Genomic DNA, 72,089 nt, shown 5'->3' with positions numbered 1-72,089 from the left:
TTAGGATAGGATATGTTTTTGTTCTTCAACTCCCGCTTCTTAATACAACTTTGAAACGAACTATTTGTAGTCGCGGAGGCAGGTAAGGACTCGGTCAAAATATAATTAGGATTTATCATGAAAAAAAAATTAAACAATTCACACAATACTAAAGTCATTTTTTTATATTTTATTTCGACGACGACGACAACAACGACTTCAAAACATAAGCAAACTTACAGTTTAACACGTGACTAAATTGAAACGGTTATTTATGTTTTCTTTTAATTATAATGCCAAAATCGAAAACATGCTTAAAAGAAGAAACAACTAACAAAATACGAAAGTGTAATTTTATTATTTTATCCTGACGCCGCCGACCGCAACGACCCAAACGATCACGAAAAAACATAATACAATTTTCAGTTTCTTATAGTTATTCTTACTTACTTGCAACACCACGAGGGCAGAGTTAGACACAAGGTTGGTTTTTAATGTGGGGAAATACAGCTCCTTAATAAGGAGACACTATGGATAGGAACAAAAATAAAAATTACCTCAGTCTAGAAGGATTTCTCCTTCACTGATCTACGTCAGAAAAGGTGAAGTACAGTATTAGAACAGACACTACATTGTGATATCGGCCTTCTCAACGTAGGCGAGCAGTAGACCCTACTAACAACCGTACTTTTTTTTTTTTTACAAGTGGGATGGGAGGAATACTTCCACCGGGTAACGCCGGTACACGGGTCCTGCTTGTAAATAAATATATATATATATATATATGCATTGAAAATTACGATTCTATCAATCAGCAAACACAGTTATTTGCTATTTCTCTTCTACAGTTTAAACTGTAGAAGAGAAATAGCAAATAACTGTGTCACAAAATAAAATTTACTCTAGGATAGCGATACAAAATAGTTTTAAAACTAACAATAACAATAGAAAATAAATAAATACATAAATTAAATAAACATGAATATACATAAACGATCACACATATATGTATGCATATATGTATATATATGTGCATATATGTATGTACACATATGTATATATATATATATATATAAAAGAAAGAAATGTCTGCCTTAAACCACTAAACTAGTTTTAAAACAGATCCTTTGTTCGATAAAATGCATTCCCATTAGCTGATAGGAAGGGGCGCGGTGGATACTAGAAAGCTGATTGGCAAACTAAAACCCTCAACAAAAGAGGGCCATATAAAAACAATAAACAACCACAAAATTCGCGCATAAGCCTGGCGAATCCTAGAGTGGATGAAACGCCGAATATTCAGTGTAGCTTAATCGCCATATATATTTTATAAATTACTAACTAGCTCTACCAACGTATTGAGCACTTTTGAAGTAAATACTTAAAGTTTACGCATAAATCTATACTTTCGTATATTAATTTTATGTGAGTAAATGAAGTAGTTATATATATATATATATATATATATATATATATATATATATATATATATATATATGGTATAGTTGTTTGCACGGAAGACACCTAGGCTGCAATGGACAGTTTATATTTTCCATTGTTCAACACAAATTATTTATTTTTTTCATGCTACTTATAAGTGAACCAGAAGTTGTTTCATTCTTTCTTTTTTTTAACTTCTTTCCTCGCCATTTGTTGTCTTTATTTCTGTCACTTTATTAGTTTTTGATGGATAAAATACCAATGTGTCTGATATTTAAAGAGAAACTAATTTTCAGATCAAGGTTTTATGGTAACGCAGGCAAGGACCATTATTTACTTCAATATAAAATGAGTGTACAAATATTTACCAAGATGAATGGCGCTCAAAATGAGAAAAATATATTATGAGATATAGTTTGTATTTTTGTCTATCTTTTTCTCTCCCCTGTCTCCGTTCTAACTCTCCTATCACCAATCTTCTCTCTTAAAAAAATAAAACGATTTCCGCCCTCGTCTCTGGTTTGTATCTACGCTTCCTTCCTATAATATATCACTTTCCTAAATCCCTCTTAATATAATCATCATAATAAAAGACTATTCTAACATGACAGTTTTTTTCTGGAAGTAATTTAAGTTCTAATCCATGTTCTTCTTAATTTATTTCGACCACAACTCGTTGTAAACATAAAATGGTTATTGCTTGGTAACTTCCAAATGGGTGTTGGTCCGACCTGTACCACATTTGGGCTAGGATGTTCTGAAACCGAGGAGTGGGCTAAGCCTAGAGTTCCTCAGTCTTGAGGATTCTGATAAATTATTAAAAACGTAAAAAAAAAAAAGATTTGTTTATTACATGGATTAAATGCTGATCATATTTTTACTGGCATCGAAATCGGTGAAATCGCCCATTTTTCAAACAAATCGATTGCTGCTCTGCTCTGGTTGGGAACGTATCGCGGTTCACGGGGAGGAAGCCTCACATGCTTCCCCGCAGTAACTTAATCCACAATACATTGTAGTCTACAGTGCACTGTAGAGAAGCTTCTGTTGATTTTATAAAAAAAAAATTTATATAATGGTTTGAATAAAAGTTTAAAATGAAAAATTCAAGTATCATGCTTCATTTGTGTTCTAATCAGAAACATTCACTTCGAACATATCAAACAACTTATTGTTGATTTATATGTCAGGCCTTCAGCTTGTGTGGTAATAAAACTTCTCAAATTCACTTGAGATGTTAAACTGTGTAAGGTGTTAACTTTGGTCAACATCGCCTGTTCTTTCTTTCATCGGATGTTTTCGATTGTCGATTATCGATACTTATCGAAGACATTCCGATAAAAAAAAAGCTTTAAAGAAACAGTGCCAGCCACGTAAAGTACCTTCGTGCGAAATTTCATAAAATTGTCCCAGCCCCATTCGAGCCCATAGGGAACTCTCTCTCTCTCTCTCTCTCTCTCTCTCTCTCTCTCTCTCACACACACACACACACACACGCGCGCACACACACATACACAAAATTCCTTTTATATAATAGTAAATATTTTTTTAATTCATGGGGGAGCTGGACCAATTTGAGACAGTTTAAAATATCTGTGAGTATTTAAACGTCAAACTCTATATAAAGTAAGGTATGTGTATATGGTTATATATTTTTATGTATAGGATTCTTCTGATTATCTCGGCATTGTTTCCACTTGACTGAAGCAGTGCCAACTAAGGAAAGGTGTGATTATGGTTTGCATGCTTCACAATTACACCCATAGCCATCATTATAATGGAGATACATTGTCGGTCAAAAATGAATGGAGGCCATAATGCAGAAGGTCCACTCCTACTTAATTAAGTGAGTATCATGAATTTTGAAACATAACGAATGTGGACTATATTTAGTTCAATTTACTTATGAAAAAAGGATTAAAAGAACAATTAATCTGAAAATTCTCCAAATTAAAGTTTATTTGGAGTATTTTATAGGGTGTTTATGGGGCGTAATATACGTATAACTTGCTATTTAAAATTTTTATTGAATTTGATTCACAGTATACTAGTAAACACCAATTAAGCCAGATTCCTAGAATTTCTTCTTCAGCCTTAAATTCGAGACATTTTTTCTAGAATCACAATCATATATCAAAACTCGAATAAGAATTCTAAACATAAATTTTAGCATAATTATATCGTGATTTTAATTTCAGTTACGGGATATAAATGTGGTGCAAAACTGTTCTGTTTGGGGAATCAATTGTCCACATTCTGAAACGGGTATTCTTCTTGAATATGATTATGTTCTTTTTTCTTTCAAGTTTTATAATCACACAATTTTACAATTTTAACTAATGTGTTTTATATACTAAATGCGCATAATATAAAAATTACTCTTCTTTTCCACATGAGTGAAGGGACGTACATAATGAACAGTCCCTAAATTCTGTGAACAGTTTCTGTGCCACTGAAATCCTGAATACGATCTTTGGCCGAACCTTCTCCCATATATTAAAGATTTCAAGGACATGTCAGAAAATAGTTTAACTATTAACTTTAAACATAACTGCGCAGACACAAATGATGCTTAATTCTCATTTCGCTCAGTCGGCAGTTGTTACAAAAGGTATCAATAAAGTGCACAAAAGTTATCCTGATGGAAAATTGGAATTGCATCAGATAGAATTGGTGTGGAAGGTACATGACGGAGTCTGTTAAACATTTTGCAATTATTTTGCAGTAATAGCATCTGAGTTGTAATTACCTTGCTCAAACACTTTCTTCCTATTTAGATGAGTAGACTTACAGCAAATACTGTGGGATGTGTGGGATGACCGTACTCTAACGGAAGTTCCAGAATTGCTTTTAGTTCCTTATGCTATGAATAGTTTCTCCATCAAAGGCTCATCCGTCCTGATGCTTCAACGGAAACCGCCTGTAACAAATGCATGTCTATTACATTGATACCACAGCAACAAGTTATTTGAATTGAGACATAAGCGACGGTCGATGAGCAACTAATTTTTGCATAGTGTTTTTCATAAGAGAGAATTAATTTAATGAAGTAAGTCGCCATTTTCTTGACTGTCAGTTTTCACATTCTCACATTATCATTTCCCATTTAATTATGACACTTTTAAGAATCCACATTTATTTTTATATCGAAACAAAATTTTGAACTTATTTTGTATTTCTGCCTCAGTAAATACACCTTCATTTAGGTTTTTCTTATTACACCTTGCATTCGGAATGAAATAAAGAATGTTTAATTCACTAGTTTTGGTAAAATTAACTTCTTTTTCTATCACACGTAATTTGATTCAACAGATAATACTTATTGGAATTCTACCAAATAATGAAATTACTTCACAATCAACGTCTTTTCTAAGTAATCTCAAAAGTTCTCTTGCACAAATTTAAAGAAGTTCAAATATTTTTGCCTTTCTCTCTACTCTATTGTTCCTGAGAAACTTAATTAAACATAAAATAAATCGACAAAGTAAATAAAATAAATAAACATTCATTGAGTAGCCAAAACATTTAACTTTCCAAGGATTTTTCCGTCAATAATTGGGACATTTAGAATAGCATTTGTTTTAAACATAAACATTTGCTAACTGGTTTAGTGACATTTTTAGGTAACATTTCCTTGTATCTTTTCACGCGTACTTCAACTGTTTTTTTACATTATGTATTTTTTTTACATTATGTATTTTTTACATTATGTATTTATTTACATTATGTATTTTTTATATTATGTATCTTTTACATTATGTATTTTTTTACATTATGTATCTTTTATATTATGTATTTTAAACATTATGTATTTTTTACATTATGTATTTATTTACATTATCTATTTTTTATACTATGTAATTTTACATTATGTATTTTTTTTACATTATGTATCTTTTACATTATGCATTTTTTTACATCATGTATTTTTTATATTATGTAATTTTATATTACGCATTTTTAACATTATGTATTTTTTTACATTATGTGTTTTTTATATTATGTATTTTTTACATTATGTATTTTTTACTTCAATATAACTGCCAATAATTTAATATCCTTCAACAATGACACTAAAAACCGCAGCAATATTTTGATACGGGTGGGGGCGGGAATGTAAACATAAACATAGAATCCGAAATTTTTACCTCAGTTTACAGTTGATGGGAATTTTCATTACAAGCCAAAAGTTAATACTATATATGGAGGAAAATGCATCACATATAAGATATGGTGGATAAACTGATCAGATCACCCTGTTCTTTTATACAACTTTAATTTTCCTATGAAGAAGACCTGAGGGTAATCTATACGGCATATTTGAGAATAATAGTTAAACCTCTGAAAGCTTTGTTATTTTGTGCTGTTCTAATAAAGGACAGCACAAAATAACAAAGCTTTCAGAGGTTTAACTATTATTCTCAAATATGCGTTTACCACTATGCTGATTAAAAAACGACAGAGAGTAAACGAAATTCCGTGTATGCAACGAGCAGCTTGCTTGAGAAGCTTCCATCCAGATAATCTACCAAGATGAAAGAATCGATCGCAGTGCTAGATATTGACTTATTTCGGACGGTTTTCATATGACTATGATCTAACCAAGCAAGTCTTCTCTTAAAAAGACTTGCTTGATTAGATCATAGGTTATGTCATACTGGATTGGCCACAAATCTAATCGTCCTTTAGTTCTTTTCTACATGAATAAAGGAACATTAGTCAGGCAGGGACACAGAAAGAAGAGACAAAGTCTATTATTATTTTAATAGTTACATTTTAATATGTGAATTACGTTCCGCATCGAAATAAATTCTAACTTCCATTCTGACTCTTTTCTGGCACTATTTCTCAGTGCCACTTTTTCTTACACACTCTGCAGCATGGCCAAGTGGTGATTTGGCCATATGCGTAGAGATACAAAGAAACACCTTACCATAATTCCCTTTCCTAGAGCTCTCCCTCTTTCTGTTCAGGCCGTCATGAGGTGAGCACCATAATTTTTGTCTCTCCGTAAACGAGGGGAGGGGCATCCTCTCCCTCAAAACTAGTTAGGTTCGTTAACTTTGAAAAGCCTATTGTCCAGTTTAAATTGTAAAAAAAAATGTTTACAGTACATATTGTATCTAATGTAAAATAAAATGGTTATGTTCCATATATATTACAATTGTGTCGCGTGTCGTCTTTCTTTTGTCTGCCATAAAGGGTCTCATAAATGCCTTCATTGAAACAACGAAGCAGTCCGGAGGATGAAAAAAGAAAATTCCAGTCAAAACGCCACCGGAGTGAAGAAATCATCTCAAGAGAAGGAGCCACACAGCACATCCAACATCTCAGGTATGCTTTTCTTCTTATAGACGCTAATGACGGCCACCTTCATATATTCCCGAGACCACTTTAAGAGACCACTTTAAGATATTTTGTATAACCCGTCTGTCGGTCATAACCCCCAGTGACCGGCTGATCGTGTTATACTTTCGATTCCTGTCAATTTTAAACTGTTGACAACATACATTGTGCCTTTATCCTTTTCAGAGACATCTTGCTATATAAAATAAAAATATTTAGGAAATCGAGTAATTGTCTGCTTTTGTTTTTGCTTTTTTAAGTTACGAAGGAGTACGATTAAATTCATTTTTGCTTCAGTTTTGGGGACGATATTTATTTTCATAAATTTGATGATGAGAAGAATAGTTATTATAAAATAAGAATCATGGCAAATAATTTAGAAGAATTTCGTTATCAAATTTACATTTTCAGGCCGCGATTTCCAAAAGTGAGGACAGACAAACGCTTTGTTGTTTTAATAAATTAAATTATTTTTTCAGTTAGCATTAAATTTAGGTTTGACTTGATTTTACTTATACAGGGTCTTTCGTCACATGCCTAAAAAAAATACTGCCATTTAACATGACCATAGGCCAGTCTGTAAGCTGTCAGAAATAGCACACTAATCTCAACCTTTATCTATTGGGACAATCTCTTTGTTGGTCTTTTATTTGATCTTTCCTCAAACAAAACCCTGATGTAATGTCTTCATTATATCATTTTTATCAGATTTATTATTCAACTTTTAAATAGAAATTTATTAATATTATGGCCTTGTTGATTTTTTACTGCGATATTCTCTATTTCACGGATGGAGTAGAAATTATGTATACCAAATAATTATGATGCAACTTTCTAATTGCTAACCACTAATTGGATATAAAAAATCATTTTCGATGGCACAATAAAAAGAAATAAGAAAAACAGTAATTTATAAAGATGCAACTATGAATAGATGTTAATTTGAGAAGATTTCCTCTCAATAATTTCAGCCAAATCCATGAATCTCATCCAATTTTCGATGTACGAAATCAAACTCAATAGAAAAATTTCCTCGCAAATTTTATAACGTATAATTTGCCTCGAAAAGCCAACTTTATTCTTCGTAGATCCTATAATACCAAAGCTAAAATTATGTTTACAAAGTTCAATGCACAATAAGAAAATGAACAAGTATGACTAAAACTAAAGAAATTTGATGCTCAATGAGTATATGTTATTTAAAATCGACATGCATTAAAAATAGATTTACTACAGGTTATAATAACCCAATTTTCCCATTTTCCAACTCTTCATAAAATTCGTCCAGTTCGTCACCTTTTTTCGCATTTTTTATTCGTAATTTTTTTTGTTGCTTTATCGCCAATATTCTCGACATTTTAGAAAACGACATTTTTATATGTTGTTATATATTAACATTTTGATACGATATTTTGTAGTAGATGACACAAATTACACGCGATTTTTAGTATTACATTTATATGCATCTGCCATTTCGCTTACAAAGGAATTCTTCTCTAAACTTTGTTAAAACCTACTAGTATGGTTTTCCCCGCCTCAATTTTCGACCTTCTATTTACACGTTCCAAGGCATATAATTTGACAGCTTTCTTCTGATCTTCATCATTTGCGAAGCATGTGATTTAGTCATTGCTCCAAGGTAATGCCTACACGAAACACATTCGTAAAAATAAAAACGAAACACATTTGTAACTATCAAAATGGAACACATTCGCTACTATAAAAATGAAACACATTCGAAACTATAACAATAATACATTCATGAGAATAAAAATGAAACACATTCGTAACTATAATAATAAAACATTCATGAGTATAAAAATGAAACATTATTGAGTATAAAAATGAAACATTACTGATTATAAAAATGAAACACATTCGTAAGTATAACAATGAAACACATTCGTAAGTATAAAAATAGAAACACATTCGTTAGTATAAAAATGAAACACATTCGTAACTATAATAATGCAACACATTCAAAATATAAAATTGAAACACATTCATAACCATAAAAATGAAACCTATTCCTAACTATAAAAATGAAACCCATTCGTAACTATAAAAATGAAACACACTCGTAACTATAAAAATGAAACACATACGTAACTATAAAAATGAAACACATACGTAACTATAAAAATGAAACACATAAGTAACTATAAAAATGAGACATTCGTAACTATAAAAATGAAATACATTCATAACTATAAAAAATGAAACACATTCATAACTATAAAAATAAAACCCATTCGTAACTATAAAAATAAAACACATTCGTTGCTATAAAAATTAAACACATTTATTACTATAAAAAGGAAACATTCGTAACTATAGAAATGAAACACATTCGTTAGTATAAAAAGGAAACATTCGTTACTATGAAAATGAAGATACATTCGTAACTAAAAAAATGAAACACATTCGTAACTATAAAAATAAAACACATTCGTTGCTATAAAAATAAAACACAATAATTACTATAAAAAGGGTACAGTCGTAACTAAAAAAATGAAACATATTCGTAACCATAAAATTAACTAATACGTAACTATAAAAATGAAACATATTCGTAACTATAAAAATGAAACACATACGTAACTATAAAAATGAGACATTCGTAACTATAAAAATGAAACGCATTCGTTACTATAAAAATGAAACACATTCGTAACAATAAGAATGAAACACATTCGTAACTATAAAAATGAAACACATACGTAATTATAAAAATGAAACATATTCGTAACTATAAAAATTAAAAACATTCGTAACTATAAAAATGAAACACTTTCGTAACTATAAAAATGAAACACATTCGGAAGTATAAAAAATTAAACATATTCGTAACTATAAAAATAAAACACATACCTAACTATAAAAATGAAACACATTCGGAAATATAAAAATGAAACACATTCGGAAATATAAAAATGAAACACATTCGTGACTATAAAAATGAAACACATTCGTAACTATAAAAATAAAACACATTCGTTACTATAAAAATGAAACACATTCGTTAGTATAAAAAGGAAACATTCGTTACTATAAAAATGAAACACATTTGTTACTATCAATATGAAACACATTCGAAACTATGAAAATGAAACACATTCGGAACTATAAAAATAAAACACATACGTAACTATAAAAATGAAACACATTCGGAACTATAAAAATGAAACACATTCGTAAGTATAAAAATGACACACATTCCTAACTATAAAAATGAAACGCATTCGTAACTATGAAAATGAGACATTCGTTACAATAAAAATGAAACACATTCGTAACTATGAAAAGGAAACATTCGTAACTATAAAAATGAAACACATTCTTTACTATAGAAATGAGATATTCGTAACTATAATAATGAACACATTCGTAAGTATAAAAATGAAACGCATTCGTCACTATAAAAATGAAACACATACGTACTTATAAAAATGAAACGCATTTGTTACTCTTAAAAGGAAACATTCGTAACTATTAAAATGAGACATTCGTAACTATAAAAATTAAAGTCATTCGTAACTATACAAATTAAACACATTCACAACTATAAAAATAAAATACATACGTAACTATGGAAAATGAAAAACATACGTAACTATAAAAATGAAACATAATCGTAACTATAAAAATGAAACACATTCGTAACTATAAAAATGAAACACATTCGTTACTATAAAAATGAAACATATTCGTAACTATAAAAATCAGACATTCGTAACTATAAAAATGAAAGTCATTCGTAGCTATGAAATTGATACACATTCATGAGTATAAAAATGAAACACATTCGTAACTATAAAAATCAAATACATTCGTTACTATAAAAATCAAATACATTCGTTACTATAAAATTGAAACACATTCGAAACTATAAAAATGAAACATATTCGTAACTATAAAAATGAAAGTCATTCGTAGCTATAAAATTGAAACACATTCGTAAGTATAAAAATGAAACACATTCGTAACTATAAAAATGAAACACATTCGTAACTATAAAAATAAAACACATTCGTAAGTATAGAAATGAAACACATTCGTTCGTATAAAAAGGGAACATTCGTAACTATAGAAATAAAACACATTCGTTACTATAAAAATGAAAGACATTTGTTACTATAAAAATGAAACACATTCGTTACTATAAAAATTATACACATTCGTTACTATGAAAATAAAACACATTCGTTACTATAAAAATGAAACACATTTATTATAATAAAAATGAAACACATTTGTTATAATAAAAATGAAACACATTCGGAACTATAAAAATGAAACACATTCGTAACTATTATAATGAAACAAATTCGTTACTATAAAAATGAAACACATTTGTAACTATAAAAATGAGTCATTCGTAACTATAAAATGAAACACATTTGTTACTATAAAATGAAACACATTCGTAACTATAAAAATGAAACACATACGTAACTATAAAAATGAAACACATACGTAACTATAAAAATGAAACATATTCGTAACTATAAAGATGAAACGTATCCTTTACTATAAAAATGAAACACATTCATAACTATAAAAATGAAACACATTCGTAACTATAAAAATGAAACACATACGTAACTATAAAAATCAAACACATTCGTAACTATAAAAATGAAACATATTCGTAACTATAAAGATGAAACGTATCCTTTACTATAAAAATGAAACACATTCATAACTATAAAAATGAAACAAATTCGTTACTATAAAAAGGAAACACATTCGGAACTATAAAGATGAAACACATTCGTAACTATAAAAATGAAACACATACATATATCTCTAAAAATGAAACGCATTCGTTACTATAAAAAGGAAAAATTCGTAACTCTAAAAATGTAATATATTCGTAACTATAAAAATGAGACATTCGTAACTATAAAAATGAAACACAGTCGTAACTATAATAATGAAACAAATTCGTTACTATAAAAATGAAACATATACGTAACTATAAAAATGAAACATATTCGTAACTATAAAAATCAGACATTCGTAACTATAAAAATGAGACACATTCGTAATTATAAAAAGGAAACATATTCGTAACTATAAAAATGAGACACATTCGTTACTATAAAAATGTAACACGTTTTTACTATGAAAATGAAACACATTCGTAACTATAAAAAGGAAACACATTCGTTACTATAAAAATGAAACACATTCGTAACTATAAAAATGAAAGTCATTCGTAACTATAAAAATTAAACACATTCGTAACTATAAAAATGAAACACATTCGTAACTATAAAAATTAAACACATTCGTAGCTATAAAAATGAAACACATTCGTAACTATAAAAATAAAACATATCCGTACCTATAAAAATGAGACATTCGTAACTGTAAAAATGAAACACATTCGTAAGTATAAAAATGAAACACTTTCGTAACTATAAAAATGAAACACATACGTAACTATATTAATGAAACATATTCGTAACTATAAAAATGAAACACATTCCTAACTATAAAAATGAAACACATTCGTAACTATAAAAATGAAACACATTCGTAACTATAAAAATGAAACACATTCGTAACTATAAAAATGAAACACATTCGTAACTATAAAAATGAAACACATTCGTAACTATAAAAATTAAACACATTCGTAGCTATAAAAATTAAACACATGCACGAACCTATAAAAATATTGGCCGAATGCAGGTTTCATGCCGGCTAACTTGCCTACGACTTTTATAAAACTGTAAATATTCTTTCATACATTGCATTGAAATATTGATCAAATATTTTACTACACACATATTCATGTTATCATTTTGAAATCCGCTATCATGGTAAACCAGCAAAACTAACTAGCATTGCCTGTCTATGTTATAAACCGGAATGTTAATGATGAATAAACAAATATATAATTATTAACATTGAAAAGGTTATCTGGAAAAATAGCTAAAACAAATGTAAAATAACATTCATAATACATAGAATTCAGTCTAAGTATCGAAACTAGACTCACACAACAATGTATCCAGCAATTCGCTATTTGATTCTGACTAACAATCTTTTTTCATTTGTCTTTATATTAAAATCGTAAATTATTTTAATTTATTTCTGAATGCTTTAGATGCGGATGGATTATTCGTATTGTCTGAATGATTTTACTATTCTCATCTTAAATGTTATTTTCACAACGTTTTCGTTGATTTAACTACCAACCTTCTTCAATTATATCTTGTCGAACTCGGGAATCTGTACAGAATTTTGAATGAAACTCTTTATTTAATGACATGGAGTAACACGCTTTCGTTCGGTCAGCGATGACTGGGTAGAAGTCCTAAATAATTCGTAATTATATTTGAAATGTTGCCTGCATTGAATATTAGACCTTCAACCTTCAGAATAGATTGTAACTTTACAACTTTTACCAAGTACTTTATCCACTATACTACGGATCCTTGTGGAAAGATTCCCGAGTTCGACAAGATATAGATGAAGAAGGTTCGAGAATATATCGACCGAAACTTTGTGAAAAGAGTAGTCTGAATAATTCAAATTATACAAATCCTTTAATTTCATTTAGAAAATACTTTATTCACTAGAAATATTTTTTATGGGGGCCATATCTATTTTAGCAACATATTTTGTTCAAATGAACGCCCTGATTTCTATCAGTTGCAAATTTAGCTGTAACTAGTAAATGCTACTACTTATACATTTTATTACGAATAGTATTATATTATTTTCGCATGGAGTCTTTGAAATTTCATTGAAACGGTACATTTATTTGGCAGTGGGTTAATGATAAATTCCACCTTTTTTTTAGATCTTTATCTTCATAATTTTATAGAAACAAATAGATGATATAATATCTTGTGTTACCAAGAATTTGTCCCACCCGATTCATGGAAAGATAAATAATTATATCATCCACTTTTTTATTCCAAGTAAACAGCCTGAAAGTAATTGTTTAACTTACAAAACCGAATGTACTTTTTACTGGCACATTTTTTTAAGTCTTTCTCACTTGAACCCCCACTAAAATTAAGACGTGAAAAATTAGGCTTAAAATGTTATCTAAACCTAAATTAAAGACCAAAAATTCTGCCTATCATACCAATGCACTTTCCATCCCAACTATGCACAACTATTCAAAAAAAAAAAGAAAGAAAGAAAATGCAATTAAAATCTTTGGTCGTTACATGGAGGAAACGATAAAACTACTTACAGAAAACTCAATAGAATACCAACATTCACGAGGAAATTTTCGTAGAATTCCCACCCTGGCTGTTAAACCAACCTGAAATTATACTTGACGTACAATATATACTAAACACAATATTCATATCTCAGACTATAGAGAAAAACAAAACAACATTCTAGATTCTTACCCAAATTGGACACACATTTGCATGGATGGTTCCAAAGATCAATTAAAGTAGGATGTGGCACTATTTCAGAAAAAAAACTGTTCGGCAGAAATGGTTACCAAATAATTCCTCAATCGATAGTGCAGAAATTACAGCCATAAACGTGTCTCTAGAACCAAGCAAAGCCCCCAAGAAATTCATATTACTTGTTTACTCATTATCAGTACTTGAATCATTAAAAAATCAAAAATTAAACATCCCTTACTAATCAAACTGCTTCAATTGATCCATACTATCATACAACACAAAATTTTCTTTTTCTGTTGGATTTCTAGTCACTATGGATTCTGTGGAAATGAAAAAGCTGATGTGGTGGCCGAAAATTCCCTAAAACTCCAAATAAGTGACAAAAATCCTCCATACACGGACTACAAACCTTCAATAAACAATTTTATTACAAAGAAATAGCAAGAAAATTGGAACAATTGCCAAAACAACAAATAACGCCTATACTTAAAAAAACCTACTAGATCCTAGAAAATCACGTAAAGAAGTAGTCATATTACGTATCCGGATAGGACACACATAAATAACTCACTACTTCATACTAAAAAGTGAAGAACCTTCTAAATGTATACCATATCATGAACCTTATACGGTGAAACACTTCTTATTTAACTGCTATGACCTCACATAAATTCATCAGCACTACTACAAGGCCGCAAACTTTAAAAAAAAACGTCTTCGAGAAAGAAAACCCTTGAACCATTCTAAACTTCCTAAAATAGCGAATCTTTACCATAAAATATAAATGTTATCAAATAACAAACTATACCAAAAACAATACCCAGCGAAAATAAACTCCAAAAACGTCTAAAAATTTAAATTTTATATACAGCATTAAATGACCCAAAGAAGATCGATATGCTGGTTAAACAATTAAACAAACAAACAAACATTTATCAGTTGTAAAAAGCAATCCGGTTGTTATACAGTATATGGACCGTGCTAAAATAATTACTTATTACTTGAAAATCCATTTTTAACATAGGGAAAAAAAAGGCGTTTTGTAACCATTCTGTACCTTCACCCAACAATTTAATAAACATACAATGATGTCAAAATTAAGTTCAATTTAAAAATCCTATAAATAAATTGCACGGTCCGTATTCCGCATAAGTACAGGCACTACTGAAAAGAACCAATCTAAGGAGTATTTCTAGAAGTGAATAAGGTTACGTTGACTCCATCTTAGATCTTGAAGGAAAACAATCTAGAAGTCATTTTTAATCAGAGGGAAATAGTAAACTTTACTACACATATATCATTTACCTTTTAAACAATCGATTTTTTATTTTGAGGCATATAATAAAAAATCGTTTCGTAAATAGTATGATTCATTCAGTATCGTGTATTATAAGTTAATATTTTAATACACATAATAAACGATAAACTTATATAATAATATAATTGTGCTTTTAAGAAGCGTTCATAAATAAATACGCATTGACTATACACCTAACATTTCATTATACGTTATAAACGTACAAACAAATATATAAAAGAAAAAGGAAAACCGTAAAAACAAACGAATAATAGGTGCAATGCTTTGATCACTACTAAAAACATGTTTGATGTGTTTTTCTCCTCCCTTCAAAGACCTTAAGACATTTTATGATAGTCATGCGGTAGGTTCATGCATCTTAAGCACTTGCTGTAATATCAGGTGTGAATTTTTTTTCATCTGTAACATCCCCAGCAGCAGAACAAATAAGACAAATAGTCTTGCGGATTTAAAAGAAATTACAAAAAAAAAAACAACTTTATTTGAAGAGCTTTGCCCTTCCGTGTTTCCGTAATCGGTGACTCGTATGCATCAAGTCAAAGTGATGTCTCTTCTTTGTAAAAAAACAAACAAACAATGAAAAATATTTGGATGAATAAAAAAGGATCAGTAGATTTATTTATATCGCAAGAAAAAGACAGATTTGTGAACATAGGTAAAAAACAAAATGAATCAGAATGGTTGTCCAAGAAAAAGCAATTTGAAAGCCAAGCAGAACCTAATAGAAATGCAAAAATGCATACGAAACCTTTCTGGATAACCAAGAGATACTTAACCGCATTGTAATCTAGACTTGTTAAATTATCTATCTAGGAGCAAAATGCCTTTAAAGTTGAATGCATCTATGTATAGCTAAATGCGATGGGGCATGATTGGTATAATGGATACAAATTCAGACAATGGGATAACTTGTGTTGAATTCAAATCCTATAAAATCTAGTGAGCATTTTCAGTCTATAAAATAATATGTTATGTTAATTTCATGTTCAAATATGGAGTCGCCTCATCGCTTAAGATTCAATTTAAATAAGTAATTTATTAGATTATATCTAATGTTGTTATTGTATCAGAGCTTTTCAGCCTTCAATCCAGCTAGTGAATATATTCTTTTATGTCTTAGATCGAAAATGTTGCAAACAAAGCATTGATATCTTAAAATAAAATGCCTAAGTGCTTTGTACATTACATGGAAAATAGGTACGATTGACAAGGTGGTTTTCTTTGATTCCATAAGAGGATCAATATAACCCCTATGTATCGCTTTATTGCAGGTCAATATATTTTAAATTTTGAAATTGCTATGAACGGCAGGGAAGTGAAATTTGGTAAACTGGAAGAGCATAACAAGGCGCCTTATTTTCATGGGTTGTGTGGAATTTGAACAAACATTTTGAAACTTATGCTAAGTTTTCTATTTTCTGGTAATTTTAAGTGTGTATCACTTTATTAAAGGTCTCCCAAAATGCCTAGAAAGGGTCGATTGAGACCTAGTGAATGTGAACGTGTTATTGCAGGCCTTGCAGAAGGTTTATCTCTCATAGATATAGCCAAGACGCTTAGAAGAGATCAAAGAACATTGTCTCCATTCGTTGAAAATCCAAATATCAAACCCATGAAGGGCAAAAACACAATAAATCAGTTTCTGCTCGTGATGTAAGAAAAATTCACCGTCAACTTATCAAGCAGCCGGGCAGCAAGAGTGTTACTATATTTGGTAATCTGGAATGCCTTCCTTGTCCAGAAAGCCATGCTGCAATGTCTTAAATGAAATTGCAAGAAACATTAGCCCATAGCAAGACCTGTTTTAAACCAAACTCTTAAGGAAAAATGTTAGGTTTGGGCTCAGAAACACATGAAAACTAGCTTTGAATATGTTCTTTACACCGATGAGGTCAGAGCAACCCTTGATTGACCAGATTTGTGGGCCAAAGTTTGGAGTCCTCTTAGATTCCCTACCGATCATCGATTCCGTCGTCAACAGGAAGGTCAATGTCACATGTTATAGGCTGGAATAATCTGCAATTAACATTGGATCATTTCAGGTACCAGAAGGTGTCAAACTGACAAGCCAGCCTTATATATTACTTTTAAATTGTCACTTGATAACCTTCCATTGGCGCATCACCGTAAATTTATTTTTATGCACAACAATACGCCATCCCATTGTTTTTGGTTAATATTGTTACTGGATATGTTCTTTATTTATATAAATAGAAATATAAAGTTAGAATATAGTTTATTACGAAATGTGCGAAAAGTTAGGTATGTATTGAACCATGCTCTTTCACGTAGTTGGTTGAAAGTAGACGCTGCTCTACCTATGCGCGTTTGTAGCTCCTGTTCAATGGATACTCCCTTGTTGATGTGGGATCCAAGATACTCAAAGTTCTTAACAGTCTCTAGTTCGTGGCCATTGATGGTGATTGGTGATTGGTGATTGCGGAGTGCGAAACCAATGCAGCATCGTCTGCAAACAGCAGCTCAAGTATTAGGGCTTTTTGAATCTTGGTTTTGGCGGGTATGCGAGCCAAGTTAAAAAGTTCTCTATCAGAGCGAGTATGAAGGAACACACTGTCTTAGTCCTCGTGATTCCCAAAAGCGTGGTGCAGAAGAATTGAGAAGAAAATGCCAAACAGTGTGGGAGCCAACACACAACCTTGCTTGACTTCACTACATACGGGGAAGTTGTCAGACATGTCACCCTTGAAGAAGACTGCGGCTGTCATGTTATCATGTAGCGATCTTTTCAAACTAAGAAGAGTTGGTGGCGAACAGACCATCTCTACTGACCATGTCAAAGGCTTTCATGAGGTCCACAAATGCAATATGCAGAGGTCTACATTGTTCTCTGCATTTTTCCTGGATTTGACGCACTGAAAATATCATGTCTGTGGTTGAGCGCCCACTGCGGAAGCCGCATTGCGATTCTAGATAAACACAGTTTGCAATCGTTGGCTCATAAGAAGCTCATCCAACCTTTTATAGGTCTTGTTTTTGGTCCAGCTCTTACTAAAAATACCATGATTTTATGTCTGAACCAATTCCTATCAGCAAATAAAACAAGCAAATCAAACACCAAATATCTTATAGGGTTTTAGCTTCAATTTTTTGTGCTGGGCAGTAAATATGTGCAATCATAACAACTGCAACCGGTTTTATTTATCTCATAAGCATGACAGAAGTTTCCCTCGTTTTAAGTTTCTATCTTTTCCTGTAAGTCCTACCTGCTTCTCCATGAGATCTCTCTGTAGTCTTTTAAGCCACATCTCACTTAAAAAATAAACTCAGTTTGATCTTTAATCTCAGTTAATTAGTTTTAACTGAATTATGAAATTTTCAAATCTATAAATTTAAAAGTAAATTATATCGACAATATCAAACAATTGTTTCTGTTTTTCTTTTAAAAATGTTTTTCATTTTCAAAAATATTTAAATTTGACTTCCTTATCTTCATTCCATATAACAAACTACATAAAAAAAGACAAATTTTTCGATGATTTCGCATAAAATTAAGAATACGTATTTGATGGATTTGTTGTTCAGTTTCATGGGATGTCAACCGGTGTTGGATCCTTTCATGCAGAAAAAACGTACATTTGTAAATAAATAGTCTATAAAAGATGATACTTAATTCATTTCAATGTATGCTGTCTATCTTATACCAGGATGTCAAAGTTGGCAATGACATTATTTAATTAGTGCTAACTTCGTCTACCATATGCAGTTCGTTTAGTTTCCTTTGTTAGTTTAGGAAGCCAATCTTCATGCTACTCTCACGGACTCGTATGGCGGATTGTGATTTGGCCAATATTACATCTATGGATAACTTATACTTATCGAATGAATTTTTTAAGAGTGTTAATCATTTTTACATAACCATCTCATTCACTGCACTTTGTCTTTTCCATGAGTACGTCAGGCGCTCTTTATTGATACTTCAGAATAGGATCTAACTCGCCTGGTTTAATATGCTACATCACATTTGCTAAATGCAATCATCATGTATGTTGATTTCTATTAATCTTTAATGAGACTAGTAGTATCAAGTCGACTTACATATTACTTGTCATGCACATAATCATCTTAGTCACAATATTTCAAGATCAATTGAGAGGAGCAGCATTCATTTAATCATCGCATCTACAACAACATAGACAACAACATAGACAACAACATAGACAACAACATGGACAACAACATAGACAACAACATAGACAACAACATGGACAACAACATAGACAACAACATGGAAAACAACATAGACAACAACATAGACAACAACATAGACAACAACATAGACAACAACATGGACAACAACATAGACAACAACATGGACAACAACATGGACAACAACATAGACAACAACATAGACAACAACATGGACAACAACATAGACAACAACATAGACAACCACACAGACAACAACATAGACAACAACATATACAACAACATGGACAACAACATAGACAACAACATAGACAACAACATGGACAACATCATAGACAACAACATAGACAACCACATGGACAACAACATGGACAACAACATAGACAACCACACAGACAACAACATAGACAACAACATAGACAACAACATGGACAACATCATAGACAACAACATAGACAACAACATGGACAACAACATGGACAACAACATAGACAACAACATGGACAACATCATAGACAACAACATAGACAACAACATAGACAACAACATAGACAACAACATGGACAACATCATAGACAACAACATGGACAACAACATAGACAACAGCATAGACAACAACACTTTTCTTGCTGATCGCTGATTTGTAATGAAATAATGACTAAATGACTTGCTTTCTTTTCTCAGTTAATCTTTTTGTAGGGATAAATAAAACGCTTTAATTTTAAGGTAGCATTCGTTAAATCTGGAAAGATTACAGCAGAAGCAGGTACAGAAACAATAACTAGTAACCAAGATATAAATGACGATTGTGAACCTTAATATTTCTATAATGGTTATGTCGATTTGGCCATTACATGTATTAAAAACGCAACACAACCGTTATAAGTTTTATGCTTTCCATGTGAAGATATTGTCAGCTTTTTACAATTTTCCCATCAGCGGTCAAGAATCGACTTTTCATTTTCTCCCAGAACAATAACCTGCTCTTTAAAGAATAGCCCAAATGTAAAAAGGCTTGTCATTCCTTTTCACACAAACAGCATCTTACCTACATCTTGTGTCTGGAAGAGATCAGCGTGAAAAACTCTTTTCTCACATCTTGCATCCTAGCCTATGGTATCAGTAGCAATATAGCAGGAGTTTCATGAGCAATGAACAGAAATGATTTAGTCTCCAGTATCTTTTACTGTGATATCACCATTTAATATTTGCCACAATTCATCAGTCAATATCTTATCTTTCATTATGACTCAAGCTTAGTTTGATAGCTGAGCCACATCCAATCATTTTCTCTAAGATTTTGTGTATAGCAGTTAATTCCAGTCACTAATGTGCAAAAATAAACTTTATTTAGATATTCCAAGCAATGCAGTATGCTTCCTTAAGTCAGCAAGAAATATGTCGATAGGCTTACATAGCATGGGGCGATTTCAGAAATTGCTTGTAAGTTCAAAAGCAATCCACTGTGAAATAGTTCTCTCACTAGCCATTTTAGCCACTTAAAATTGCTGATAAACAAAAGTTCGGCCATGTTGTAGGCAAAGTCTGCTTTTCAAAATCCATTCAGAAACAGGTAGTTCGATTGTTGGTGTTGAATGATTTATCATTTTTGCAGGTCAGAAGAATATCTTGAATAAGAGAAGGGAGGTCGATGAGTTATACATGAATCATGCCTAACATATGTCGAATACTAATTGTAAAAAAAAAGTAGCTGTTATCGCAATCGAGGTATCAGCAGATAGCTGTGGAGGAATTAAGATTGCACAGCAGCTTTTTGTAAAAGTTTACTCATAGAAGCATTTTCTTTCACTTCTTCTGACAGATGATATGTATAATATGGGATTATTTTGATCCATAGTTATCAAAAGTCACAATGTTTTCACCTTTTTTGTTTTCACGAGCAAGACTGAACTGAGACTCAATTCGTCATGCTATATAAGTATCGTTTTTATCTTCTGATCAAGTTGACCATGTGTCACTTTGCCTGTTGTAAAATAACAAATCTGTTATAATTCTAAAACCGACTCCATGTTTGATGTGCAGTAAATATGTGGAAAGAATTCACAATTCTTTAATGTGAAATATTTAAAAGACATTCTTCTGTTTGCCAACAAAGAAAAAAAGCAAATAAATGGAGGTTTTTAGTGAAGCGGAATAGACAGAGAGAATATACACATATTTTGTTGACAGCTGAAAGTTTTATTTGAATGAAATGCATTTTCAGAATTAAAAGGGAATCAGGAATTAGAAGAATGTTTTGTTTATGATTTGTCTTTGTGTCTAATGATAATAGAGGTGTAATAGAGATGAGGAGGAAGAGATAATAAACACACAGAAATATACAGGATAATGATGGATGAGAGTAAATGCATCTGAAGTTGATATAAAAGAGAACAAAAAAGAGATAAAAAAGACAAAAATATTATTGTGGTTTAAATCATTTAGAGACAAATCATATATATATATATATATATATATATATATATATATATTTGAGTATATGTATATATGATGTTTATGCGTTCCTTATCGTATGAAAGAATAGAAAACCTGTATAAAATCTAAAAGTGTCTTGCTATGTAAAATTTACCGGAGCATACAATAAAAATGTTCCTACATTTCTAATTACCCCCTTAAAGAGGCTATAAGAGTATAACCGCTTTAAACAGCAAATACACACTACCTTGATGAAATTTTAATCATATATATATATATATATATATATAATTTTCTGGGGATGAAAATTGAAGTGTTTGCGAAACTAACTGCCCTCCTAACCTTAGGAAGCTATAGGTACTGAACCGTCTTCAAAACTTTAAATATATCGTATTTGATGAAATTTATATAGGAGAATGGGGCAGTATAAACAAAAAAGGAATTTAGCGTTAATAGCATAAAGAAACCGTAACGTAGTAGAGATCATCATTTAATCTTGACGTCGATAATTCCTGTCACTATATATTAGCTGTGATGTTTTCACACAGTCTGCTCCATTTTTGAGAAATACATTTAATGTTATACATTGCGAAATCTAAATAAAACCTATGAATAACAACCTGTACTGAAAGTCGTGATCTGATTATATATATATATATATATATATATATATATATATATATATATATATATATATGTTTTATTTTTTATTACCGTATCTTTCTGTTAAGTTACACTATTGTTTCAGCTACCCGGCTGTTTTTTTGGCCGTCTGTAGCATCCTCAGGCTTTTACAGAAATGTTCACTATTTTGGAATGAGAGAGTGAAAGAGTGAATGAGGTCAGGGGGGCGAGGAGGGCGGAAGAAATAGAGGAAGGGAACAAGTGGGGAAGGTGGGAGGGGGCGCTTAGGTAATGTTTTAATTTTGGGGTTTAAGAAACTTGTGGGGGAGGGTCTGGGAAGTTCATTTCTGGTGTGGCTAAGGGCATAGGGATACATGGAGGGGAAGGGGATTATGTGGGGGTAGGGAGAGGGGGGTTACTTCAAAATTCGAGTCTTAATGTTAAAGTTTTTATTCGTCTCGTTAGTGAGATGATTTCTTGGTAAGTATGTCTTCACCTGTTGGGTGTTCACTTATGTTTGGAGGCGGAGGGGGGGCTATGATTTGGTTTATTTATTTTTAGTTTTTATTTTGTTGTTAATTATTTGGAGAGGGTTAGTTAGCAGTCGCAGGCACGGGTACACACATGCGCACGTACACACATATATACTTTAAAAAAACGGTCACATGTACGCATACATCCCCGCCCTGGCGTGAAAATATATGCACACATGTGCGCCTGCATGTGTAGACACCCGCGTTGCTCTCGCTTACGTCAAATTTTCTTTAAGGTGATAAAATTGGGTACGCGTGCGTTGGCATGAATGCGCTCATATACAGATACATACACAAATCTACGCCCCTGCCCCCAAGGAGGCGATTATACAGGCTCATATGCGCATATTGATACAGGCGTACTTGCACCCCACTCATACATGCAAGCGCATGCGCACATACAGATACCAATACTCGTGAACACATACATCGACATATATACACAGCTGCACGCTCTCACACACTATGTGGACGGAAGGCAGCGGGCACATATACTTTCACATCCACACACGCATACACAGATACGTGCACCTATACATCGGTACCCCATGTACATACGGACGCCCACGTGGATGTACACGTGCGTGCATACACACACATACACACCCAGTTATACAGACAGTTATTGGTATAGACATATTTGTCTGGATAGATTTAAATCTAAGTTCATTTGTGGGTACATAGGCGCAATACTTTCGTTCGATGTAGACATGGTTATACATAGATATGAGCATAAACTCATTCCCAGGGTCAGATACATAATATTTTCATTTTCATTAGTGGTTTTTTTTTGGTTAGATGTGGGTGCATATGGGCGCGCCGGCGTACTCCGCATACAAATATAACCTACAGATGCACGCTCCCACACGCATGCATGTACACAGATATATATGCATACATGCATACGCATATGCACACACATATGCTCTCGCTATATACATCTGCAAAGACACATACCCACACTCCCTAAAGCACAGATATGTGTGCACACATATACATACGGGTATATAGCTTGATATGCCGTAAGTGTTGGCACGGGTGTCATCCACATATACCTATATACGCATTAGTAAGCGCCCACGTACCCGGGATAGTTGTCCTAGGTAGCCATGTTTATAGATTTTGGGGAGGAGTTTGGGGTGGCTTATATGGGGATTGAGTGCTGTAGTTATTGTTCTAAGTTGGGGTATTATCGATCAGTTTAGGCGGAAGGCTCTATTGGGGTGTCATGCTCTAAGGTGTGCGCCTATGCACATGAGGCATCGGTTGGTTGTATATTTCCGTGTGCACTTACCAGTGCAGGTGTAAATCCACACACTTATATGTAAACAATTTCCGTGTTAAGTCGTGGAGGTTGCATGTAGGGTGTGTTGGGGTTGGGCAGGGGGTTGGCTAGGGGGAGGGGAATTGATTCCGATTATTGGGTGGTTATGTGGGATGAGGTTATGTGGTGTTTAGAGTTGATGGTGATTGGGGGTATGTGTTATTTGTTGAATTTAGGGGGATTCTTAGGGGGGGCGTAAGGTGGTGTGGGGTGTGGGAGGAGTTTGTTGAGGGGGTTTGGTTGAGTGTATATTATGGTAGTTGTGGTGGGTGGTTGTATTGGATATATAATTAGGGGGATTTAAGGTGGTGTTGTCTAAGGGATGTTTTAGAGAGGTGTATAGTTGCTAAGGAGGTGGGATTTGTAATGCCTACAGTTTATGGTGGTTTTCTGTTTTTTGTTTAGTAATTTGTCTCTGTCTTTAAAATTGGAGATAAGGAGTTTCTCGTTTAGGCAGAGGAGACATGGGGAGTTTAGGGATTTACATGTGCTAGATTTTCTAAGGATTTCCCATTTAATGGTTGGTGTAAGGTTATTTTGGGTTAGATGTTTACTGTCAAATGCAATACATTGTATACAGGGGCAAACATATGTACGCATATACATACATATACATATATATATGCATATATATATACACACATACATAAGTACATCCACATATATACACATACGCATACATATACAAGCATATGCATACACATACACATACAGAAATAAAAATACATATACACAAACATAAAAAGATATAAAAAATATAAAAATATATATAAATAAAATATATTATTTGTAATAATAATAAAAAAGTGGAATATATAAGTAAATATAATTACCTAGGCGAGTTTAGTGCCAAATATATCACATATATCCCCATGTACACAAGTACATATATATATATATATATATATATATATATATATATATGCACGTAGGCATTAATATATATCCGTACATACATCAACGCAAGTATACACAAACACACTTATACACATACACATAGATAAATACATATATATGTATACAAACATGCATATACATGTTCATATACACACATATACACACCTATATATGGACACACATACGTACATATATATGACCCCTGCATATAAGCACCCATACATATACATATAAATACTTATAAATACAAACATACAAATAAATATATATGCACACATATACCTATACCCACATATATACATGCACATACAGAACATATATGTACATACACACGCATGCACATAGATTTGGGGGCCAAGAAATTAACCTGAAGTTAGTAAAAGAAAAATAAGCAGTAAGGCATTTTAATAATAATGGTGTTCTGAGTATACCCGTATAAATTCATAAATAAGTAGGTGAATTGGTATTATAATTAATTTACAGATATTCAGGAGGATTTTAGGCTATATTCCTAGCAAGTAGGGAGGGGGTGTGGGTTCTAGATGCTTATATTGTTACTAGTTGGGTGGGATAGTGGTCTCCGGTATGTATAATTATAGAGTTTGTGGAGGGGTCTAGAGTAGTTTTATGGCGGTTAAATATTTTACTTATGGTCCTAGGTTGATGTATTTAATTTTAACTACATTATAAAATACATTATATAAACTATTCCATGCCCGTACTTATATGGGGATATCTATATAATAAAACATATACATATGTATATAAACATAATATTTTCCAACAAACTGGGGAAATTGTTTTCAGAATAGGTGTGTAAATTTAACCTGAAAGGGCAATGGACGTAGATTACTAAGTAATTGTATTGTAGAAAGTTATGTGGAGTTTAAATTGGTAATATTCGGAGGTATAGTTTATTTTGTTAGATTTAGGGGGTAGGGTGAAAGCGTAAGGTAGGATCTGGTATAAGGAGAATGGGTAAGTGGGTTTAAGTGTGTAGATGTTACAGCAATTAGTTGTATGTGACAGATGGTTGTACTGGATATATGGTTTGGCAGATTAAAAACCTTGTCTGGGGGATGTTTTAGAAAGGTGCATAATTGCTAAGGAGGTGGGATTTGTAATGTCGACAGTTTATGGTAGTTCCATATTTCCTATTAAGTAATTTATATTTATCTTTAAAATTAGAGATAAAAAGTTTTTCGTTGAGGCAAAGGAGGCATGGAGAATTTAAAGATTTACATATGCTAGATTTTTTAAGGATTTCCCAAGTAATGGTTGGTGTACAGTTATTTTGGGTTAGATGCTGATAATGGGAGTTAGAGAGGTTTTGTTACGGTGGTTGAGGTTTGTAAGAGAGCATTTATGTACTCTAAATCTGCCTTTAAAGTAGGTGTCAGCCAGGCCAGTATAGCATCTTTTGTCGTTTTGGTTTTCTGTGGAAGCAATTTTAGCTTTACATACTATTTCTGTTAGTAGACATTGTTGATTAAGTGGGCATTCACACTAATTTCTCACTATCTACATCTAAATAACCGTACACCAATCATTACTTGGGAAATCCGCAAAAATATGTATGTATGAATATATATTTATGCATACGTGCATATATGTATATGTACTTGTGTACATGTGGATATATGTGATATATTTGGCTCTAAACAAGCCTAGTTAATCATACTTACTTATATATCCCACTTTTATCTTTTTATTATTATTATTATTATCATCATGTTTTATTTTATATATATATATTATATCTTTTTATGTTTGTGTATATGTACTTGTATTTCTGTATGTGCATGTGTATGCATGTGTTTGCATATGTATGCGTATTTTATGTATGTATGTGTATGTACTTATGTATGTATACATATATATACATATATATATGTATATATACGTATATGTGTATATATGCGTACATATGTTTTCCTATGTGTAAAATGTATGTATATGTGTTGCATTTGGAACTAAACTCGCTTCGTTAATTATACTTATTTGTATTTACTTATATTTATTTATATATATCCCATCTCTATTTTTAATAATGCATGTATTTGTATGTGTTTTGTATATATATATATATATATATATATATATATATATATATATATATATATATATATATATATACCCCATTTTCTTTTATTTTCATTTTTACTATTACTTTTATCTTTATCATGCTATTATCAATATCACTCTCTGTTATTATTATTATATTTTTATTATCATTATTATTTTATGACTGGAAATGTATAAAAAAGAATACGAAAAGTATAAAAGCTAATAACTTTTCTTTATTCGTTTATATATATATATATATATATATATATATATATATATATATATTACCTATATGTACCTACATGCATGTTTTATAGTCTTATACCTTTTCAATCCATTCCCCGCAATTTTAATTTAATTTTTAATTTAATTTAAGTCACTTAATTTCTTAAAAAACTTTTACAGCAAATGCATTTAAATAGATGATTCACTTAAATTGGATGAAACTTTGCTTACCTTTAGAGGACGCATCTTAGTTACAAGCCCCCCCCCCCCCAATTGGCGTAAATCCTTAACCTATCAAATTCCATATAACACCGCGACAACAACCCCGCAAACGAATAGTAATAACTACCCACTTAATTCCCTTTCTTCATTCTGCACTTACCTCTCTCTTTTTCTCTCTCCCTATCCCTCTTCCTCTCTCTCTCTCTCTGTCTCTCTCCCCCGTCTCCTTATACTCCAAATCCGTGTCGTATCTTGCTAAAGTCTTTAAACTCACTTTCACCCCTGTTCGATGTTTATTTACTGATTTATTTAATTATTAAATCTTAAAACTTAAATGTTGTCAGATCAAAATTGAGACCCCCCAAGTTTTTTTCCTTCGTCTTCTTTTAATATCGTCTTTCTAAATCATAATAACTACTTCTGTTCAAGTCTGACGCCGTTGCTGGATCGTTTATACGATTTTGTAACAGAAACATGTGTAACTAAACAGATAAACCGGTAATAAAATAAGAAAGTATATGTTTGCGCTGCAATAGTATTGAGCACCTCTTCAGGTTTTTACTAATCACCATTTTTGCTATATATATATATATATATATATATATATATATATATATATATATATATATATATCAATTCAGATAATACGAATGGAAAGTCTTATTAAGAAATCCTTAATCCGTGGAGTTTCAAAGAATGGTGGCCACACAAAATATTGAGAGTTGACATGTTGTATGTTAATATTGACAACTTTTCGTAAAGGATGTACTCACTTTTGTTGTCAGGAATTTAGCTTTTACTGGTTATATTTTGAGTTATTTGGAAGGAAAATAAATTTACTCTGTTATATATGCTGCAGACAGACTACTTTTCATTGTGTCAAAAATCATGAGGAGATATACTTAAATATTTGAAGAAGTGTGAGGGGTGTACTCACTTTTGTGATACACTGTATAGACGCACAAGAGAAAAGAAGTAAAATTTAAGAATAAACATAATATATTATCAGAAAATTCACAACATTTTTGAAAAGGTTCTTCATTTGATCTTCTTTAGAGAATGAAAAAGTAAAAGAGAATGTGTAGAAAGAGACTCGAAATATAGAATGAAAAGTGTTAATCTCTCATCAATTCCAAAAACGTTGAAAAACCTTCATTTATGTTTTAATTCATTTTTTTATTGGAATTCTTTGAGTAATTTGCATATTTAAATTTGGCATGTTATTCTCTTCGTCATGGTTGTGGTTTCACAACGTTTCAGCCAACTATTGTTCTGGCCTTCGTCAGTCGACCAGATAATTAACAGGAACAACTATCAAAGCAGTATTTACTGAGGATACAGTTAAGAGACTCCGCATTCCTATCCTGTCGAGGTTAAGCACCGGAGGAATAGTTGGCCGAAAGGTCGAGAAACAACAATTATGAAGATTGGGGTAACAGTTCGTAAATAAATAAATAAATGTGTCCAGAAATATTAGAATCATTTTACATATATTGAGGTTAAAGTTGCCCTTACACAGAGCACCACCCAGCAAAGTATTTTCAGCAACAAGTATTTATACTAAGAAAATGGTTCCCCACGGTAGAATCATGGGATTGTAAGTTACCTGATGTTTTCAAAGTTTTGTCCCCGTGATTCTACTCTCAAACCATTTGATAATATAACCTACAAAGCTTCGCACTGTAAAACGAATTTATAAACGACAGAAGCTGTTTAAATGGTAAGCAAAACCTCTTTTGTGCATAGTGGATGGACGAGAACGACCGTCTTTCATAATTGAAAATAAATAAATAAATAACAAGGCCGATAGCCATTAGTCGCGTGCACTCGTGTAATGAATGAATGTGTGAATGTAGGATTGACGTGAAATTCTTAAAGATAAACAAAAATGACCGAAAATGGGCTGAAATGACTTAAATAAATAAAAAGTAAATGACTTAGACTGACTTTAATGAACTTAAGGATGAATTGAATGACCTTAAGAATGACTTGAATGTTTAAAAATGACTGGACTCCTTCAAAAACAACTTGAGTGATCTGGAGAATAACTCAAATGGCTTTGAGACTGACTGGTTGTAAAGTGGGTAATCATTTTACATTAAATTAATGCAGAAAAGTGATCCCCAACTTTATATCACAGTTACAAACATAAATACAGCATGTAGTAAGAACATATACTACACTTTGAAATATCAAATCTTTTATTTAGGCAAGAAATGAACATGAACAAAAAACTTAGGCACAAGGCCAACTCAAAAGGGGAGATCTTGGCCAAAAGGCCAAGAAAAGCTTAAAAAGCTAACAACAGCATCTATTAACAACAGACCTTTGATTTTAACCAAAAAGGCCAAGCACGAAAGTGTTACGGACGGACCTACAGACCGACCGACGGACCGACGGACGGACCGACGGACCGACGGACCGACGAAGTGACTTATAGAGTCGCTTGCACGCGACTAAAAATCACACAAAACCTCATTTCACGATGGCAAATAAGCAAATATGTCATCAAAACTGGCTGGCCTGATTTTATGAAATTTCACACTAATTTACTTTATGTTCGGTGTTCTTAGATAGGTTTTGTATCGATAATCGAAAAAAATTAACATGAAAAAATTAACATGAAAAAATTAACATGAAAAAATTAGCATGAAAAAATAACATGAAAAAAATAACATGAAAAAATTAACATGAAAAAATTAACATGAAAAAATTAACATGAAAAAATTAACATGAAAAAATTAGCATGAAAAAATAACATGAAAAAATTAACATGAAAAAATTAACATGAAAAAATTAGCATGAAAAAATTTACATGAAAAAATTAACATGAAAAAATTAACATGAAAAAATTAACATGAAAAAATTAGCATGAAAAAATAACATGAAAAAATTAACATGAAAAAATTAACATGAAAAAATTAGCATGAAAAAATTTACATGAAAAAATTAACATGAAAAAATTAACATGAAAAAATTAACATGAAAAAATTAACATGCAATTTTAACAAAAGTTAACACTTTACACAGCCTTACATCACAAGTGCATTTGAGAAGTTTTATTACCACACAAACCGAAAGGCCCGACACATAAAATCAACAGTAGGTTCTTTGATATAACAAAGCATGTTCAAAATGAATGCTTCTGTTTAAAGCACAATTGCATTATTTTTCATATAAACTTAAATACAATTGAAGCATGATACTTGACTTTTCCATTTTAAATTTAATTCAAGCCATTATATATATGAAAAAAATAAAATCAACACTAGGTTGTCTACAGAGCAATAAAGACTACAATGTATTGTAAACTAATCACTGTGGGGAGGCATGTGAAAGGTGCGCGGCGATGTGTCCCCAAACTAGAGCAAGAAATCAATCGATTTTATTGAAAAATTTGTGATTTCATCGATTTTGATGACAATAAAAATATCGAGTATGAAATATTCGTTGATCATTATTCAATTCCCAGCAACATCGGGTATCCCTGCTAGTATTGCTAGTATATATATATATATATATATATATATATATATATATATATATATATATAGATGGGCCAAACAAATTTTATACACTTTATCGCACTAAAAGCTATATTGAATAAAAGCAATTGAAGAAGGAAACTTCAACGAGACTAATAACACAGAACAAAACATTTACTTTAATAAATGTTTAGGATGGAATCGTATTCCCTTTTGATTTCTTTAAAGGATCAATCCTTTTAGACATGCTCTCAACCAAAGTGGAACACTGTGAAGAGGAGATGCTATTCCATTCGCTTGCACAGCTTCCAGCAGTTTGTCATTGTTGGAAAATTTCTTCCCGTCAATGCACGAGATATTATGGACCAAATATTCTCGATTGGGTTTAAATCAGGGCTTTTACCTGGCCGAAACATTACATCAATTGAATTATCAGAAAACCATTGTTTTATGACTTTATTAGTGTATGCAGGGGCATTATTATGTTAAAAAATAATGTCCTGGGATATTCTCAGCTTCTGGATACTTGGTAACAGTCCCGTTTTTAATATTCGAATGTATTCCTTTACATTGATTGACTTCTCACATCTAATAAGTTCCCCAGCTCCTGCTGCAGTAAAAGTTCTCCATACCATTATCCCTCCATTCCCGTGTTTTACTGTCGTTTTTATGCAACATGGCGAAAATCTTTCTCCAGTTCTTCGAATGCACCGTTCGGGAGCATCACTAACAAGACAAAATCTTGATTCCTCTGCCCAGAAAACATTCCTGAACCAGTCTGTATCTTTCTTGCCATAACACGAGAAAAATCTCTTTCTATCATTGATGTTCTTTTTAGATAAAAATCACTTCTTTGAACACTGTTTAAAAGACAATCCCGGATCCAGATTTCCTTTTTACCGAGCGTTCAACTTCGAATTCGCTAATTTGACGAATTGGATTCACTGCAGAAAGAGATGTTTTCACATTTTCTTTTCTTAAAATATAAAAAATCTGCTTGTAAGTCATTTCGAACTGTCTTAATCCTGCAACTCGGTTTTTTATATCCGCGTCAAGGTTTTTAGGATTAATTTTTCCGCTTATTATTATATGCTATAATAATAAATGACCTGCAAAATAGAAATCCTCAGTTAAAATTAACAAAAATTCATGGAAAAATATTGAAAAATCAATTTCTTCCTTCTTTCACTCATGGCCCATTTTTTTTTTTTTTTTTTTAGCAAGGAAAGCTGCAGTCGCCCTAGCGGTATGGAATGGTGCATTGTCATGCATACAAATCATCTCAAAGTGACGTGACAATGGTAGGTCATAAAGCCATGGTAACAAAAGTTTATCCAAAAAGGCCGTGTACGCATTGCTGGTAAGTTTTATACCCTCTGGAACTCGGGATAGTCCAACCAACTTATCCCTACTGATTCCCGCCTAAAACAGGATGACTCAACCTCTTGGTTGGCGATGAACTCTGTAAAGGGTTGGAGTTTCGTTCGAGTTCTAAACTTTTACTCATCCATCCGAACCGTCAAGAGTAGCACGAGTCTCATCTTTAAATAGAACACGTTGGAAATTCATTTTCATGTCATTCTGTGCCCAAGCCTTTCGTTTTTTCCTATGTTGTTTGCTCAATAGCATGGTTTTGATGTCCCTTTCCATCTAAATCAACACATTAAATCAGGATTGTCTGGATCTTGGAGTGATTCCAGCTCTTGCAAAAATGGAAGCACTGGTGCTGTTTGATTTTCAGTTGACTTCCCTGAGAATTTTTCCGATTATCACGATGTGAAACGTTTCTCCTGGTGTCCTCATCCTTTCTGGATTTGGTGTTGGGGTTGTTTACGAATGAAGCCAAAGTTCTTAGATCCTTTTCCAGCTCCATAGCTAAATCATTGATGAACAATACTCTTTTGAGTCCAGAAACAATCCTTTCCTTTTCGATAACCGTTAATCGCCCTTTTTTGGCATGTTAAATAACCTGGAATAAAGCGATGGACAGAATAAATTAATGATAAATTACTTGATAAAATATCATACCTTCGTGAATATCGCAGGGATTGGAATACAATTTTGGGAAAAAAATAACCTTGAAACAGTCATTTGATGATACAATTTTGATTTTTGTGTGACGTATATTCAGTGAAATATTGATATTTTACTAATCTACAATAAAGAGATTGACACAGTTTATATATATATATAAATATATATATATATATATATATATATATACACACATATATATATGTGTGTGTGTGTGTGTGTGTGTGTTTGATATAATACATATATATATATACTTATATATATATATATATATGTATTATATCAAACACACACACACACACACACATATATATATGTGTGTGTGTGTGTGTGTGTGTGTGTGTGTGTGTGTGTATATATATATGAACACAGTAGAATCCCGAGATACGGTGGCCTTAGGATACGTTTTTTTTCAGGTTACGATGTGAAATACGATGTTCCTCCATGTTTATATATATATATATATATATATATATATATATATATATATATATCATCATCATCGGCGGTCACTCGTGTCCGAGTAAGACTGTCCTCCGTTGTGGCTTCTGTGGGTCCTCAGGTGAGCATAGAGCCCAATCCTTGACCCAATTTGTCTTGTGCAATTTGGGCAGATAAAGGTAGTGGTGGTGGGGTGGGGTTGGGTGTGTCTGGTTAATAATCTGTCCTTTCTGTGCTTGCGTTTATCCTCAGCAGCTTGATTTAGGTCACTACTATAAAGCGCAGCACCTTTGTGGACAGCGCTCCTCCATGCTAACCTGTTCCCAGACACGTCTTCCCATGTCTCAAGGTCCATGTGAAACCGCTTTAGATTTGCTTTGATGTTGTCCTTATACCTCATCTTTTGGCCACCCTGGGCACGCTTTCCCTCAACAAGCTGAGAGTAGAAAATCTGTTTTGGGAGGCGGAGATCCGGCATTCGGACAACATGACCAGTCCATCTGAGCTGGCGTTGAGCAACAGTAGCGGTGATAGTGAGAATGTCAGCCTCACTCAGGACGCTGGTGTTGGTGCGTCGGTCCTTCCAACTAATTCTGAGGATTTTTCGGAGGCATCTTTGGTGGTACGTCTCCAGGGTTTTTACGTGCCTCCTGTATGTGGTCCAGGTCTCCGATCCATAGAGAAGAGTGGGCAGCAAGACAGCTTTATATACCATGATTTTGGTCTTTGCCAGAAGGTCACGGTTCTCAAATACTCTCTTCCTTAGCCTTGAGAAAGCCCCACTGGCACAGCTGAGACGGTGTTGTATTTCATCATCTATGTTGGCTTTTGATGATAGGATGCTGCCTAGGTATGGGAAGTGGTCCACATTTTCCAGTCTAGCGTTGTCGATGGAGATGTTTGGGGGTGAGACTGGAGTACTGTTTGGTGGTGATTAATGGAGGATTTGGGTTTTTTTTATATTAATTGTTAGTCCTAGCTGTTTGTACGCCCTCGTGAAGGCAACCAGTGTACACTGTAGGTCCTCTTCTGAGAGGGCTACAAGGGCGTTATCGTCTGCATACTGTAGCTCTATAATGGATATGGTGTTCGTTCGACCTTTGGCCTTAAATCTGTTGATGTTAAAAAGTCGCCCGCCAGTTCTGTACATAATCCGAACTCCATGGGGAAGATGTTTGTCCGTGAGATGGAGGATAGCAGTAATGAAGATGGAGAACAGGGTTGGGGCAATGACACATCCCTGTTTCACTCCCGTGTCAACCCTGAAGGGCTCTGTTACATCTCCACTACTACTGAGGACTGTAGCTGACATATTGTCATGTAGCAGTCTCAGTACCCGAATGTACCTCTCTGGGCATCCAAACCTTGCAAGAACCAGCCAAAGGGCTTGACGGTTCACAGAGTCAAAGGCTTTAGTAAGGTCTATAAAAGCCATGTATAATGGTAAATTTTGCTCCCTGCACTTTTCTTGAAGTTGACGAGCAGTGAAGATCATGTCCATCGTGCCTCTATTTGGTCGAAAACCACTTTGGGACTCGGGAAGGATGTTTTCTGCAAGGGGTGTAAGCCTGTTGGCCCAACAGCCCATAATTGAGAGCATGGGAGAACCACCCAGTCTGGAAGAGGTGCGGGATGCAATTAGGAAGATGAAAAACAATAAGGCGGCTGGTTCTGATGGCATCCCAGCAGAAATCCTGAAGAAAGGCGGGCCTGATCTTCTCAGACACATCCATGCCCTGCTGCTCAAAATATGGGAACAAGAGAAAATCCCTGCACAACTTAGAGATGCCCTAGTTGTCTCCATCTTTAAGAAGGGAGACAAGGCAAACTGTGGGAACTACCGGAGCATTTCTCTCCTCTCTACCACAGGGAAAGCCCTAGCTCAGGATATATATATATATATATATATATATGTATATATATATATATATATATATATATATATATATATATACTGCTTTGTACGTACAGCTATTTATTTTACTTTGACTTCATTCAAAAATTAGTAAATCAGTTAAACATTTCAGTCCCCCCCCTTTTATTGTTAGCATCAGTTGACCTTTTAAGTCTATTTAATACACATTGATACATCCGGGTTGTCCAGTTCGCTTCCGCTGTCTAGACTAATACATATAATTTCGGGCAACCCCAGTTTTAACTGACTTAAATTTTCAATTATCACCTTTTTTCTTTAATTAGCCATTTTTTACTTAGCCGACGATTGAAGCGGGCGTTTGATGGTTATCTATCAATCTGCGTTTTTCCTTGACTAAATATTAACCTATTGCATTTCTGCGACCTGAAAGACCAATTTCTTTTAAGAAAGTTAATTAGATTTTTCACATTTTGAAATTTAATCCATTGGACCTTAAATTCTGGATATTTTTTTTTCAATTGTTTCATGTATATATATATATATATATATATATATATATATATATATATATATATATATATATATATATATATATATAACTCTTGTTCTTCATAAATTGTTATTTTATCCAATGCATCAATCAGCAAATTCTAGCTTTGCTACAATTATAATTTGCTTACTATCCTCTGATGAGAAGAATAGCAAGAGTGACATTCTTTGAAAGTCAGCAGAATAAGTATTTTGAATATTGTATTGATATTGGAGTATTCTGTCGAATAATTAATTTAATTGTAAATTTTAATTTACAGTTTTGAATTCTTTTATTTTCCCCTATATAAGCTCTACTTTCTCTTGTGTCTATATTGAGCTTTTTTATTTGGTTGGGATTAATTCATTAATATATAAATATTAATATTTATATTAAATTGAAGTTTTGCTCTGATTATATCGGGTAAACATTTCTTTTCCGCTGTATTGATTGTTATATATAAGTGAAATTTTGTATCTGTCTGTGTGTGTCTGTGTGTGTACATTTCCCTAGCAAATTACTCTGTCAATTTTCAGTCTACAGACTCGAGATTTGGCATAGGTTGTTTGGGAAAATCTTTTGGATCGGTTTTCTGCCAAAAATTTCACTGTCAAGGGGTCAAAGTTCAATGATTTTACATTTAAAAATTCTACCAACTCCTCCGCCAACTTTGGGTCTAAACACTGGAAATTTAAGATGTAGGTTCCTTGGGCATGGATCAAACTTTTTAATTTGATTTGAGTCCAAAACAATAAATGTTAAGGGGTCAAAGTTTTAAAAAAATTACCTCTCAGCCAATTTTTGGTCTAAACTATTCAGAGATAGGGCAAGCTTTTTAATCGGTTTTTGTTTTTTTGGTCGAGAATTTGACTGCAAAGAGGTCAAAGTTCAAAAGATTTGAGCTTTTCGGTCTCTAGCAAACTATTCAGCAAATTTTGTGTTTAAACATTTGAAATTGTACATAAAGGGTAATGAGAAATGCAGCAAGCCTTTTAATCCGTTTTGGGGCGAAAATTTGGCTGCCAGGAGATCAAAGTTGAAAGAGTCGACCTTTGCAGACTCTACCAAACTCCTCCGCCAAATTTTGGTCTAAACATTTCAAATTTAAGATGTAGGTTATCTGGACATGAGTCAAACTTTTTAATATATATATATATATATATGTATATATAATATATATATATATATGTATATATAATATATATATATGTATATATATATATATATATATATATATATATATATATATAAGTAGGTTGTAGTTTGCTTGAAGCATTGTTGAAGAAAATTATAAGGTAAAATTAAAAGCCAAGAACAATGCGAGATTTTTTTTTTTATATAGAGTAAAATTAAATGCAAACAAAAGAAATAAAGTTCTTTTTTTTGTTGTTTGTTTTTTCTTTTTCACACAAATTTTAACTCTAAACAACAGTAATTTTTTTTCTGTTGTATTCAATGGTGATATAAATCTCAATATATTTCAGACTTATTAGTCCATTTTCAAGAGAAGACAGCGGAAGAGTGTTCAAAATTGGAAAAGTAGCCGCAGAGTTTGCCACGTGATACCGCGAAATATAGAACAAAAAATGACGTTAACGTTAAAATAAATCAGTTGATGTTTGAAATACTTGTTGCGTTTGTGAATCAAGGGAGATGACTATTCAAGCAAGTTTTTTTTTTTTTTTAAATATATATACATATGCACATAAAGTTATGAACAGTACATAGGGCCCGAGTAAAGCTAGGCTGAACTGCTAGTATATATATATATATATATATATATATATATATATATAGTGAGAGATAGATAGATAGATAGATAGATAGATAGATATGAAGATTGATAAATAAATAGATGGATAAAAATATAATGAATATGTATTGGGGATAACTGTCTTCCTTGATTTCCAATGCGGAACCACTGTATACATAATGTAATTATCATAAAAAAGCAATAAAAATTGACATGGATAGATAGATAGATAGATAGATAGATAGATAGATAGATAGATAGATAGATAGATAAGTGTTGGTGTGTCTTGTGGAACGAAAGACTGGTTATCTCTATCCAAAAAGTAACAATAGAGAAACAATCACGAAAGCAGAAAAAACTTCATGAAATACATAGCAAAGGTCGACCCATTATATGTGCTTAGAAAATGGTGTTCACGCAGAACTTCTCAAATGCATGAGAGTGTCAAAAAAAGTGAATAAACTGGATTCATTGTATGTCATTTTCTATTGCAGTATTGTTTGTTCTTTTATTGCACTCTTATTTTTTTTATTAAAGTAAATAAATGGAATCGAAGAGATATGTTATGTATCGCTGCATTACCGGTTACTATTTTGCTAACATAACCTTTTGAAACTATACTGTATATTCATATATATACAACTAAAAAAAGTTTGAGAAATTTATTTTTAATACAATTTAATTTTAATAAATTTTTTTAAATATTTTCTCAAGTAAAAGTTTACAGACTACAGTGTACTTTGTTTTATTTTTCCGTCTTGTCAAGATTTACTGATTATGAAGGCAGTTAAAAAGAAGCGCAGATGTTGACGGAGGATGAGAAAAAGTGACAACTGCTGAAGATAAACACTTGGTTATCGAAAGTAAAGAACATATAGAAGAAAATGAATTTCATGTGAACAGCAACCAGTTCTGTTCTGAACTGTAAAAACTCTACTTAAATCAGTAGAACTCATCGTTTTCCATTAAGAAACAAAATTTACTACTGTGAGCGAATTGGATATAAAAACTTTGACTAAACGAATAAGTGACAAAATCTATTGTTGAAAGACGGGTCTAAATTTTAAATTCTTGTAACAAGAGAAAAACATTTGAAAATGATTGTATGATAACTGTTGAATTTACGAAATTCAGCTTGCCAAGTTATGAGAAGGTGGGAAAAGATATAAGGGTTGAATATTTGAGTCATGGAAAAGAATATTATGATTAAATATTGCATAATTGGAGAAGGATTCGCCCATTAATAAAACATTGCTTAATGTTGTGGAGACGCCCACTAATTAACATAGGTGGGTGAGTGAGATATATAAAGGTATCAATCACCAATACCGGGGGATCTCTGCAACGACCGTCAAATAGGCAAGACGCCTATGTTGCCTCCAGTAAGACATGCAACACGCCACCTGCCGGAATGTCTCCAACTGAAGTATATCTGAAGACATGTAAATATGTATATAACTTCTCTTTCTAATATATTATTGTTATACCTTTACTTTCCGTGTTCTTGTTAATTATTTGTGCAGACACAACTGCGGCGTCGAGAATTCGAAAAAAAAAACGACTTACGCAGGATAAAATCCACTATTAAACACAACAGTGGCCTCGAGAATTCGAAAAAAGACTTACGCGGGAAAGTCCACTACTAAACTCAACAGTGGTGTACGAAAAATACTTACTCGAGAAAAATTGAAAAAAAAACAGAAAAAAACGAACTCCAAGAAAAAAAATCTACTGTTGAACACAACAGTAACATCGAGGACTTTGAAAAAGATTTACTCGGGAATTCACTGTTAGACACAGCGACAGTATTCGAAAAATAGTTTACGTGGAAAGTTATCACTGTCGAAAAAAAACAAAAACAAAAAACAAAAGAAAAACAAACGAAAGTAACTACAAAATTGTCGAACGAGATATTCGAACACGGGATACTTGAAACCAATAACCATTTCAAAGTGACTACGAAAGCCAAAAAGAAAAAAAAAGTGTTTTCGCTAGTACACCGTGAACTAATTTATGCAAATTGTCTTGTAGGAGAAAAGTGATATTTTTTCAGCTGTACCAAGAAAGGATTTTTTTAAAGAATTCTTGTACGTAATCAAAACTTAACGGATTAAGAGAAAAAAATAAAATACATCTTTTTATCCCTCAATAGAAAAAGGGAAAAAGAAAGGTTCGACGCAATAAATAACATATCGATAGAATTCGGTTGACAAAAAAATTAATAAAAAAGCGAACCTAATAACGGTGGTTCGTAGTTATTATAAAAAGTAAATTAGTAAAATAGACTGATTTTTCTAATCTTTGAAAAAAAAGATGGAGGAATTTGCTAAAATAATGACACAATTCTCTCAGAATCAGCAGATCATACAAAAAGAACAGCAAGCGCTACACGCAGAAAGAGACGAAAGACAAAATGAACGACTCATAAAATGCCTAGAAAGGCAGGAAGAAAGGTTCGCGCAGATGCAACTTGAACAGAAAGAACTGTTAGATTAACAGCTAATTCCATACAAGAAAGTAATACAACCTTCTCCAACACAAAAATTGTTTACAGCATGGATGTGTTCACATACCTACCAGAAGAGGATAAAACTTTTGATGCATACTTCAAGAGGTATGAAGATATTTTCGAAACAGACTGCGAAAACTGGCCAAATGGGAAGAAAGTAAGTTTATTACTTCGAAAGCTTGGTACCATTGAACATTGCAAATTTGTTGATTTCATATTGCCAAGGAGAACGAATCAGTTAGATTTCGCTGAGACCGTAGAGCTTCTTAAGGAGTTATTCGGACCGAACATGTCTCTTTTCCACAAGAGATGGTCATGTATGAATCTTAAGAAAACTGATGAGCAGGATTACCTGACATACGCGTCAGTAGTAAACAAAAACTGCAACAACTTCAAATTACCGGAACTCACGGTGGACGATTTCAAATGCTTAATCTTTGCACAGGGTCTAGTATCCACAAAAAATTCAGAGATCCGAAGACGCGTTCTCTCAAAATTAGAGACAGAACAAGGCCTGACATTGTAGAAATTAGCAGAAGATTGCCAAAGGGCAGTATCACTAAAAAAAGATTCCAGGGATATAGAAGAAGCAGGAGCGGCGTACATTAAGAAAATTAAAAAAACCTTTCAGAAACTCAGGACAAAGAAATTTTGAGACTAGTCAAAATTTAAAAAAATACTCAAATTATAAATACTCAAATTATAATAAATACAGAAAACGAAATTACGATAATAGTCAGTATAATAAGTACAGAAAACGAAATTACGATAATAATCAAAAGAATTATAAAAAGACAGTATCAGGTAATAATTGCAGAAGATGTGATGAAAAACCTTTGGAAAAGGATTGTCCTTACAAAAATATCAGGTGCTACAATTGCGATAAAGTTGGACATTAGAGTGTTTGCTGCAGAACAAAAAATAGAGTACACCAAATGAGAACAAACGACAAAGGGAAAAATAATTTACAAAAATATGTATCAGTAAATATTTTCGACAAACAAGTGAAATTTCAGCTTGACTCTGGATCGGATTTGTCGTTAATAAACGTCAACACTTGGAAAAAGCTGGGTAAACCGACTCTTCAAACGTCAAGTAAAGATTCACGAACAGTGACAGGAGACGAAATAAAATTCGAACGAGAGGTCATCCTGCCCATTAATTTAAATGGTACGACGAAGAAATTGAAAATCTTCGTAATTAAAGAAAGCGGGAACTTATTGGGAATTGACTGGATTGAAAAATTCAATCTTTGGGATAAACCAATGAACGCTTTTTGTAGAAAAATAACCAGTTGCATCCCAACATCAGAAAATATTAAAAACGATCTAAAAAAGAAATTCACAGAAATATTTACTACTGGACTGGGAAGATGCAATAAATTTAAGGCTTCGTTGGAGCTAAAAAAGGATGCAACACCGGTGTTTAAGAAAAAACGGAACGTACCGTTCTCCGGTTTAGACAAAATAAATAGCGAGCTAGATAGACTCGAAAAAACAGGCATTTTATCGAAAATCGAAACTAGCGTCTGGGCAGCCCCTACAATGTACGTAAAAAAAGTCGGAACAAATTCGAGTCTGTGCTCACTTTTCTACGGGCCTAAACGATGAATTAAAAGACCACCACTACCCTTTACCAAGCCCTGAGGAGATATTTGCCAGACTAAATGGTGGCAAAATTTTTTCAAAAATAGATTTGTCCGACGTCTATTTACAGATTCCGATGGAAGAAGAATGTTCAAAGATATTATGCATAAACACGCACAAAGGGTTGTTCAAATGCAACCGTCTACATTACAACAAGCAATGGATACAATGCTGCATGGAATATATTGTGCTTGTGCATACCTGGATGACATAATCATCAGGAGCACGTCCATAAGTGAACACCAAGAGAGAGGTGAAAGAAAACAAATGCGAATTTTGTTTAGACGAAATCAAATATTTAAGGTAAATAATGAATAAATACGGTCGACGCCCAGACCCGGAAAGATCGACGGCAATTAAAAACATGCCGGTACCACATAACCTGACGATCTTAAAGAGTTTCTTAGGTCTCGCAAAATACTACCAAGTATTTATCAAAGAAATGCACGACCTAAGAGTTCCCCTTAACGAGTTATTAAAGAAAGAAACACGATGGATATGGACAAAAGAATGTCAAGACGCATTTAAGAAAATTAAAAAGACGCTGACATCCGATCTATTTTTAACCTATTACGACCAAAAATTAGAAATAAATGTTGCGAGCGACGCGAGCTCGTATGGTATAGGAGCATGTATCAGCATATCCTTCCAGATGGATCGAAGAAACCTATAGCTCACGCCTCAAGGACACTCTCATATAGCCTCAAGGCTTAATCTCAAATAGAAAAAGAGGAATTAAGCATTATTTTCACGGTGACGAAATTCCACCGTTACCTGCACGGAAGACACTTTATACTGGAAACAGATCACAAGCCCCTAGTGACAATCTTCGGCTCAAAAAAGGGCTTGCCAGTATATACGGCAAATCGCCTACTCCGTTGGGGTACGATCTTGCTAAATTATGACTTTCAAATAAAACAACTGGGTTCGAAAAAATAGGTCACGCGGATGTCCTGTCAAGGCTTATACCGAAAATGAAGGAAACCCTTGAAAAGTCAGTAATTGCAGCTATACGTTCCAGTTATGAGGAAAAAACATGGTGGCGAATATAATACAAAAATTACCAGTCACGTTAACCGATATAAAAGGGAGGCTGAAAATGACGATGTCATCACAGACGTAAAGAAAAAAATAAGGGAAAATGATAAAAAAACACAAAGCATATTTTCCGTATGCAATGATGTTTTATTATATAGTGAAAGAGTTGTTATCCCGAAATCCTTGCAGAAAAAGATTTTACATGATTTTCATACAGGACACCCGGGTATAAATAGGATGAAGGCACTTATGCGGAGTTACGTTTACTGGCATAACATGGATGTGGATATTGCACTAATAGTAAACAAGCGTAAAGGTTTCACGTTAGCCGCAAAGGCACCACCGATAGTCCATAAACCTTGGAAAAATCTGACCATCCATGGTCACTCATTCATATAGACCGGACCGACCGAAGGACAATACTACCTAATCGTAGTAGATAGTTTTTCCAGATGGCCTGAAGTAAAGCGTTTCAAGAACCCGACGACAAATAACACAATAAGTTTTCTGCATGAAATATTTTCACGTTTTGGTGTGCCATACATTATAGTCACAGATAACGGAACACAATTTACATCGAGTGATTTCAAGAACTTTTATGACACTTTTCATGTAAAATATATAACTACACCACCGTTCCACCCTAGATTAAATGGATTAGCGGAAAGGTACGTAGACACGATAAAGGGTGCACTTAGAAAATCAATAGGGACCCCGACGGAAAAAGCATTACAACCATTCCTGTAAGTATACAGGATAACTAAGAAGCCAAATACACCGTCAAAATATCGCCAGCAGAATTAATGTTTGCCAGAAAAATAAAATACTAAAGCAAGCAATCGTCCACCAAACTACGCACACATCACGTAAAAAGATTTAAACCAGGTAATCGTGTATATTTTAAATGTATGAAAAATAATATTTCATATTGGGAGTTTGGTACGGTAGATAAACGTATCGGCCACTTGGTGTACATGATAAAAGGTCCAAAAGGGATACACAAAAACATCAAAATCAATTGAGAAAACGTCATATAAAAGACAACGAACATGACAAACCTGATGAAAAGGAAGATCCAATTGATATACTATACGAAGCGTTTGATATCGAACCACCACAAACCATGCCCGAACCGAGAAGATCGGGAAGGAAAAGAAAGTTTACAGAACTAATTATAATGAACCCCAAGAGAAAAAGATATTGAAACCTACACAACTTCAAATCTTGGGAGAGGGTGTTGTGGAGACGCCCACTAATTAACATATGTGGGTGAGTGAGATATATAAAGGTATCAATCACCAACACCGGGGGAGTTTTGCAACGATCGCCAAATAGGCAAGACGCCTATGTTGCCTCCAGTAAGACATGCAACACGCAACCTGCCGGAATATCTCCAACTGAAGTATATCTGAAGACATGTAAATATGTATATAACTTCTATTCCTAATATATTATTGTTATACCTTTACTTTCCGTGTTCTTGTTAATTATTTGTGCTGACACAACACTTAAATTATATGAAACTAGCAGGGCTACCCGGCATCGCTCGGGACCGTATAAAACAAAGAAAAAAGTGAATAATAATTCCTATTTTCCGAAGTATTGGAGATAAATATTTATAAACGAGTTAATTTCCTATAGTTAAATGATGTCTAATTTATTTCCAAACAGAAAACCCATCCATATACTTTTTTGTTTAAATTATTAGAGGAAATATTAACAGTAATATATTTAAATCATCGCATTTTTCTACTTTATAAGAAGTATCAATCGACAAAAAATAATTAAGTCGTTAAATTTGAACGCAACCTCAGATCAAAAGTCTCAAACTCAAATCCAACTGTTCTCTTCTCTCTGCACTTTCCACACTGACGCCCAAAATAAAGAAGACGGCTCTTTTATAGAAACACCCAACCACATCTCATTTGCATACCCCCCCTCTCTCGTCACATCACGTGATTTTCAGTCCATAAATACCGGGGGGCGGCCATTTTTATTTTCTCTTTTTTCTTTCCTAACACGAGCCGCACGATGCATGAGGTAAGGTTCTTTACTTTTAACCACAGCAAATAATGAGAATTTCAATCTTTTGACAATTACGATCTTGTATCAAATAATTGAAATAATCAATAATTAATTTAGGGTAGCGAATGCAATTTCCAATTAATTTAGTGTATCGACAAGTACTTTTACTTAACTTTTTTTAAAACAAACAATACATTTAGTATTCTATGTATAAAATATTATTGTGCAGTGCATTATATTATTGCAGCTTTTTTCATACCAGCTAATCACCTAAAACCAAGCGCAACAGAAAACGTGAAATTATTTGGTTCTCACACCCTTTTTTCCTTGACATCACTATACGGGTAGACCACAGATTCTTTTAACTGCTAGATAAAAATACCCCCACAAGAAACTACACAAATTCTTCAATAGAATTACGATTAAAATAACCCAACATCACATATTTAAAGTAGAATATCTCTATAGAACCAAAAGCAAAATGAAGTACAGATTAGTCATACAGATTCGAAAATAATTGCTCCCTCGAAACAGAATAATTGCTCGAAACAAAACGTTGGAATTCTTCGTATGTGCAGCAGTACCCAGCACCAAGCAGTAGAGGTGAAACGAATAAGAATAAGTATAAGATTAAGTATAAGATTAAGAATAAGTGAGTGAATAAGAATAAGAATAAGTATTAGAATAAGAATAAGATTAAGTATAAGAATAAGAATAAGTAAATAAATAAAAATAAGAATAAGTATTAGAATAAGAATAAGATTAAGTATAAGAATAAGAATAAGTAAATAAATAAAAATAAGAATAAGTATTAGAATAAGAATAAGATTAAGTATAAGAATAAGAATAAGTAAATAAATAAAAATAAGAATAAGTATTAGAATAAGAATACGATTAAGTATAAGATTAAGAATAAGTGAGTGAATAAGAATAAGAATAAGTATTAGAATAAGAATAAGATTAAGTATAAGATTAAGAATAAGTGAGTGAATAAGAATAAGAATAAGTATTAGAATAAGAATAAGATTAAGTATAAGAATAAGAATAAGTAAATAAATAAAGATAAGAATAAGTATTAGAATAAGAATAAGATTAAGTATAAGAATAAGAATAAGTAAATGAATAAAAATAAGAATAAGTAAATGAATAAAAATAAGAATAAGTAAATGAATAAAAATAAGAATAAGTATTAGAATAAGAATAAGATTAAGTATAAGAATAAGAATAAGTAAATAAATAAAAATAAGAATAAGTATTAGAATAAGAATAAGATTAAGTATAAGAATAAGAATAAGTAAATGAATAAAAATAAGAATAAGTATTAGAATAAAAATAAGAATAAGTAAATGAATAAAAATAAGAATAAGTATTAGAATAAGAATAAGATTAAGTATAAGAATAAGAATAAGTAAATAAATAAAAATAAGAATAAGTATTAGAATAAGAATAAGATTAAGTATAAGAATAAGAATAAGTAAATAAATAAAGATAAGAATAAGTATTAGAATAAGAATAAGATTAAGTATAAGAATAAGAATAAGTAAATGAATAAAAATAAGAATAAGTAAATGAATAAAAATAAGAATAAGTAAATGAATAAAAATAAGAATAAGTATTAGAATAAGAATAAGATTAAGTATAAGAATAAGAATAAGTAAATAAATAAAAATAAGAATAAGTATAAGAATAAGAATAAGTAAATGAATAAAAATAAGAATAAGTATTAGAATAAAAATAAGAATAAGTAAATGAATAAAAATAAGAATAAGTATTAGAATAAGAATAAGATTAAGTATAAGAATAAGAATAAGTAAATAAATAAAAATAAGAATAAGTATTAGAATAAAAATAAGAATAAGTAAATGAATAAAAATAAGAATAAGTATTAGAATAAGAATACGATTAAGTATAAGAATAAGAATAAGTAAATGAATAAAAATAAGAATAAGTATTAGAATAAAAATAAGAATAAGTAAATGAATAAAAATAAGAATAAGTATTAGAATAAGAATAAGATTAAGTATAAGAATAAGAATAAGTAAATAAATAAAAATAAGAATAAGTATTAGAATAAGAATAAGATTAAGTATAAGAATAAGAATAAGTAAATGAATAAAAATAAGAATAAGTAAATGAATAAAAATAAGAATAAGTAAATGAATAAAAATAAGAATAAGTATTAGAATAAGAATAAGATTAAGTATAAGAATAAGAATAAGTAAATGAATAAAAATAATAAGAAGAATAAGTATTAGAATAAGAATAAGTAAACGAATACGAATGAGTAAAAGAATAAGAAAAAGTATAAGAATAAGGATAAAAACAAACTAAATTAAAAAAGGAAGACACTATCCACATGGCAGAACAACTATAAATAAATGTACACACATACTTTCTTTCTATTACTGAACATCTTAGGATTAATCATTTGTTAACACTTTTCTTTGAAATAAATGGAAATATCTGGCAATTTCCGAATTTTATACAATGATATTTATTCTAATTTTGAATAAAATTCCATTAAACGTTTTTGATTCTAAAGAATATCTTAAATTTCAGGCTTAAGCTTAAACTACCACATGAAAACGTTGGCATTCCGGTAATTAGCTATATTTTGACTTCCAAAATGTGTGTGTGCATGCCCATATTGCGATCCTCTTTCTGAAACCATTTCTGAGTCCAAAACAACTGAAACTTTGTATTAAAATTTCACAATAATTATGTTATCTGAACTTTCACAAATGTCTTCCACACCTAAATCGTGTGTATCGCTTTATTGCAGGTTAATTCTTTTTTTAATTTTCAAATTGCTATGAAACGCAGAGAAAATGAAATTTGATATAACACTGGAAGAGCATAACAAGGTGCCTTAGTTCGCTGCTTTTTGTGGAATTTCAACAAATATTTAGAAAATTATGATAATTTTTCTATTTTTAGGTTATTTTAAGTGTGTATCACTATATTGCAAGTGTCTTAAAATGTATATTTTCGGTAATAAAACAATATTCTAACTTGAGCTCTTGGAACCATGAGGAAGGTTATTCCAGCTCTGAAGCAAATTTTAGAAGAAATAGTACAAAAAGATCGTCCTGATGCATCAACAAATGACGCTTCAATATTGCTAAATATTAACTTTGAATTTCTTCTTTGTCTTGAGATTGCTACCACAGCAGAATTGTGGATACAATGTTACAATATTTGAGAGCATTAAGAAATGTTGAAAATTTTAAGATTTTTACAAAGGTAAAAGAGAGAGCTGAATCAATGGCCATCGACTTTTTCTCTGTGATTTCAGAAGAAAAATGCATGAAGATATAAGGATACTACTACATCTGTTACGGAGGACCAGCAATAATAAACCTTGCACGAGAATTGCTGCGAATATTTTATGTTTTTAGATACAATATCACAAGTTACCAATAAGATTTAAAGGTGGGGACAACACAATATGGGATATCCTAAATACCTTCTATTGCATGATAATTCAAAATAACTGAAAAGAATCCGTGCATGAAGAAGCATTCACATGATTGCAAAAGTTATGCAAGTATTATAAGCTACAAGAAACAGACAAGCTACGACTGGAATCGAAGGTATTCTATTCCTCATTTCCATGCCGGCCACAGAACACTGCACCTACACTGATGAACTTGATGAAGGAAAACAATGGCCAGAATATGTTTTCACTTATGCTTGAACTCTGAACAATTTATGCTACTATACCCATCACAACTGCAACAGTGGAAAAGATCTTCTCTAAACTCAAACTGGTGAAGACAAAGCTGTGCAACCTGTGCAATGAGAAGAGGCTATTTGATATCTTGTTGCTAACAATTGAAAAGGATATCAAAATCAACAACAGTCAAGTTATGAACATATTCAAAGAAATGGCGCACAGAAGGATTTTGTTATAAATATAAAATAAGATCTGGTTAATATTGTGTTACTCATATGGATTGATTTTCTTGCAGTTATGTATACATATAGTTTTTAAATAAATTTCCTAGTTCTATTGATGATCAGTACAATAGACTTTATGTTCATTAATATATTGTGCTCTTTTTTTCACTTGAGCACCTGTCCCGAAAAGACCTCTGCACGTCACTGTTGAAATCAACAGAACATATATTGTTTCATATATATGTTTCAGAACAAACTTTTGCTAATTTATTATGAAGTGTTTTTATGTATTTATTTACCATTACTGCTATTCAGAAGAGAACTGTTTTTTTCTGCTAGTAAATTTTTTCTGCTAGTAAATTGGTAACACTTGAATTTTTTCTACCATTAATTCTATACTGGCTATTCTTGTAATTTTTTCATTATGTAACTAACGCACAGAGAGCCGGAAGTTTACACTGCAATGTCCAAATAAAAAGAGTTCTTAAATAGTCCGTAAGCAGTTTACTTAACTAAGCATTTCTGCTAAAATCAATACATATCACATTTTATATTTTAAACCAATCAGAATTGGCTTAAATAAAAAATATGTTTCACAAGCATATGAAATTTAGTTACGATTATAAAAACCTACTGATACCCATAAATTTAGCCAATAAGATTTAGAGACCAGCGGCTCCCCCGCCTTTACAAAGCAACACAAGAGCTGTTCGTTTAAATCGCACTTAGGCATCTTTGTTCGTCTTCCGTTTTTAATCACAATTTACGTGGAACTCTTCTCATAGTAACCATCATTTTCAGATATGTAGCAAAATCATTCATGCGCCCTTCTACAATCAGACAGACTTACGTCTGCACACCATCTGTCTAACAACAAAGTCTTATAATCGTAAAGATTTCATCCACAACAGTTCTCTACTTTCTTCCAAATTTACGTGTGAATTTTGAATGTTTGAGTCCATATAAAACGCTTGTATTGTTTATATCTGTTGTTCATATTCCCTTATTTCTTGTGTATTTAATTAACATTGTGACTTTTCTCTGTATCATGACTTGACCCAAATTGTCACCTTCCCTACACGTTTCCTGATAATGACTTCATCAACCATCTTTAATTGATGTTTGTCTTACTTCTGTTCCTGAATTATGTTCAATTTCCTCTTCTTCTCCATTGGGTTATTCTGATCATGCTGTTGTTGATATTGATTTTTCTGTTAAGTCTTCAATTGATCGTCTTTCCATATGAAGAGGTTTAACTACAAGAGATCTAATTTGGATGGGCTTCGCAGCTTCCTATGTGACGTTCTATGGGGCGCTATTTGGTATATCTCCAAATGCTGCTAAGGAAGTTACTGACTAGTTTCTAGTTGGAAGTAACACCATAGTTTATGCACATTGGTGTTATTTGCGTGCATAGAAGGGAGCAACGGCAGCAATGCTGGGGTGTATAACATTAATGGTAAATTAACGTATATGTTTATTTTATATGTATAAGCCACATAACTTTGAAACAAGCAGCAATACTGCTAGTTTTAGAGTATCAATAAAAATTCTTTATGACATTAATGCATATGCTTATTTTTATGTATATATTCCATATGTTTATTTCATATGTTTATCTTATATATATATATGTGTGTGTGTGTGTGTGTGTGTGTGTGTGTGTGTGTGTGTGTGCGTGTGTGTGTGTGTGTGTGTGTGTGTGTGTGTGTGTGTGTGTGTGTGTGCGACGCCTCAGTTAAAACTTTTTTGTACGTACCGCGCAAAATTGTAGAAATTTTCAGGTTGGTATTTGGTGGCGTGTTTAATTTACCCCTGAATACACTCACCTGGCATGTAGGCGACAAGGCGTTACTCCACGTAATGGTATACTGACAAGATGCCTTCTTGAACCTGTATGTCTAGCACATTTTTGCCATAGGGAATGGTGACACCTGAAGTATGTACGACACAAAGTTGCGCCTCGTGGATCACCTAGAACACTTTGTAGCTGGGGCTGGCTCACTGCTTATGAGGAAAATGTATACTAGTATCTGAGTTCTGCTAACGAGCGACGATATATTTGAATACGCACTCAAGCCATGTGTTCACTGTTTGAAAATAAGCAATAGCACTCAACAAAATGTCATATTTACTTTGTTTCAGTTTTAGTAATGAAATCGTACGCTACACACATATTTTCATTTTCGTTCCTTCACTTGACTTAAAGACGTGTGTAACTTTTATGCAATTGATTTTATAATAAATACCTTTCCAACTTCAGAGATAAGCGATGTTAATCGCACTTTGCAGGGTCATAGACTTCCGGCAAGTCGGCCTTATTTAGTGCAGATTAAGAAAATTTTCAAATTTGGGAGACCAAATTTATTTGAAAAGTTGCATATTACCGCGACAAATACCGAAATGAATAATTCTGCTAACGGAGCACACATGCGGATGCTTTTGCACTTTTAGTAAATTCCTGAATGATAAAAGCCTTTCATTAATAGTAAAAAACGTGCAGAATGAAGGATGATTGACGATAAAAGTTCTTAACAAGTCATTATATTGGAAACAGTGAATCCAAGATTATTGCATTTTGTACTGAATTAACATCGTTAAAATTCAATCAGAAGAAACGAAAATGTTGCGGTGTCACATAAAACAGTTCAATGCTGAACTAAAAATGGCAGAATTTAATATTTCCTTCAAGAGTTATTAACAGATAACAAATTGTGTGAGATGAAATCACGCGGAGAAGATTATTCTTTTCCAAACAAAACGATGTTATGATTGTGAGAAAAAGGTCATCGAGTTTCTGAAAAAGTCAAGAATAAACATTTTAATCTACGAAAATTGTGAAATTGGAAATCACAACAGAGAATTTTGTAAAAGAAAAATCTAGGCAAAATCGCTGAATGACTACGAAGAGAGAAATGCATTTTCATCCACAAAAACTAGCTTTGAGTGCATTATTAAATATCACAACGTGCTCGAATTGAATTCGTTGATTGGAACTGTATTACAGAAATAATATGTATTCGGGAAAATACTGGAATTTATCTGGGATATGTTAATAATTGAAAAGCGAAAAGCAATTCTGAAAGGTATTTTATGCATTAGTTTTTTTTAGATTGAATATTGTTTCAGTACAATATAACGATATGAAAATAGAACCTCCATTATATTTCGAGGAAAAGGGCGTGAAATTGCTTGCCTCGACCAAAAGCACATGCAAAATTTAAAAAGCAATGGGAATCCTGTTTTTTGCAACTGTATTAAAATTGAATCAAATGTTTCGAACCATACCGAAGAGCAAAAAAACTTTGACCGAAAAGTTATGAAAATACCAATCAAGATGACAATAGAAATCCAAATAATCTAAATAATCAAAAATAAACTTTGAAAGAATAACACATCATATTAAGAAAAATTAAAATGTGCTATTAGCTTGTTAAGATTTATTGATAATGTAAGACTTACACAGATTCCATTTTCCCCTGAATTTTTCCTATGTAAAATGAATAAATGTTGCTAGTTTTAATTCACTCCAGCCTGGTGTGATATTGTGCAATTAGAACAAAAAGAAAATAATAATAATGGACGAAGTTCAAATAAAAATATTAAACAATTAAAAGTTTATTTTTTGAATATTAATTGCAAGTTCACAAAGTAAATAAAATAATATTTATTCAATATAATATTTTTTCTGTAAATTTACGTGACTAATCAAAACTTCCGGTCTAATTGGTCAATCTTGAAGAAGAAATAATCAATAAGTTCATTCATCATAGACTGAAAATGAAAATTAAATAAGGTCCGTGAATCAGAGTTACATCTCGTGTCCATCTCGTACATTATTTTCCTCTGCTAATTGAAATGCTACGTGCATATATAGCGCAATTCCTGAAGATGATTATAAATATTAAGAAAGTTAAAGGCATGCATTTTGAAAGGTATTAATTTGCATAACGTCATGATTTGAATAATTTTCTTACAAATTTAAAATTATATTGTATCTATTTATCATTCCGTGGGTGTATATCAATAGATCTAGAGTTTCTGTATGTTTACAAACTCCTGAAATGTTAGAAATAGATCACCTTGACGATCTGTATTATAAAAATAAATTACACAAGGTCATGAATAAATATATTTTATTTACATAACACGAATAACATCATATTCACATTATTGATGTCAATTGTATTCACAATATGACGTTTTACTATACTGTATTTATAAGTTAAAAATTATAAAATTAAAAATTTGTTGAATAAAGGTTCTGAGCTGGGAACAAGAGTGAGCAAGGATCCAAATTAAGTCCTTAGAAACGCCGTAGTGCACTCTTTGTTAGTAGATTTAAAATAAAAATTATAATATGTAAAAACAAAAAGTAATATGGTGTTATGGCATGGTTTATTTCTATATGTATATAGACGTAAATTAAAATGACACAAATTAATTGAGACAAGAAAGACGAATGTAGTTATATTTCAATGAATTAGAAAGCCATCATGCAATTTATTTTTAAAATAAGGTGTAATAAAAGATTAATGTAAATTGAAATGCTAATCGAATGTGACACAAAATGGTAATGAAGCGAGTATGTGTTGGTTTTAAGGTTTTAGACTCAGAGAAATGCAAATGTGGAAAAAACATATGTTTTCAAATGAGGCAAATAGTATGAAATAGATTTGGATTTGGTCAACGTAAAATAGTAATAAAATATACATCTTAAATGAATGAAATAAAATGAAAAACTTAATATAAAATAAAATGAATGTTAAAGTGTTCGTTTAATGATGTTAAAATTTGGACAATCACTCCTCTTTTAAATTGATTCGCAAATAATTCAGTTTCACTTCAATGAGGATCATCATGAAATCAAAATGCTTACTTTTAAGAAATTGGTGAGTGATACAAACACTAAAATTAGGAAAGAATATTTTAACAAAAACTTGAGCCTGCTGTGTAATCTTTGCAATCTCTGATTCAAATGTAAAGCCTCCCCAAATTTTCTTTTTTTTTTCTTTTTTTTTTACACGATGGTCACCACTTATCAAGGCCCGGAAGCTACTCAGGGATGAGGATTATTGCAAGTACAGTACGTTAGTGTGGAGATTTAATGAAGTGTTTACTTAGGAGGGCGGTTCATTAGGAATTTTTTAACGTTGGACTTGAAGAAATCTAGGTTGTAGTCAGGTGGGAAGCAGGCAGACGATACAGAGTTCCACAGGCGTGCAGTTCTAAGAAAGAAGCTTTGTTCATGGAATCTACGTTTTGATTTAGGCACAGATAAAGAGTGGGGAAAATTTTTGACAGTAGATTCAGCTAGACGGGTGTTTTTCGTGAAAGATTGACGATGAGAGACCAGAGATTGGAGTTCAGACGAGCACCTGCCATGGAAATAACGATAAAACAAGGATAGGCTCGCAACGTCTCTTCTGTGGGAGAGAGGTTGCAGGGTAGAGAAAAGGGCATCCCACACTAAGGCACGAAGTCTATTTTGTACTCTGTTAAGGCAGGGGAGGCTGTTTTTAGCAGCTCCTGCACAGATATGGCAGCAGTATTCCAGTATTTTGTTCTTTATCCCTTTTTCATTCATGAGAACATTATGCATCTGATCTGAAATATCTTCTTTAAAAAATCCAAATTATACAATGTTTTGAGGTGCGATGAATTAGCTTTCATTTCGAGCATAACGGTATTACATTTACAAGATTTGGGCTCATACATAAGAGATGTGTTTAATAATTGTTTGCAGATTTCATTCGTGACAAAAAGGTTAAAAATATCACTTTGTAATTTTTTGTCTATTCATTTACGATGAGATATTTGCCGCATAAGCAGTAAAAAAATCATTTTTAGTGACAATTTCTCTTCTGTTTTTCTTTTTATCTCAAAAGGACAATGCAAACGCAATTCTGAAATTGCGAAAAAAAAGTTTTTAAGTTCGACTTGGTAAGGTTCTGAGATACTTACCTCCCCACGAGGGCAGAATTAAGTACAAGGTTGGTTTTTAATGTGAAGAAAATACTGCTCCTCAAAAAAGAACAGTCTGGATTGGGACAAAATTAACAATTGCCTCAGTCAAAATGAATTCCTCCTTCACAAACCGAAGACAGAACAGATGCAGTATCATATCAGTGTAATATCAGAACAGATACAACACTGCGCTCCTAACAAAAGTTTAAGGAGATTTCCATAAAGTTTTTATGGTAGCTTAGAGGTTGACGCTCTCCCTCGACCAGGACTGTACCCTAATAAACAAAGTCTCTGACAGCATAGATACAGCACTCTCCCTCGACACTAGCGCACAAGTGCATGTGTTTGGTGACTTCAATGTCCACCACAGCAATTGGCTTGGATTTTCTACTCACACAGACACAGCTGATATGACTACATATAACTTCTCTATATCTCATTCCCTATCACAGATGGTTACATTTCCAACCCGTTTCCCAGACCAGCAAGAACAACACGCATCACTTCTAGATCTGTTTCTGACCACAATTCCCGATGACTGTGTAACTAATGCCCATCTCTTGGGAACGCCGATCATGCAGTAGTACACACGGAAATTTTATAGCAAGCCCCATTCTCCTCAATGGTTTACTTCTACTTGTGCAGCCGCCATCACGCAAAGGCAGCATGCGTACCGCAGATTTAACCGACATAAGTCCAGTTCAAACAGGCAGAAGTATATAGAAGCCAGAAGTAACTGTAAGAAATAAATAGCGACAGCTAAGAGAGAATTTACTGAAACCACAAACAAACGCATCGAAGCACAGAAATTAGGGACCCGCGACTTCTGGAAAATCTACAACAGTGTAGTAAATAATAGGCAATCAACAATCCCCCCACTATCCAACAATCATGAGGTTGTTTGCTCTGCCACTGAGAAGGCTAACATGTTTGCCAGTCGGTTTGCCTCCAACTCCACACTGGACCCTGCCAACCACCCCCTCCCTGACTTTCCTTTGTGGACAGACACCACACTAGACGATCTGAAAATCACCCCTTCACAGGTGCATGCTATCATAAGAAATCTTGACACTTCAAAAGGATGGGGACCTGATCTCATCCCGGCTGTGCAATTAAAAAAGTGCTCCGCCAAAGTAGCTCCAGTTCTCTCCAAACTTTACAACAAATGCCTTAATGAATTTTGCTTTCCTGCTTGCTGGTAAACTGCTTCTGTGGTACCAGTATTCAATATTTTCTTCATTTTGAGCCAAGTACGTCCAAGGATGGAATACTGTTGCCATATCTGGGCAGGAGCTGCTAAGAACAGCCTATCCTGCCTTGACAGAATACAAAATAGACTTCGTGGCTTAGTGGGGGATGCCCTTTTATCTACCCTGAAACCTCTCCCCCACAGAAGAGACGTTGCGAGCCTATCCTTGTTTTATCGTTATTTCCATGGCAGGTGCTCGTCTGAACTCCACTCTCTGGTCTCCCCTCGCCAATCTTTCACAAAAAACACCCGTCTAGCTGAATCCACTGTGAAAAATTTCCCCCACTCTATATCTGTGCTTAAATCAAAATGCGGATTCCATGAGCAGAGCTTCTTTCTTAGAACTGCACGCCTGTGGAGCTCTGTTCCGTCTGCCTGCTTCCCTCCGGACTGCAACTTGGATGTCTTCAAGTCCAATGTTAACAAATTCCTAATGAACCGCCCCCTTAATTAAACACTTCATCAAATCTCCACACTAACGTACTGTACTTGCAATGACCCTTATCCCTGAGTGGCTTCCGGGCCTTGATAAGTAGTGATCACTGTGTAAAAAAAAAACAAATTTTATGAGCTAGAACTGGTAGAAGATGAATATTTTGAACACTAACAAATTTCATGAGCTAGAACTGGTAGAAGATGAATATTTGGAACAATAACAAATTTTATGAGCTAGAACTGGTAGAAGATGAATATTTGGAACAATAACAAATTTTATGAGCTAGAACTGGTAGAAGATGAATATTTGGAACAATAACAAATTTTATGAGCTAGAACTGGTAGAAGATGAATATTTGGAACAATAACAAATTTCATGAGCTAGAACTGGTAGAAGATGAATATTTGAAACAATAACAAATTTCATAAGCTAAGAATGTTAGAAGATGAATATTTGAAACAATAACAAATTTCATGAGCTAAGAATGTTAGAAGATGAATATTTGAAACAATAATAAATTTCATGAGCTTAGAATGTAAGATGAGTAATATTTCAAACAATAACGAATTTCATAAGCTAAGAATGTTAGCAGATTAATATTTGCAAATAATAACATATTTCATAACTAAGAATGTTAGAAGAGTAATATTTCAAACAATAACAAATTTTATGTGCTAAGAAATTAGAAGATGAATATTTGAAATAATACAAATTTAATAAGCTAAGAATATTAGGAGCTTAATACTTGAAACAATAAAAAATTTCATCAGCTAAGAATGTTAGAAGATGAATATTTTAAATAATATCAAATTTCATAAGCTAAGAATGTTAGAAGGTGAATATTTTAAATAATAAAAAATTTCATCAGTTAAGAATGTTAGAAGATGAATATTTGAAACAATAATAAATTTCATAAGCTAAGAATGCTAGAAGATGAATATTTAATCGAATAAAAAATTTCATAAGCTAAGAATGTCAGAAGAGTAATATTTGAAATAATAACAATTTTCATAAGCTAAGAATGCTAGAAGATGAATATTTGAAATAATAACAATTTTCATAAGCTAAGAATGCTAGAAGAGTAATATTTGAAACAATAATAAATTTCATAAGCTAAGAATGCTAGAAGATTAATATTTGAAACAATAATAAATTTCATAAGCTAAAAGTGATAGAAGATTTATAAGCTACACTCGACATCCAAATGAATGCTTTGACGATAATTACGGTTTTCAAAAGGCGAAGAATTAAAAGATACATCTGTCTTACTTAAAAATGCTCGGTTTTTTATTGTTTTCCGAAACGATCGTACAAATTATTGCTTTTGTTGTTGTTCCTTCTTATGAAACAGATTTTTAATTTTTAATTCTAATTTTAATTTTAAATTATCAATCACTTACTAAATATTAAAGTAGCTCTAGGATATTTGTATATCGTGCTTATTATATATCTGAATTACAACAGGCAGTGTTCTTTTGCTGTATTTTCATTTAATTAGTAATTTACTATCACATTAAAATACACTCTGCTCTTTAGACTACTGTTCTAATCCCTTTTAAATGGTATATATATATATATATATATATATATATATATATATATATATATATATATTTCTTTTTATCTGTTTCACGTTTTCTCAGACTTTACTGAAATTTTATATGATAAGACGCTGCAAACTATTATAGCATCCGTTTGATGCACGGTTAGGGATTAATAGGGATTGGTATTTAAAGCAGAAATGAGCACAAGTTTTACCATAATCAACCATTAATTTGATATAATGCACTCATTCTTAGTCAACGGGCTATAACTTTAGGACGTTTATAACGGGCTAAAAAAGCTAATATATATATAATTGCAAAGAAGACATACCTAAGAGTTTGTTTTACACTTAGATTTCTATGGATTAACTATTTGTAATCCGTCAACTTTTATTTTTTACTATTCTATCATCGATTCTTTTTTTTTTTCACTTCCACTGTATAATCGGTAGAAAATTGAAGATTTGAAATTCAGCGAAAAAATAATAAAGACAACGCAAAAAGGGATGTTTTCAGCACGTGCATAAATATTTAAAATATGAAGTGCGTGTGAAAAGACATTAATTTGAAAAAAAAAAGCGAAAAAGAAAAAAAATGAAAAATGAAAAAGGAAATTGTGGGAACATGAATAAGTAGAAATAAAAGTTCTATTCGCCGAGGGTTGGGATTCCATAAACAAGTGGCGAGGTATATTGCATTATTTAAGTGCAATTTTTCCCATATATTTGGTTAATGGGTAAGAGCTCATCCTAAGCTTTACGTTGGATGGTGGAAGAAGAAGAATGAAAGTGCTTATTTTGTACTTCCGGTGTGGAAGAGAAGATTCAATCTTGAGGAGAGTGCAATTTGTAAAGTTGAGGTATTTGATATAATGAGAACGAATCTCTTCTTCATTTTACATTTTCAGTAATATTTTGTACTTCATATATAAGTTGGTGCAAAAACAATATCGTTTTCTCACATATGTTACTTTTATATATGATTTCTGAATTAATTCAGTGATATATATAGCCATGTTACATATAATTTTGAAGTCTGTTTGTCGTTCTATTCAATCGTGTTATTTGTTACCATTCTCAATCTCTTCATTCATTTTTTACAGGTTTTTCGATAGCATGGACAACATTCAAATCCAGTTCAAACTAGGCTGAAAATCTTCCGAAACAGCTTGTGATATTAATGATGGGTTTGGCCCAGGGACCACTAATGAACGCGTGGCACAACAGTGGTTCAATAAATTTTGCAATGGTGACGAGAGCCTCACTGGATAAATGCGTGCCCCATGAATTGAACGATAACAAAATCGTCGATTTGAGATGTTTTCTATGCTCCTTCTGCGCAACAAAAGCAATTCATTTATTGAGCAGATTGTGACGCATGAGAAGTGGATCCTCTATGACAACTGGCGATATTCGGAACAATGGTTGGATGCCAGAGAAGGTCCACAATACTTCCCAAAGCCAAAATTACACTAAAAAAGGTTATAGTGGTCTGCACTGGTCTCATTCATCACAGCTTCTTGAATCTTGTTGAAACGATTACGGTGGAAAAGTACTACCGACAAATTGACAAAATGCACCAGAAGCTCCAACTTATGTGCCCAAGATTGGTCAATATGAAGGGACCAATTCTCCTCCATGACAAAGCTCGCCCGCATGCTGCTAAACTGACCCTGCAGAAACTGAACAAATTGGGCTACAAGACTCTGCCTCATCCGCCATATTCACCTATTTACTTATGGTAATATTCCTTATATCGGCTGCTGGAAACGAAGTGCACCGCATAAAAACACTATTGAGGGAGAGTTGTGCAAGTGATCAACCAATAAGAATACAAATTGACTTTGGAACATGGAATGCATAGGAACAAAATTAATGGTGATGAAACATTTCTTCTAATCTTAAATAAGCTTTAAAAACAAATAAATCTTCAGCCTATCAACATCTTTGGTGTTCTGTTTAGTTTGTAGAGATGTTGCCAATATTGTCAAAGAATCAATAAAAGTTAGAATGATCGAATCAATGCTGAATTTTTCGATAATCCTTCGGCAGTTGACTATAGTTTAAAAAACAAATAACTCGACTGTGTTCTGCTGGCGAAATAGAATGGCAGTTTTAAATTACCATCTTATTTCCTTCTCTTTTTTAATGGCCTCCTGCCTGGTACATCGCCCCATTTCCTTCTCCATTTGTCTGATACCACTAGACAAAATAAAAGCCAGGTAGGTTTCTGTTGATCACTTGACTCTTGAAAGTGTTTGTAAACCATCCAATTTGTAATTCATTTTGGTTGAAAGTGACACAAGAAAATATTTATAAGAAATGGTATAAAATGCACTGCATGAATTAGACGTGAAAGTGAAAGTGAATCTATGGCAATTGTTGCAGCATGAAAGGTCACATTATTAGAGTACAACAAAGAGAGCTGAGATTTCTCTGTACACTGCATAACCTTTTATTTTTCAGTTTTCTCAAATCCCAACTATCATCAATGAACCTAAGGTAATCTCGTCAGCATCAGACAAAGCCAAGCTCTTTGCCAAGAACTTTGCAGCTAATTCTATCCAATACAATCAATGCCGCGAATTCCCTGTATTTCCTCCTGTATCTGGAAACATACAAGGCGATCAATAAATATCTCTGCATGATGTTCCTAAGCAAATCAAAACCTTTATTCCAGTAAAACAATTAGTTATGACAGGATTCCAATTATAGTGATGAAAAAGCTTCAGTCAGAATTAGTTCCCATACTTACAAAGCTGTTTAAGCGTTGTCTTAAGAAGAATTGCTTTCAAACACCCTGGAAAACCTCATCAATATGCCCTGCAGTAAAGAATTCAGATGATTGGTCATCTGCTCAGTACAGACGAATAAGTTTCCTGTGCCTTATAAAGGTCTACTCCACAAAATCTCCAGCTAATTTTGATAAGTTGCTGAAATCTGTGTTAAATAAAGAAGTAGTCAAGAACCTTAGCAAAAATAACCTCCTTAGGTACATGCAATATGGTTTCCGTTCTACTAGATCTACAGTAGGTGTGCTAACGGTTATATCATAGGATTAGCAAATCTCTCGTCAGAGGCTTCCTTTCTGGGGTAATTGCTCTTGACATATGAAAGGCCTTCGATAAGGTATGGCATAAAGGTCTACTCCACAAAACCTCCAGCTATACCATAGCTGGAAATGTCTTCTCATTTCTCGTTGATAGGTTCATAAGAGTAATGGTTAATGGGCAGAAATCAGAAGCTCACAGTATTAATGTTGGAGTCCCTCAGAGGTCCATCTCTTCCTGATCTATATTAATGATCTCCCAAATCACATCCTAAGATAATTTGTAGACATTTATGCTGACGGCACTACCATCTATAGCAACAATTCAAAGGCAATAAATGACCAAGTTCTCTCTGATTCTTTTTCCTCTGATCTTGAGCATGTGGTACAATGAGGAAAGAGGTGGCTGGTTAATTTAAATGCATCTAAAATCAAGCTTCTATCTTTACATCATCAATGTTCTGATCCCCGTCTGGCATCAATTGACATGAATGGCTCTCGTCTTGGGGAGGTTCCATGTTTTGACAAGCTTCTGGGTCTGACCTTTACTCCTGATCTGAAATGGAACACATATATCAAATCCGTTACAAAAGTTGCTGTACATATGATGAGATCAGTCTCACTGCTGATGCAATTCTCTACCTGTATAAGTACGTCCAAGAATGGAGCATTGTTGCTACATTTTGGCAGGAACTGCTAGAAAAAACCTTATCTTATTACAGAGTTCAAAATAGACATCGTAGCCTAGTGGAGGATGTCCTTTTCTCTTCCCTGCAACCTTTTTTCCCACTGAAGACATGTTGCAAGCCTGTCTCTGCTTTATCATTATTCTCATGGCAAGTGCTCGTCTGAGCTCCAATATATGGTCCCCCATAGCCAAACTTTTACAAAAAGCATTCGTCTATTGGAACCATTATCAATAATTTCCCCCACTCTTTATCTGTGTCTAAACCTAAACCTAGATTCCTTGAACAAAGCTTCTTTTTTAGAACTGCACGCCTGTAGAACTGTCTTCAGTTTCCCTGCTTTTTAGCTAATCACAATATTGTCGTTTTCAAGTCCAATGTAAACAAGTTCTTGAAGAACCGTCCCCTTAAGTAATCCAATTTACCAAATTTCCTCTACTAACGATTACTACGATATTGTTCCATTGACTACTGTACACTTATCCTCGAGTGGTCTCCGGGCCTTGATAAATGGTGACTCCTTTGTAAAATAAAATATTGTCCATATGTCACAACAAAGCTTGTTGATACTGTAATCAGCATCAATTAAGATTGGTTATGTCCATATATATTATAATCAACAAGACCGGGCTTAGCAGAAAAATAGTTGTATTGAGTATTCACGGATGTAGACAATAATTTTTCTCCTTCACAGAAGAGCTACCCAGATAAAGAATAACAGTACAGATGGTTTTGATGAGGTGTTGATATACACAAGAGGATAATTTTAAGAAACATATACTTTGATTAATAGTGAGACCTTTGAACTAGATGAAGTGAGTGTTGTATTGATATACTTCATTACGTTAGAAATGTATATCAGAGATCATTAATAAACCCCAAATCAAAAAATAAAAACAAAAGACTTAGCAGACCAACTAAAAATGACGTATTTTCATGAATTTTATAAACAATTAAACTTTTTTAAATATTTAAATTGTGTTTCCAATAAAAGTACAACTCATTACAAGGTCGTTTGTTTTTTATCTAAATTATAACTAAACTCTGTGTATCGCTTCATTGCAGGTTAATATTTTATTTTTGAAATTGCCATGGAACGCAGAGAAGTGAAATTTGCCTTATTTCCCTGATTTTTGTGGAATTTTATTTTGTGAAAATTATGCTAATTTTTCTATTTTTTGGTAATTTGAAGTGTGTGCTTGAAAGCATCCATAATCTATAAATGATACATAAATATTTGTACATTTATGTGCATGTGTACAGATAAATTTCCTTGCACATGTGTATGTACATATGACAATGTGTGTAAAATTCCCGCCTGTATATCTCTATATGTGTTTATGTGTATATGAGATTAATGTGTATATATAAGATTTATGTCCATAAATATGTTTATGTATATACATATGTACGAAAGACTATTTGTAAGAGATGGTTGGTGGTTGTATCAATGACTTTAAACAACAATAGAAACACTAGATATGATTTATGATGGACACTTCATTGCACCAATTAAAAGTAATACCGGTACTAACTCTTCCACATTCCAAAGTACTCTTTTTCTCACCTTGAAATCTTCTTCTCTTTTCCCTCTGTCCTATGCTGAATAACATTATTCCAAAATAATAAAATGCTATCCTACTACAGTGACATTAGATGACTCAATAAGTACCAGGCCTAAGTAGCCATCGGCGGTCACTCGTGTCCGAGTAAGACTGTCCTCCGTTGTGGTTTCTGTGGGTCCTCAGGTGAGCATAGAGCCCAATCCTAGACCCAATTTTTCTTGTGCAATTTGGGCAGATAAAGGTAGTGGTGGTGGGGTGGGGTTGGGTGTGTCTGGTTGATAATCTGTCCTTTCTGTGCTTGCGTTTATCCTCAGCAGCTTGATTTAGGTCACTGCTATGAAGCGCAGCACCTTCGTGGACAGTACTCCTCCATGCCAACCTTCTCCCAGCCACGTCCTCCCATGTCTCAAGGTCCATGTGAAGCTGCTTTAAATTTACTTTGATGTTGTTCTTATACCTCGTCTTTTGGCCATCCTGGGCACACTTTCCCTCAACAAGCTGAGAGTAGAAAATCTGTTTTGGGAGGCGGAGATCCGGCATTCGGACAACATGACCAGTCCATCTGAGCTGGCGTGGAGCAACAGTAGCGGTGATAGTAGGAATATCAGCCTCACTCAGGACGCTGGTGTTTGTGCGTCGGTCCTTCCAACTGATTCTGAGGATTTTTCAGAGGCATCTTTGGTGGTACGTCTCCAGGGTTTTTACGTGCCTCCCGTATGTGGTCCAGGTCTCCGATCCATAGAGAAGAGTGGGCAGCAAGACAGCTTTGTATACCATGATTTAGGTATTTGCCAGAAGGTCATGGTTCTCAAATACTCTCTTCCTTAGCCTTGAGAAAGCCCCACTGGCACAGCTGAGACGGTGTTGTATTTCATCATCTATGTTGGCTAAGTAGTAAAACAGTAACATCAACATAGTTTCCTTGATTTCGATGCGTCTCTAATAATTCAATGCATTTTTAGAGTGATTTGTCTTTGCCCTAAAAATTCATCTTAGTTTCTCAAGTATTGAAATTAAAGTTTTAAACTACTGAATACCATTTCATGCACACAAAAAATCTGCTGTTCTTTTCTCCCACTAACATGCGAATTAACCGCACAAAAAAAAATCCATCGTGTTTTTTTCTCAGTGACCATACATACAAAATGACTCCAAGTGAACAAAAAACTTCTCTCTATGGCGGTTTTAGAAATCTGTCCAGTCGGAAGTTGAATATATGTGTGCCGTTAATGCTCCCTGACATTTTATAAAGCACATTTGTATTCGTTCTACAAACTATAGTCACACGTCCTACCATTGGAAGAGTACATCGGTCGGGTTTCAAGTTTGAGTGTCGCACACGCCATGACTGTTGTCACAGTTTCTGATAAGACTTTTTCGTTGGAGCAAAAACTCTTTCTCTGGAGCATTCTTTGGAGGCTTTCAAACAGATAGTAGTTAATTGGGTCCAAATCTGGAGAATAACGTGAGTGCAGAATCAATTCAAAGCGCAGTTTATGTAGTTTTGCCACTGAGGTGAATGACTTGTGACACGGTGTATTGTTTTAGGGAATGGGACGTTTCAGAGTGGCTGACTTGGCGTCTCCGTTTCAGCCACACCAATTCAGTGTCGCCATATTGATCACACCAATTCGGCTCATCCAATTCAACAGCGTGGGCAATTTGACGGTATGGCCGATTCGACTGCATAGCCGATTTGGTGGCAGGCAATTCAACATGGACCACATCAGTCACATTTTTATAAAGATTTTATAACTTTTATTTTTTTTAATTAAGAAAAGCTAAATGAAAATATATCACTTTAACTCTTTTTTAAGAAAAATTATGTTTTTGCAAAACTCTTTTTGGTTAATTTTTTCTAATTAATTATTTAACGATTAAAAACTCAAAAAATATTTTTAGTTCTTTTTATTTTAAATTAAAAAAATACAATATGAAAATATAATCTCGGTGTTGACGATAGAGTATTGTTTGTTTTTGCGTTGTGTTTTAAATAAACATGGTTATTTTTAAGTTCTTTTGTCGAAATTATTATCATCACTTCTAATAAAGGTCACTTCGACGTATAAGAACGTTACCAATAAAAAGACAAAGAAAAGCAATGGAAAAGATGAGAAGAGAAAAGACTTGGTGGATAGAAACAAACAATTTTATTAGGGAAATAAAATAACTTAAAGCCAAAAAAGTTCACGAGCTGTCAGCTGCTAATATTTTTCTTTCAGCTACAAAGAAAGTCCGTCGTGTAGTAACAATTACGAAGATAGATAGAAGGCCTTTTTTTTACTTACTGCTATGATATGAGATTTCAATCAACGTAGGATTATTTTTTAGAAATGTCGAAATACTTTAGCAAATACGAAAAGCGTTTGCTCCCTTTGTTTGCAATTGTAATGTCTTTTTTTTTTTAAATAAAATCCTCTCGAATAGATTAGATGAAATATCTGCAGACAAAGATAACTTATTATCTGAAATAGTGTTTCTAGAGTGTTCTTTTATAGCAAGGAACTTATTTTATCATTTTCCTGAAGAAATAACTTGAAAAAAATACACATAATTCTTCATATAATAACGTTCTCTAAAAAAGCACGAAGTCCGGTAAAAAAACAACAACAATTCTTCGTTCCGTCTTTGAGTCAGTCCAGAATAGAAATATTCTTTTCTTCTCTATAGTAATAAAAGTATTCTCCTCTAAAAACATAGATCCAACATGATCACACCATCTGCTAATATCTTATGTATGTTTTCCAGTAATTAATTTTCCTAATATTTTAATTCACGTTCTGCTGAAATAACTGTTTCAACGCCACAAAATATCTGCTACCTTCCTTCATATGCTTAATCCTAATTCAATGAACGAATCTGATATCATAACTTATATTTAAACAAAATTAAAAACGAAAAATAAAAATTAAAAACGAAAAATAAAAGCACAAACATATTGTGCGCAGTCTCTAACAAGAAATAACAGTAAGCCAGGTTTCACGAGATTAACCCTTGGACGTTTCAGCCTCCTTTTTACTGGCCTTTTTGTCTTCTTCTTCTTCTTCTTCTTCTTCACATTCTTATTCACATTCTTATTCATCTTTTTTCTTCTTATCGCCAGTGTCGTCAAAACCCTCACCGTCGTTGTACTTATGTTTATTTCAAGGGCCGACAACATTTAAGTGAGTTACTTATGCTCTAATAAAATGCAAACAACTTTTGCATATATTAAAAAGTAAAAAAATAAGTTGTCCGGAATTTTATGCAATCTTAGTTGAATATTAACAATACAATTAACGTTATTACATTATGGAGGAGGGATAATCGAGGAATTCCACTCAGTTCCTTCCAAACAGTTCATTTCAAACATTACAATACATAGCCATCATATTTCGTCACCAACATTATTTCAAATGGTACACATTACATATTTTTCTTAATATGTGTGCTATATTCATGCAGAATTAGATAAAACGTAGAATAAGATGCCCCTTGTTTTAATCAGACTTAGAACAAGCATGCCATTGTTCAAGGCCATCAGTGACCTATAGTTACCATGGCACCAGTGAACGACCGTAAATGCAAGAACCCACCTCAAAATTACATTAATCGCCAATGCCAGCCCTTGCCATCAAATGACAGTAACCAGCTTAAAAGATTTACCGCCAATAACCATCATAACCTCTAGGAACCAACAGTGCCTGCTATTGTATGCAGTGCGTGCTTGACAATTGAAGACAGATAATTTCATTTTGGAGCAGATTAATGGAGGCCAATACTGTTCATGATCAATGGTGACCGACAATGACTGATACTAGCCAATGATACTTATGATCACCAGTGCTCATTATTGGCATGTAGTGACACCCATTGGAGACAGATTATTTCATTTTAGGGTAATCTAATGGAGGCCAATACTGGCCGTAGACACCAGTGATTGGCAGTGATCACCAAAAATTGAAAGTGACAGTACCCACCAGTAAATTCAAGTAACCACCTCAAAATAGCACTAACTGCCAGTGACTGTCAGTGCTCGTCCCTGGCATCCTGTTACAGCCAGTGGGTCTCAGTGTCCAACAATACCTGATAGTTGAAGACACATGATTTCAATTTAGAGAAGTCCAGTGACCGCCAGTACTTGCAATTAACTGCCCCAAACTAGCACTAATCGCCAGTAACCACAAGTGACAACAATGACAGCTAGTGACTTCTGCTAACTACCACTACCAAACAATGCACGATAATGGAAGTCCGATGATTTTATTTTGACCATGTCCACCAGTGCTCGCTATTTTCTAGGGATGATGCTGGTCATCACTAGCAACCACTTCCATTTCTCGGTGTTAATATATTTTAGCTGTCATTGTCAGTAATTTACGTGACTCGCATACAATGATGCACCAGATAATTATAGTTTCATTTGGAAGTGGTCCCAAATTTTTAGGTGTCGCTCTAAATAATTTATGGGGGCTTCTCTTTACACTTACAAATATATCCTATTTTGGTGAAATTAACATCATACGTATATAATTTTCAGAGGAAAACAATGGAAGAGGTATCACATCTCCATGTGCTCCACTAAGAGGCCTATAAGTACAGACGCCCCTCAAAATTTCAAATATGTATATCTGATTTTAATAAACTTTAAACCATATGTATAAGACATTAATTTAGAGAAACATTAATTTAGAAGATGGAATGGAAGGCAGTAAAACACAGAAAATAATATGGTGTTATGTACATGTGAAAAGAGAAATAGTTTCTCATTAAACATCAGGCAACGTCGGCTCTTCCTGTTAGTATTTAAGTGTATATATATATAGCAAATTCTAACCCATCGGGCCACTGATTGTCTATTTCATACTAAATTTAACTACATGAAAACGGACTATGGCATTATGAGTCGTTGAAGTATATACATATTTATGTTAGCCAAATGTAAGAACGGTTTTATTGACATTGATATTGCAAAAACATAAATTTTAAATTAAATATCTGAATTTATCATTCTCTCTCTAGTTATATATGTATGTATGTATGTATGTATGTATGTGTGTGTATGTGTGTGTGTGTGAATATTACATACTGAACAACATCTCCATTAATATATTAAAGGCATATTTAATATATTAAAGGCATATTTAATATATTAAAAAGAACGTCTATATTTCTTTTAAATTCTATTACTTTGCAATCGTGGCCAGGCATTATCTGGTTTTGAACATATGTCGGATTATGGCGATCATGCATCTATTTTTTGTCTCAGAATAAATTGAAATCATTTTATTTTGATAGGAAATGCCGAATTACTTATAATGCACATGAAATGTGGATTGCACACTTTTGAAGATGGAGTTAATGCTATACAACTTTTTTATTTATATAGTTTTATCATCTTGTCATTTTTGCATTGTTTTCCATGTAAACATGAATTAAATCAAAAATATTTCTAAAATAATAAGCCAATGGATCTGACGTAATCATCATCATCGTCAGCAGCAGCAGCAGCAGCAGCATCATCGACGTTGTTATCATCATCGTCATCATCGTTGTTTTCGTCATCATCATCATCATCAGAATCATCATCATCATTATCATTATTATTATTATCATCATCATTATCGTCATCTGGTTTTATTTTGTAACCAGCATTAGACGTGTTTGTAGCGTCTTTCAAAGGCAACTGCCAGTGTGTTCCTTGCAACTAATGCTCAACAGATAGTATCTTTAAATTTTATTAGAAACACAAGCAGAGGTATCAGAGAAATTGACATTTTATTTACAAACTTTACATTTTATAGATAAAAATCAATGCTAGAACTAATATATATTTTAGCATATTTTTTGTGTTATCCATATCTATAAAGTATGGTATGTTTATATTTCTATGTATAGGATTCATTTCTCAACTAATTAATCGATCATTATAAATTTTAGAACACAGCTGCAAGGCGTAAATGGTTTAAATATTGACTATATTTAATTTAATGCAAGTTTAATCCGATTTTTGTGTTGTGTGATTTAAATAATAGATATTAGACATCAATTAAAAATATTCATGAAATTTCTTGTATTAAAAAAAGGTTTTACAGGATATAATATAGACACAACCTCTCATTTAAAAATTCAAATATTTCAGATTCGCATTGAATTTGATCCACAGTCATAAGATGCCAATTAAGCAAGGTTCCCTGAATTTAAATTACTTAAGACCTCTTAAATTTTAGAATCCAAATTATGTGGTGAATTTTGCTCAAAATTGGAATAAGAATTTTTGTCCTGGTTAGTATCATTACATTTTGATTTTTATCTTTGAAAGAGGACATAAAAGCGGTGCAAGATTCTTCTCTTTGGTGAATTAATTATATCTGTCATGGGACGAGTATTCTATTTAAAGTTCATAAGAAAAAGTCTTAGGGAACCAAACGTTGATCTAAACATACTAGTAACAGCAGTAGTAGTAGTAGTAGTAGTAGTAGTAAAACTACTAGTAATAACAATAATAATGGTAATACATATATATATATATATATATATATATATATATATATATATATATATATATATATATATATATATAAACAGGAAGATAGGATAAAACCAAAGAGGAGAAGAAATACAAGGAATTCGCAATAACTTTCAAGTTGAAAGTAATTTCTCCTGGGAAATGCCGAGTTTCTTTGCTAATTAATATAAAAATCGTATGAAGAAAGAAAATCAGAATATCGTTGCCTGCCTCAAGTACTGTGATAGAATTAGAAAATGAGCTGATCAAACTAAGTCACATCATGGGATTTGAGCTTTGTAGTTGGGCTAATTAAGTCAGATCTCAAACAAAAGTGACAAAGATCTAGGAGATGGCATTTATTGAACTGGATAAGCTGAAGTGCTTTTAAAGGAATGTCATTGGATGGGCTAGGACTTTTGACTTACTCGCGCTTGTATTTAACTTTACCAAACCGTGTAGACAATAGCTGATCTGTATTTAATGGAGACATAATTTGGATGTTCCGTTGAGACGCAAATCTGAAGAGAGGCAATTAGTAATGTTTCCATTTCAGGATTTAAACATGCATCTAAATGAGGAGACATTACAGAGGAAAGTCGGCCGAATCGGTTGAGAACTTGAATAGTTTCAATGAAAATATGTATATATTTGTTGTAAGTTATCACTGCATATATTAAAAAATATACTTTGAGATGATGTGTTGATTTCCTATGTTGTTTTACATGTTTCACAATCAAGTAGTGACCCAACCTTGTTTGGATTGAAAAGAAACCTCAACTGTTAATTGACATAGTTCGCAAACAAGTAACATTAGATTAACTGAAACTTTAATAATGTTGTGTCTAAGATAAGGCTAAAGGAAGCTTGAAGGAACTAGGCATTGTGGGTGTAGGGAGGGGAGAATGAGAAAAATGAGAAAATGTCTCTTTCTGCAAAACCTCTGCTCATCTCTTATACAATCTTTAAAAGCATATCTGAGAAAATTGACCACGTTCTATCTGCTTATCCTTCAGCTAATATTCATGGCTGTGGAGACTTCAATGTTCACAATGTGGAATAGTTAACTCACTCAAACAAGACCGATAATGAGGGAAGATTCTCTCATGATTTCTCCATTGCTTATGACCTCACTAAGATTGTTCACGAACCCACCTGTGTGCCCAATACTGACGGCCAGTATGCAAGTCTCCTAGACCTTTTCCTCCCAACTTGCTCTGAACTGTGTCCAGCTTCCGTTTTGTCTCCACTTGGATCTTCCGACCACTCTGTTGTATCAGTTAAGTTAAGATAAGATAAAACTGAAATATAATAAGACCTCAGATGTACCTCTCCATTGTACAGTATATCGATACTCTATGGCTGACTGGGATAGCTTCCATACATTTATATCAGATCTACCTCTGCGTTCCATGTTTAAAAAGGATGTGTCCTCTATAGTATCAGATCTGACGGAATGATTAATTGTAGGTATAGACCGTTTCATACCCTCGAAAAAATTCCAGTAAAAACCTAACAGCCAGCTATGGTTCTCTCCAGAATGTGCTGCTGCCATTGCGCATAGAAATCACTTTTTCCATTGCTTCCAACGTAATAGATGTATTGAGACTAAAGCCGCTTTCAGGACTGCCAGCAACCACTGTAAAAAAGTAATAAAGAACGCAAGAGAGTTATATGCTTAGTCTTTCAAGTCCTAAGTAGCTGAGCAGCGGCTTGGTTCTCACCAGTTTTTGCAAATAGCAAACAGAATCCTGAACAGAAGCATCCTAACTATTATAAATGGTCCTGAGGTAATCTCGTCAGCATCAGACAAAGCCAAACTCTTTGACAAGAACTTTGCAGCTAATTTTACCCTTTTGCGACCAAGGCCACCAACCTCCAATATTTCCTCCTGTATCAGAAAAC

The sequence above is a fragment of the Euprymna scolopes genome, chromosome 16 (genome assembly GCF_053919585.1).
Source record: "Euprymna scolopes isolate OS-2025 chromosome 16, ASM5391958v1, whole genome shotgun sequence".
Taxonomy (NCBI): Eukaryota; Metazoa; Mollusca; class Cephalopoda; order Sepiida; family Sepiolidae; genus Euprymna; species Euprymna scolopes.
The sequence above is the reverse complement of the archived record's forward strand: the minus strand, read 5'-3'. Positions refer to the sequence as shown.